At 34.5% G+C, this 72,089-nt stretch overlaps 1 protein-coding gene and 1 long non-coding RNA gene across 2 annotated transcripts; both read left to right on the top strand.

Moving 5' to 3' along the window:
• Positions 1-33,413: 33,413 nt before the first annotated feature.
• LOC129001970 (NFX1-type zinc finger-containing protein 1-like) lies at positions 33,414-42,370 on the top strand. Its single transcript, XM_054429431.1, has 5 exons — positions 33,414-35,490; positions 37,397-37,480; positions 38,015-38,286; positions 38,787-38,930; positions 42,080-42,370. Exons 1-5 carry the CDS (start codon positions 33,414-33,416, stop codon positions 42,368-42,370), a joined length of 2,868 nt encoding a protein of 955 aa, XP_054285406.1.
• A 13,267-nt stretch (positions 42,371-55,637) lies between these two features.
• LOC129004259 (uncharacterized) lies at positions 55,638-57,284 on the top strand. Its single transcript, XR_008491689.1, has 3 exons — positions 55,638-55,766; positions 56,428-56,539; positions 57,097-57,284. It is a non-coding gene; the product is annotated as an uncharacterized LOC129004259 (long non-coding RNA).
• Positions 57,285-72,089: the final 14,805 nt, after the last annotated feature.

The following is a 72,089-nucleotide window of genomic DNA, read 5'->3' on the forward strand; positions in this document are numbered from 1 at the left end:
AAACTCATATTTAGTTTTACCTTGTAAAAAGACATCACCTTTTCTAGTTAATGTCTGTCCTAAAGTTGATACATCATCTACAAACTCCCCATCTTTAACATTACCAATTTTACGGTTTAAACAATTCCAACTATCATCTTGTAAATTTAAAGTAGGTTCACTACTCATGGTTGCCGCCCTGGGTTCTGCAGGCTTATTATATGGATTATATAAACGATAAAATTTATCTATAAACATATTTTTATTTAATAAATAATTCCACTTTCTCTCAATTCCTCAATAATGGAATCTATTTCATTATCCACTCCTGAGTTACCGGCTTGGCGACTTAGCCAAAGAAGTCTTAACCTATCTACAAGCTCATTAGGATCATCCCAATAAATATAGTCTATTTTATTACCAGTCACTTGTCTCAAACCTTCACCAACAGATTTAAATAGAGGTTTAATTATATTAAGATATTTAGTATGTCTATTACTTGAAATTGGTGCACCATCTTTGTAACTCTTTAAATGTCCATTTGTAGCTTCCAAAATCTCTTTATAATTTTGCAAATCAGCCTGAGTATAGTTCTCAGGTTCTTTTAACGTTAACAATTCCCATAAACCTTTTGTCCCCTTGTAGGTTTTATTTGCAACTGTAACATCATCATTGCCAATATCAACTTCCTTATTTCCAATAAAAAATTTATTTGCTTCTCGTCTAATACCATATGTAGTGTCTGTCATACTACTTTTACTGAGGTAATTTCCTAAATAGTCTGATGCTAAAAGACCAAAATCTAATTTCTGTGGGGTGGATGGTTGTAATGGTTGTAATGGTTGTAATCTTGGTATCATTGATATTCTAGATGGAGTCATTGGGAGTATCTCCATTCGAGGCCTCTCTGATGTGATTTTCTTTAATTCTTGTAATGGCTCTATTAAAGGTTGGAATGTTTGGAACCTCTCTTCAGCCTCTAGAAACTTGCCACGTTTTAAAGCTCTATATTTCTCTCGTATTTGATTTGCAGAGTCAACCAATTCTTGTTGAATGTTTTTCATCTTTTATTTACATTTTATTTATCTCATTTGACAAAGGATTGTACTCAAACACTTTATCATGTATTATCAAACAATATGCAGATGTATTTGCTGGCACATTTTCTGCAGTTTCAATCTCTAATTTAATATCAACAATTCCTTCTTTCACTGTTTCGTTCTGTCTAGAACAGTCTATTACAATTAGTGGATATTTCTTAATAAACTCAGCCCTACTAATCATAGGATCTGGGATAGTATTATAGTAAGTCTCTCTAAACCTCATAAACATCTCATAAGCTTTAGAGACATCTCCATTTTCAAAGTCGAGATTTAAATCACTATAAGGATAATATTCAGAGTTTAGAAATACTTTGAGATTTTTTAATTTACAGTGATCAAATTCATCAGTTCTTTTTCGTGCACTATTGTCCCTAGCTGTTTGGAAACCAAATATAATATACCTAGGCTTCTCCAAACTTGAAGATGTCTTTACTGACCATGTATGTCTTGTGGTATTGGGATATGATGGAAGTTCATGCAGCTCTAAACTTCTAAATGCAATTTGCAAATTTTTATTTTGCAATAACATCTTTTGTAATTGTAACTTCTCTCCATCTGATGGTATCACATGTGGCATGACCCATTGAATAGAGTTAAGTGTAATTTTGGGAATCGTATCAGCAGTGCCACTGGCTGGAGCACTAGTGGTTGTTAATATACAATTCAAATCATTTTTGGATCTTTTCAACACCAATTCTTGTTTGACATTTACTAATACCTTATTAAAATCCTCAAATACACCCATTAACAGCTCTAATGGCAAACATGTACTAAACTTGCCACCTTTATGGAACTCTTTTAAATTTGTGTCAGAATCAAATGCTACATTTGACAATTTAGTAGTTTTATTGTAAGAGCTCAATATTTTCATAAGACTAGAAATTCCTGGGTTTCTTACAATGTCTATTTCTTTACCTGCAACTTCGTATCTAATTTCATCAAATAAGAACGCAAATGCATTATTTATAAAATGACCTTTTTCATGATTTTCAATTTCTCCCTTAATATACAGATAACTCCTACACGGGAGAGTTAGCAAATCTTGATTATTAATACATATTCGAATTTCATCAGAATTATTTATTGCTAAAGTGTTGTGGGGAACATAGGAGTGATTTGTAATTTTAACCACACTATCGTCGAATTGGGATTTTCCCTGTAACGTCTAGAAAATCTTCCATTTTTATTAATAGAAAATTTTAACTTTAGTCCTATTGACTTTAGGAACCTAGCATTTTGTACACTTATAGATAAATTCTTATAAATTCTCATATCTTTTTTATATGAGAAGTAATTGTAGTTTCTTCTCCGTTAAAGTCAATTGCCTTGTCATGTTGATCGGCAAATGTAATACTGACAACATCTAAACTTCTCTTATTTACAGGAAAATATATAATATTTCTTGGAACTTCAATAATTTTGTAGCCAGGAGGAGCTTCTGGATAAAAGCTATGTATGGTGTGTGATTTGTTGCCGTTTAAATAGGACCCATTTGCAATATTACATTTTACTCTAATCACATTTACATTATTAATGTTTATTTTATTTGTAGATTCAAACTGAACACCAGGAGTAGAAACACCTTTAAATCCTAATAAAATAGACCCTAAACATGGTTTTGTAAAATCAAACACGTGGCTAGAAAGTAGTGTCGCTTTCATAGTTTTATTATTAGCTGTAAGGAAAAAGTCTGGGACTTGCTTTTGAATTTCCTTTGCAAGCTCAACCACCTCATATGTTCCTTCAGAAATTTCTATTGTAACTGGAGCATTGTGGTCATAATAGAAAACATCATCACCTTCACTAATGGTTAACTTTTTTCCTTTAAGTTGATTTAATTTTGGAATAAGCCCTTTGAATAAAAGTTTGGATTTAGTATTAATTAATGCTTCTCCATTTTTACCTACTATAACTTTAAGTTTTCCATTTAATAACCGGTTTAAATCATCAACTGAGATATCTCCTTTTGATAATGTCATTTTCTCTACTTTGTAATATGTTAAAGTATTTAGTGGTTTTTTAACATTAAATATTGAATTATAACTTTGAAAATCTACCAATCCAATAACATAATCATCATTTAATTCTATGGGAGGAAAGAATACTGACTTTAGCTCTGGCTCTGTACCCGAAAATGTTATAGTAAATGAATCCATTTTTATAAAGAAATATTTTTTATGAATGATAAACATAAAATTCCACAAATAGAACTATTTAAATCTTGTATTTGATCGGTTGTATAGTAGATTTTATATCCCTCAAAATATTTAATTACTTCTTTTGGAGGTTGGATTCCAAATGGGTCAAAATAAATTACAATATCTTTATTTTTACGATATGCTGTCCAATGTGTGCCAGATGAGCTATCTAAATTAACTATTCCGCACTCTTTTACTCTTGGTGTTAGATTTTCTAGCTCGCTTTTTAGGTACACTCCCCTGAAGTGAGGCACGTCTTTTGCGGCCTCTAACAGCTGGTAGTTGTCCATCTTTTTTATTAAATTTTAATCCCATTCCCATCTTTGCTTTTGCCTTCATCAAATTTGTCACGGCATAAGCAGCTGCTCTTTCAGCAAGATTTGCATCCTTGGCCGTTACTCTAGTCCAAGCTAAGTCTGCTAATCTCATGTCTGCTTTGTTCCGAGCAGCAGTATCGGGATTATTCATGTAGAATATGTCATGCTCTTTACAATAAGAGTCTAGTTTATTTTTTGGAGGTACATTTTTAGCTAAATTCTCACGTACATTCGTCCCAGGTCCACAGTATTGATATGTTGGTATGTGAAGTGGAAATGGAAGGTTATTTATAAGAGTATTCAATAACCCTCGACCTCTGTAAGGCTTTAGGAATAAACCTTTGCCCTTTTTACATGTTTTCTTATTAACATTTTTTACCATTTTTATTATATAAAAAATGTCTTTTATTCAACAAAAACACAAATTTAAAATAGTACATACTAAAGAAAATATACCAAAGAAGTTGGGTCTATTTCCTACCAATATTCGATGTGTTATTTGCGGTCCAAGTGGAAGTGGGAAGACGGTTGTAATTTATAACTTAATTGTAAGAAAGGAAGGATTAAAATTTACAAACTTATATTTAATATCCAAATCGTTAGAACAAGAAAAATATAAAAAAATAATTGAAATATTTAGTTTGTGTGATGAAGTGAAATTACACACGTTTACTGACTGTGAAATCACACCAAATGATGTAAAATCACAGTCAGTTGTTGTATTTGATGACATAAATAGTCCAAATATTACACAATTTTTCTCAATGGGTCGACATAAAAATATTAACTGTTTTTACTTGTGTCAATCTTACAGCAAAGTACACAAACATTTACGTGATAATGCAAATTTCCTAATATTATTCAAACAAGATGATTTAAATTTAAAACATGTATATCACAATCATGTTGGTAATGACTTTTCATTTGACCAATTTAAAAATCTCTGTCATCAATGTTGGGATAAAACTAAATATGGCTTTTTTGTAATAGACAAAGAAAGGTCAAAGAATAATGGCAAATATAGATTTATGTTTGACCAATTCTTTCAAGAGGATGGTAAGGGTAAATAAATGAAAGATTTTTTTTTAACATTTGCATTTATTATACATCTACACATTTTGAACATCGATTTTATAATGACCGAACGCAAGAGTATTGATGCCATCTTCTAGAATAAACCTCTTGTCATCGTCAAAGGATAGTACTTTTTTATTCATGGTTAAGGTTTGAAGATGATGATTTATAGATTTAATTCTTGTCACATTCTCATAGTAATCTTGCCCAGTTGCAAGGCAGTTCAAATAATGTTGATGTCTGAGGAGATGTTTAACAGTGGCACCATCAGCTCCTTTAGCTTTCTTCACCTCTAAAGCTTGCTTGTCTTCTTCATATAACCATTTTAGAGGAATGTAAGAATATAACTTTGGTCTTAAACTACAATATTCATACATAATATGACCACCTAATTCATCTTTAAACTTTCCAGTGACTTTTTTATTTTTATCAGAGTATAAGAAATGGTCTTTACTATATCCAGAGGTATCAAAATAGTGTAAGTCACATTCTATTTCCTTGTAAAAGTCCTCTGTAACTATAGCATACATTAATGAATCTGTATCTGTCATTAGAAATCTTTTGTTCTTAAATTTTGACATATAATTATAGTGGAAATCATACATTATTACTTTACTGATATCTAAAATGGTCATTCCTAAATATGTTGGTTTATTAAACTTTACAACTAATTTATTTAAATGTATAGCATGTAAATTGTTATCAAACTTTTTGCTACAGTCAAACCTTGGATTAGTGACATATTTTGTTAATAGTGACTCATCCTTGAGATATATATCACGAAACTTGCGTTGATTCATGATTGTTCGACCAAAGAGACTATTATTTAACAATTTATAAAAGTCTTTTTCGAAATCAGTTTTAGCACATTTGCGTTTTTCAATATTAAAATTAATATAGGGCGCAAGCCATTTAGACTGTCTAAATTTTAAAATTCTATGGTATTTTGTTACAATCAAACCCAATTCCTCATATTTTTGTAATGCTTTATAATGTAAAATATATTTAGTTTTGTCATTTAAATTAGGTATTAATTTGCCATTCATTTTCTCTGGTGCTAATGGATAGTCATTATGTAAATCATGTAAGCTTTTATCATATTTTAAATCAACTTCTAAAATGTATCCAAACTCATCATTTTGATTATATTTGTAGTCTATCTCATTAGTCCAACTGAATCCATCCACAGGCAGTGGCTCGCACATTGCTGTAGAGTATAGTGAGTTACAATCTAAATATATTAAATAGACACTCTCTTGATTGGGATCATAGTGTTCACCCATATATCTATTATTTGCTTTAGCGTAACGTGTAGAAATCATACTGACTCCTCCTCTGATCGCACTTTCTATGAACAAATGCATGTCAACATCTTTGAATAATTGTAATTTTATTCCTGTCATTCTAAGACAGGCCTCCCATGTAAGTCCAGGAAGTGAATACATATGTACAGGGTCAAGTTTGTAATCTTTTAAACAGAGGTCTCTAAATGTCTCAAACACATCAGCCAGTAGCAATACATCTGTTTTAAGATATAAATCATGATATTCTTGTAAATTATGTATATTAAAATGGGTCCATACATTTTTAGCATGTTCATATTCATTGGGAGAGATATGTTCTTTAGTTATAGAACTGTAAAATGTTTCAATTGGGGGTAGAGACTCTGCGAACTTATCTGGTCCCGTCATATATTCATAGGGATATACACCTTTACGTTGTAGTAGTGGATTTTGTATGAATCTAAATGTGTTCAAATTGGAAGCCAATTTATATAATGGAAGGGACAGAAAGTTGTATGAATCTAAAAATACTAAATCATCAACAGAGAATGATATATATTTTTCCATATCTTTAGCTATACAATTTAATTTACATTTATTAAACTTTCCCAAATGTTGCATTATTATGTGACCATCATAATTTTTCAAGTTATGGAAGAATACTGGTATTTTCTTTGTTACTTTATAGTTTAAATTACAATCATTGTGGGCAGCTCCACGGTATTGTCCAGAGGAATGGCAATGATCTCTCACCCTATCAAAATATAGGGGCTTTTCACAAATGTGACAATGTGTTGAGTTTTGGAAAGATACCTCTTGCTCAGGGGTCATTTGAAGAGGAATATATATTGCCATTTGATTTTTAATATAATCGTAAGCCTGAAATAATCTTTCAAAAAACACATCCATAACATTTGTGCCACTGTACAACTCTTCAGAAATAATTTTTGAATCTTTTACTACGACAAATGCAAATCCCGATGGAATATGTATATTAGAGTTTATAAAGCATTCAAAATCTGCATAAATTACATATGGGGCTTTAAGTTGATATTTATAGTTTTTAAATTGTAATGTATCTTGTTTAGACATTTCCACTCGTTGAGCATCAAAGCTTTTACAATATGTTACATGACGTTCTAATATATCATTAGTGTAAAAATGTTGTAAACACAACTTGCAAAAATGCTGCTTATGGCCATGTTTTGTAGAGTGGAACATTAACCTATCAAAATCACGAATTAAACAATAATGTGATTTACGACCTTCTTGTAATAATAATAAATCTATGTGAGTATTACTATTTAGTTTAGTCGTTCTTAATGGATATATAAATTTATCATATTCAACCCCAAATACATTAATACTTATATCATTCTGTGTTTCAAATTTATCTATATCAGATATTTTCACAGGATACTTTATGTTTGTCATATTCAACTGACTTTCATAGGGTACATAATTAGAAACCCTTTCAGCATTGTTTGCATACCTTGGATGTAAAGCTGCTAAAATCGACCAAAGAAAGCATCTATTGTCAGAATTCTTTATATTTAAAACAGCATGTTTTGATTGAATACTTTTTGGTGTGGGGATATATGACTTTGGAGTTAGGGGTTTATACTTGTAAACATGCAACTGCCAATATTTAGTATGGTCATATATCCATCCACTGCCTTGGGCTTGATATTTGTGTATGGAAGCATCAATCTTTGAAAGTGCATTTTCAATTTGAGGCTTTAAATCTCTCTTCTCAATAGTTAAGGTAGTAAGACTTCGAAAATCTGCTATACATTCTTTTTCATTAACTAATTTACCATTTTGATCCATTGAATATTTTATAAATTTGATTCTCCTAACTAAAGTCCATTTTATCGGTAGAGGACAAGACTTGAGATTATTTTCAAGTTCAGCTCTAATCGATTCACCCACAAATTTAATCATTGTGTATGGACATTTCATGCAAGAATTAACATGTCTTTTAAAATGTCCAACAACATTTTTCTTACAAAAATTACAAGTCTTGTGACTTTGTAATATATGCGATTTTAGAGTCATGTTATTTTCACAGATTAAATCACAAACTTTGCACACATTCATTTGATGAATTGCCTTGTAGTGACGAATCATATTACTTTTGGTAGAGAGCGACACGGAGCAGTGTTGACAGGTGGGCCTCATTTTTATATATAACAAAAAAAAATTGTGCCACTTCTATTTATAGACTTTTTGAAAATTTCAAAATTTTGGAAATTTTAACAATTTTCAACTAGAAATTAAAAATTTGTAAAAATTACTTCAACAGATCCAAGACTAGCAAGGAGCAAGCCCAAGTGAGTGACATTTTCACCACGTCACCACTAGAGGCAAGAAACAACCATGAGTCAGGAGCGCGCCCACGCCATGAGCCGAGTTCGCGTGCAAACCACACACATACATGATTTTGAAATAGAAATATAATATATCAACTGGAAAGGGGAATGGTAGATGTACTAGCAATTGTGCATGGGGCAGAGGGGAGTGGTGAGGGGGTGAGGGGGGGGGGGAGTTGGCCCAAAAATGACGACGCACCTCAAAAAACGGCTGCGACAAACTATACTACTATACATATACACATACATGGGTCAATAAATGAAATAATTAGTTTATTTTTTATTTTTGCTTAATATCGAATATATTTATGGGGAATAACTAAGAAATAAGGTTTGACAATTTTATAGGGATTTACAGGCAAAGATCAGGATTTTAGATTTGGTGGCCAAAAATAATCCCCATAAGAATAACATGGGAAAAACGTGTCTAAAGTGAGGTAAAACCGGCAGTTCTCCACTACTTATAAAAATATTAAAATTAAAATGTATAAATTATGATATGTCCCGAATAAATGGCGTTATGAGTTTAAAATGTACTAATTTGTCTGTGTATTATGTATCGTACGTTAATCACCCGGTAAGCTTTACCGCACTCGCATGGTAAAACACCACTTACCGGGCTAGTAACGTAATATACTATTACATCATACTACACAGAAAAAAGTAGGTTAACCTACTTTCCCATCCGGATTGATAGGCTGGAAAGTTTCCTTTTACCGTGCCTAAACACAGAAAAGTAACGATATGTACTTTATACCGTGCACTTAGTCAGCTGATGAAGTAAACAGCTAACTGAAACGGCCTATATTTTATTTTTATAAATAACTTATTGATCAGCATTGTACGTGTTATTAAATTTACGGAAAGTAAATAAGAAAAACGTCTTATAACACTTAAAACACACGCTTATACTGTTACTCACAAAAGAAGGTATACAAAAAAGATGGTAATTAAATTAAATGTATTTATTTGCTTTTAACATGAAAATTATGTATTGCAATCGTCAATGTTACAGTCACTTATCATACAAAGCAAACCATGCAAAATACAGATTTGAGTACAAAACCATACGTTCTACTCTACAAAGTTCTACTCACACAAAATTTGGCTAATTAATATATTAGGCACATTTGCAAAATTTTCAAAAAACTTTTGAATTTTATACCTTTCAGTTTTTTTTATTGACTTTGGAAATGTATTAAAGAATATTAATCCCTTGACATAAGGGCTGTTTTCTGTTCTCTGGAAATTTCTCCTCGCACTCTGAAAAAATCATTACCCTGTCTAGTGTCATGGTCATGTATTTGTCCTACATTAAAAACTAAATTACCAGAACAACTGCTAAATTCAACCAAACATACAACCTGGTATACACACATAGCGTACAAAGTCATAATACTACGTGAAACAAAAATATCTTTACTTAGAGTCCTCGGGCTAGCTTTTGCAACTAAACGTAGAGCTCTCTTCTGCAACACAAAAATCCTTTTGGTATATGAATGGAAAGAACCTCCCTACAAGACAAGTCCATAAGCTAAATATGGATATACCACTCCAAAATAAACAGCCCTTAAAGTTTCACTGTCCAAGAAGTCTGACAACCTTCTTAACAGAGAAATTCCACTCAAAACCTTAGCAGCAACACGATCAATGTGTTTGTCCCATGTAAAATGCTTGTCAAAAAAATATACCAAGAAATTTACAAAAATCATTACCATCAGATATAAAACCATTTATCACTTTGGCTTCTGTATTATTAACATCTAGTGTGGGCTGGTGTGTATCATTCGCTAGCGAATCATAGTCATAGTCTAGCGAATGATCCACACCAGCCCACACTAGATGTTAATTTTACAGAAGCCAAAGTGATAAATGGTTTTATATCTGATCATTATGCACTATATGTGGATGTTAAAGCTGTTGTAGCTTACGTACTCATACTTTTTTGTACAAGTGCAAATTTAATTAAGTAAATGTAGCTAGTCTTAGACATAGTCTGTCCAAGGAGACTTGGGATTCAGTTTTTGTTCTTATGGATGTTAATGATTAATGGAAAGAGTTTTTTGATATCCTATTGTGGCATATAGATGTAAACTGTCCTGTTACTAAAATTAAAAAGAAAGGTAAGGTACACGATAAAGCTGTAAGTAAGGTGGTTCTAAGTGAACGTACATTAGCATTGCAGGCAAGTATGATAAATAATATGTACTGTTTTCAAACAAACTGGCAGTGAGATTTACAAGGACAGGTACACATACAACTTAAGTCTCTTTTTCGCAAAGAAGTAAAATTAGCAAAATCTGAACATATTAGATCCAACAGACAATGTTTCAAAGAGTGCATGTTCATTTGTAAATAGCATTAGAAGTAAGCCTGGATTGGAATCTGGTTCTAAGAGAAAAATTTCCCAAGTAAAAGGTAATGAGGTAATCTTGGATCCTGTTGTTGTAAGCCAACATTTCAATGATCATTTTGTAGATATTGTTAAGAAGGATGTAGTAGAAAATGAGCTTAACTTGTTTGAAAACCAGGGAACTGATTTTATGAAATACGTGGAGGGGTCTGCCTCTCACGTCCTATATGAAACCTATGTGAAACAAGTGTCACTTGAAGTCTTGAAGTCTCGTTCGAACGACTCGACAATGTGTCGTGATCGATCCCAAAGACCACCCTTGCCCACGGTCCTAGATAGCAATTATAGGGACAGATAGGAAGGGCTGGTTTATGACCGAAGAAGGACTGCTTTGTTAGACGCTGATTTACGACCCTAGCTGAACGAATGTGTGGTTGATGAGGTCGTAAACAACTCTATGTTTGACAATATTTGGAATGTGATAAACCGAAAAACGTAAATATATACAATACTCCCATCAACACTAACCAAACCCCAAATCTCTCTATTTCGATGGTAACAATCGATAGCAAGGTGGAGTCGAATATCAAAGTTGTGCCAAATAATTTACGTACGTACGTTTTAGCAGTATTCCCGTTTTCGAAATTGATGGCTCTATCTTCAGGGTTTAAAATTTTTAGAGCTTTGGGAAGTAATTTTTTTTCTTTTACATGAATGTATCAGTTCACTGTAACATTGACCACTTTCCTAGATGAAACAATTTCTCCTTCTTCACTTGATACTTGATGTCTTCATCTTTGACCGACATTATCGGATAGATTGCGTCAATTTATTTAATTACAATTTATACAAAACTAATATTTACAAACACTACAAAATTTGTGGCATGGCGGTTTGGACAGGTCTAGTTATATGTCAAAATCAGGATGGAAAGAGTGGCTCTTCAAGCTCGGCCAACGAGTACAACGGCCTGTTCACCAGTGCTTTGAGGAGGGTCTTTTTGAAAGGTTTAATCTTCAAGTCTCTAACAGTTTTGGGAAGCGTGTTAAAAATCCTGATAGCGTACCGTGGGTAGCATTTAAGAGATCTGCTTAGACGACATCGGGGCATACCAAGGTCCACTGCATTCCGTGTCCCATAAGTATGCTGGTCACTCCTTCTGTCAAAGTCAGTTTCCTTTTCCTTCAGGAGACCAAGGATGTTGTACACATACTGGCTGAACACAGTTAGTACCTGCCGTTCTTAAAAAATCGGGCGACAGTGGTCGTAATATCCCGCAAAAGTAATTTACGCTTGGAAGTGACAGTTTGTGGTTTCATGAGCATTGCTGTAACGACATAAGTACAGTAATGAATTACACAAACTGTATCAAGATTAGCAGTGTGGAGCTATGGATAATTATTGCAAAGAGGTTATAGTAGTATGAGGGAAAATTATAGTTCAGGGGGGTTAATTTGTCATTTTAGTGAATTTACTATAGGGACTAAGATAGTACCGTAGGTCTCATGTTAAGACGGGACCGATTTACGTTATCGTTTTGATGTCCCTACAGGCCAAAAGGCCTTCCGTTCAAATATATATATCGTATTGCCGTGTTGTAGGGATTAAACAATAATGTTGTAGATTCAAATGTCATCATGCGCTTAGTTAAGGAAAACATGTGTATTTTTAAATTACCAAAAGAATAATTAAAACGTCGTAGTTTTGCTTGATTATGGATAAACACCGTGACCCAAAAAGAATGGATCAAATCTAAAGCTTGATGCACGTGTTATCAAGGGTCGTAGAAATGACAGCTATGGCTAATTTTAAAGCTGGAATCTTTATGATTTTATACCCTTAAACAGTAATCAGCTATTCCATTGTTGTTAGCACGTTTGAATTTTCAGAATGTACAGCTGTAATATGCAGGTGCAGTTGAAAGCATAATGAAACCACAATGGTATTGAAAGGTTTATAGAGACACATTTTTTTTACTGGAGTCTTGTGAGTGATTAAGTGTATCGCTCGACAATATCAAAAATCGAGTTCAAAGCAAAGATAAGGGAAGCATCTGGAAAAATATTTAACGAAATTCACCACAATGTAACGTCAGAGCTGGAGCGCATTGACTTTACTTTTTCGAGCACATAACGTAAAGTCGAGTGTTATGTGCCTGACCGAGGTTTAATTTGGTTAAACGAGGTTTAAAATAACTGAACTAACAAATTGTAAACAAAATACGGCCTCTACAGTGCACCGGACATAACTAACAATAAAATTGTCTTCAGCTGTTCTAATGGATGAGTAATCTATTAGAAGGAGTATGTTTTATCCATGGTGGAACTTGGTGAAACCATGTGAATCAAAAGATAAACAAATTATTTGTTTTTGTTCCTGAAGAAGGCCTAAGCCGAATATAGAATTCATTATAAAACAAATAAGTGTGTTAATAGTTTATTTATTTATAGGTTTTTATCTGGTCATTTTTAATGGTAATTACGGTTTTGAGAAATACCGGTAGTCTAGAAGTTTGTTGACAATTCTAGATGGTTCTCTGATTTGGGCTCGACATGAATCCAAACTTTCTAACAAATTAACTCAATAACGGCTGAACATATTTTAGAAAAACTTTTGATATTGCCTGTATAGAATTTAAAAGTAGGTAACTCAAGGTTTTTAAATTTTAACATTGGCCTTATGGGTTTCCATGATGGTTACAAAATAACGACGTAAATGTTAACAAAACAAAGAATCATAGCATATGTTAAATAATAATATATTTGGTTCTTACCGTCAACGTAATCTCAGGGGCGATACTTCACTACGGCCGTTTCGGAGATAACTCCATCGACATGCGTAGTGGTACACTAAACTATAGTCTTGTTACACTTGATACGAAGAGTCTTCATTTGCAACTTATTATTATATTTTCACGCAATCTGCCACACTCAAGAATAGCATAATGTTAAAATCAAGCCACGACCTAAACACAGTACAAAGGAAAAAAATTCGGGTGATGACCACTGATCAAATAATACAGAAAGTTTACACAAGTCGCAATTTAGAAACGACCACTGATCGAATAGGTACAGTATTTTACAGATGTGATTTACGTAGATAAATAAGGTTTTAACAAATAACATTTATCTTATGTTATTGGAAATTAAAACAACTACATGGTTCTGCAGTTTTAAATATTGGGAATTAAAACAACGACATGATTTTAAATAACTAGGTATTCTAAAATCAATATTTTTAAACTAAGTAGGCTATTATGAACACGCTTTCTTATTTTTTTACTTTGAAATATTTTTGATGATAGCATCGTGTTGGCAACGACTTGGGGTTTATTATTGCCCAAGAAGGATGACGTATTTTTTGCGTTTTAATTTTACAAGAAAATACCTAATTCGCATATGAATTTCAGAATGCATTCTCAGAAGCTGCCTGATATTTGTAGAAAATGAAGACGAGCAATAAACGCCCGAAACGCACGAACAACAACTACTGGCAATGTTTTTAGATAGTTGAATGTGTTGAACTTGCTTGAAAACAATGGTTTTCATAAAGTTAAATGTAAAAAATTTTAGAAAACTAACCTCATAAGGTATGGTGACAACTATTAGTGCAATTATCTCAAAGCAGGCAAGTCAAATTGCATCTGCTGTTCTAAGGGGCCATGCAGGATTATTTTTGCCTGAATTGCAAAATCTGGCCAAGATTGAGAAAAAGTCGATTGGTTTAGGTTCAACCAGAACTGTGGGTTCATTGGTTCACCAGATGATATTAGCAAGCAAACATAGGAAAAGTAGGCTACCCATACAAAGGATATTATGTATGTAATGTCCACTATTATTATCGTTAGCACGCCTTGACGTCTCCAACAAATTCACGTAACTAGTACTAATACTAGTAAGAATACTTTAACATCAGGTAGGTAATTATTAACATCTTTTAACATTGAAAGAATACGTTTATCGTTGTATTCTAAAGCCCCGGTGTTAGTGTACACACTCTCAACGAGTAGTGCTCCGACAGCGCAAGGCATCAAAGGTACGAATTCACAGCCCAAACGTGTTAACATATCACATTTTTTTAAATTTCAAAATACAGATAAATTTTCCCCCAAAACAAACAGCTATTTAAAAAATTAAAAAAAAGATTTGAAATTAAAAAAAAATATAGGTAAAATATAAAATAAATCATAATTTTAAATAGTTGGTGATTATTATCTTATTTTTCCACACCTGAATGCCAATTTTGGTGAGAATGGCATTATCCATTCTCCCTGTAAATTGGTACCAAAGATGAAAAATTTACTACTTTCAAACTCCATATCTCGCTTAATATTCAAAATAAAAAAATTGTCTTATATATCTCTAATTTTAAGTACAACTGAACAATAAAAAAAATAAGACATCAAATTTTTGACCAAACACCCTTAAGCAAAACAATGCTGTTTAGTAAGTACACCACAGAGAATTATATTACTTCTCTGTGGGTACACAATGCTGTTCAGTGAATCTTTTCGATTCTAAGAACTGAACTGATACGGCTTGTTAAAAAACAGTCGTAGGTAAAAAAAATTAAAAAAATCGTCCATACCAATACTTAAATACGACTTCATTACACTTCATTTTGATGTGCCATATGCCTATATATTTTTATTTGTTTAATGGCCTTATCCGTTTACGTTAAATTCCATCGTATCACTTTAATGATACGAGAATTCATAATAGATGTCTATTGTGATGATATCATGTGAAAGTTGGACATTTAATTTCGAATTGAAGGCAAAATATTTTACTTTTTACCAATTGATAGTGGAATCACATAACCAAAAAGACGAGTGCACCTGTTGCTCGAATTCGAGCAATTGCAAAGTATTCCAGGCGTTATTTAAAAAAAAAATAACAGTCATAGTTTCAGATTATTTACAAGAGTCAACTCAAAAATAATGTGATCAATCACTTCTTTCCAGTTATTAAAACTGAAAAAAACTCACTCTGAAAACGAACACTCTTAATACAAATTATTCGTCTGTTAAATAGACAAAATGTTTTCTTCATAAGAAATACATTGGGATTTTGATGGCCTGTGGGGCAAAGCCCGAGAGCTTTCATTACAGGAATTGGTGAAAGGGGGCGTCTACACACAAAATACTTAATTTTGACACATGGTTTGTAAAAATCCGTCCATTATTAACGGAGGAGTAGTGTATCGTAGAAATCGCCTTCACGTATTATAAGGATAACATGAAGATTTATTTTGAAAAAAAATGTCTGACTACTAGTACAAAGTAAGCTTTCAAATAAATGCAACCTACTCCTAACTATCTGAAAATAATGTTCATAAAATACCTCTTTTTGCTTGTAAGTTATGTTTTGAATATCGAAATGGAATAATATCATAGGTCACTTAAAACATTTTGCCCATTGTAGAAAAAGAGCGGCTTATGGAATTATACAATTATTTATCTAGAATGGTAGAATGGTTGGTGAAACATTCACTACTACGACTACTATGTCTTTTCACTACTTGGAAACATAAAATGCTGCCTCATATGTTGCATTAATGTGCTGGGTTGCTGTGTAGGCGTGCTGTGTGGTGCTGTGTTGCTGTGTAGGTGTGCTGTGTGGTGCTGTGTTGCTGTGTAGGCGTGCTGTGTGGTGCTGTGTGGTGCTGTGTAGTGCTGTGTGGTGCTGGGCTGCTTTGTAGGCGTGCTGTGTGGTGCTGTTCACAGTTCACAGTTCAAAAATATTTATTTTCTGCATAAGATGTAGATACAAATACTCCCATGAACCACGCAGGGTTCGTGCGGGAAAAAATACGCTGTGTGACCGCGGGTCGTAGCTTATCACTCTTGGTGTTATAGTTTAGACTGTGACTAACACTTCTATCAACGTATACAAACTGACAAACACTCCACAAGGACCAAAGATCTCTCAGTGAGTCATTCCACCTCAGCGAGTGAATTGGACCTGAAGCTCCAGATTGGTAAGAAACGATATCACGATTTTAGTTAATTATGACAACTCTAACAACATTTTTGCGTTTTTATGAGTTTTGCTCCAAGTATCAAGACGATGTAACGTCCTTTTATTTAATTAGCCTACATCTTTTAATTTTTAGTCATAGAAAGTTTAGAATTTAGTTTTAGCAATTATATCCGGGTTCAGAATAAGTCACACACAGGACCAAACCATTGTCTTCAGATATTAAGGCGAGTACTTTAACCACACAGCTAACTAATTATATGATTTGTCACGTTTTTGACACGTTATAACCTTAACTTGATACGTTTAACTTGTTTAGGTTGTTTTCCCAATAGGACATAATTTATAAATATCTTCAGAATACTGTACTGTAGTTAATCATCCTACGAATCAAGATTTTTTAATAGAATTAGGCATTACCTATGACTTGGTTACTTGTTATTTTGATGTCCCTAACTAGCGGCTAAAAAACAATTCGTCCTAATTCAAATTACTCTTGTTTATATGTATGTCCCACGGACAATGTACGTGAACACAATAACAAGTAATTTTGGACAGATTTTGATGAGCTTGTAGGGCTGGATGCACTTGAATGCGTGCTATTAGGTTTTAAAATTGTTCAAAACCAATTATCATTAAAATCATCGAGTAAAGCTTAAAAAAAATTATTGTTGTGTATTGAAGCATTTTTGTGCAATTAAAGATGGAGGAAATTAACTTAATTTGACATGTTTAAGGAAATATTTTAGTGAACATCTAATCAGATAAATGAAAATTTGCGTAGTCTGCAGAATTGGTGTGGTAGAGTATTACTGTATTTTAATAGATGGAATGTTTTTGGTAATATTTTTATACAAAATCCAATTTTAAAATCCTAGAGTTTAAGGAAATATTTTAGTAAAAGTCTAATCAGACAAATAATGGAAATTTGCGTAGTCTGGAGGTTTGCTGTGGTGGAGTATTATATTATTTTGCCTAAATTTGATGCAATGTTTTTTGGCAATATTTGTTATACCAAATCAAGTTGTAAAATCCTGGAGTACTGTTCGTTGATCTAATTTCTGTTTGGATGACCAGTAGTTTTAAATGTAACATTTCAAATGGAATACGTACTATACTACTCTAGCCCCTGTATCCCAAAGGCTGTAACAAATCGCCATAAACAAATATTTGTCGGTGTTCATGACAGTTCTTCAGCACAGAATTTGTCTAGAAAATTAACCTTTCAGTTCGAGGGTATCGGGCGTCCAGCTATAATTTGAATTATATCTGATAGTTGGCTAGTTCACTATATATTTTAAGCAAACGATCCAAAGGCAAAAACATTCATATCTAATATTTATTTAATTACACTGTATTTTGATTCCAGGATAGTTTTCTTTGTCACATTTGCATACTAGGTTTTCCCCTTAAACTTGACAAATACCATGGTTGATTTACTAAATAATATTAAACTTGGAAATTATTTTATTTTTATAGTACCTAATCAACATGTAGGAAAAAGCAATTACTGTTTAACAGTGGAATAACAAACAAACGGTATCCAGCAATTTGACACATACCATCTCCCATACGCTTGTCAACCACTTTTATCATGGGTAATCGGTGGAAGTAACCATGATATTTTACAGGGAAATATCACGAAAGCTGCAAAATTACCTTAGAACCGTAATTGTTACAGAAAAGGGGGTTGCACTATTTTGTTTAGAATTATAAGGACTATAACACATTAATTTAATCAAAACATGCTTTTTTCCTTAAATCAGATTTGTTGTTATTTTATGGGGTTCCTTATGGTAACATAGAAATAACTTTGAAACCTTATATTTTACGGATATAGGGTTTGTACCAATTTGTTCAGGATTTAAAGGACTATAGTGTACAATTTTTTTAAAATTAAAATCGTTAGGGCCATTTTCGAGAACATCCGATTTCCCGTTATTTTATGTGTTTTATGGGAAATCACAATTAAAAATCAAAATTTCGAAAAAATGATATAAAACGCCTTGAGATACCATGGATTAGTACTTCCATACCAAATGTCATCAACATCGGACTACAGGTCTGGTCTGTAGCTCTGTACACATCCACACACACGGACACACGCAGACACCCCACAGACATCACTTCGAAAACCACTTTTTGGGCTCAGGGGGATCCAAAAAGGATATATCAAGACTCATAAATTTTCATATATCAACTCGTAAATTTTGACGAAAACAATACTTTCTCCATATACTATGTATAGGGGGAGAAAGTAAAAATATTGGCGTATCTTTGAGTTTACTGTCCTTAAACACTTGTTTATTACTGTATCAAATGTAAAATGTATACTACCCCCCCCCCCCACAGCAAACCTTCAGACTGAGCGAATTCAAATTTGTTTAATTCGATTAGACAAATACTAAAATATTTCCATTATCAATAATTATTTATTGTCCATACAAATAACATTAGATTTTGATTTAGCAAGTACTACGGTTTGCTGCACCGGGGAAGGATAAACGTGTTTTTGAGCAAACGTTAACAGTAGACTTAATAGGATAAAATGGAATAAATACATTTGCCGAATTTGATCAACATATATCCATAAACAAGCAAACTATCCTGGTCGGCCTGGTCTAGGCCTTACGCCACCCGGTAATAGCTACTTTCCTGAAGGAAAACTCGCCAAAAAGAAACCTTTGATTCAGTATCCAATTAATTATATCAGTGTTTTAAAATTTTGAAATTTAATTAACGAAGAGATACAGCAAAAAGAGATTCTTACAGCAAATTGCTTGTGAAGAAACTGCATCAACTTAGCAACTTTAGGGCTTGAATTTACAATTATAGGCCTAAGTGTCATAGGCTATTATTTAGCATTAAGATTTCAAATCACTGATAAGTAAATTACTGGGTAGTAGATAGTACAGTGGTTATAGTGCTTGCCATCCTCAACATAACCTCTCAAAACAACTCACTACTTGAGTGACGTGAAGCTGGCCCACCCATTCCAGCACACTTTTTTTAAATGTATACAAAAAAGTGTGCTCTTTATAACGGCTATTAAAAAAAAGTGTGCTCATATAATAATTATGATATAATAAATTGTATTTGGGCGGGCCAGAATCACGACTGGCCTGCAAATTTCAGCTACAGATCTATAAACCATACCAAAAAAGTGTGCTGTAAGTGTGCTCACAGGAATCATTAATAAAAAAAGTGTGCCACCCCCGTTACTAAACAAACAACCCCTAAATAATAAGGGTAATAAAATGACCCAGCCCACCCATTTCAGCTACAGATCTATAAACCATACCAAAAAACTGTGCTTAAAGTGTGCTCACAGGAATCATTAATAAAAAAAGTGTGCCACCCCCGTTACTAAACAAATAACCCCTAACTGGTAAGGGTAATAAAATGACCCAGCCCGCCCATTTCAGCTACAGATCTATAAACCATGCCAAAAAACTGTGCTGAAAGTGTGCTCACAGGAATTATTAATGTGTTTTGTTGGTCACACTGTCTTGGTTTGGTTGGACCGGTTGGACTGGTCAAATAACCCCATCTGATTGGATTGGATTTGACAGCTATCCAACCAACCAAATAAAATATCACCAACATAACAACACGAAAAACAGAAAAAAACAGCAAAAATAGTGGCACACTTTTGTCACACAGAGTGGTGACTCCAGTTATAATCTATTCATCTCTATGATGCAAACAAGAAAATTTTTAGTAAGTAATTCAACATTTCGTCCATTACGATTGTGTTAGTGTACATTATAGTATCGGTATTTTTAAGTATGACAAAGATTGTATTTGCAACAATGAAAGCTACAACCAATTAAAACAACCGATGTATACTTTCGATACATACGATTGCTTACAATCGAAGTTTACAATTGAGTTACAAGAGCTGATTTATTTTATTTTTTTATCCCCAAAAAAATTTAAGAGGGTTCCAATCGGTAGCCTAAATTTCAATTCAAGATGGCGGATTATACGAATTGAAATATAGTTCGGGATTGATCTCTGTCTCTATTGTATAAGCTCTCACCATTCTAAAACTAATTTGTTTCAATGGCTGTGTGCTTTTTGTACTCTTAACATATCCGAGCTTGCAATGAATGAGGAAAAAGTAATGTTTAACTATTATTTAGAAGTTAAAATGGTAACGCGGTTGCCAGCCGGCGCGGCGGATGGTATAGGCTCTTAATAGTAAAGGCCTACTGTCCGCGCGAATTATACTTCATTCACAATATTTAGGCAGTTTTAGGAGAAAAATCTATCCCCTTAAACCGCCTAAATATTGTGACCCAATTATATGAAGTCCCCTGGTCTCCAGCCTAATAATTATTACAGTAGATGGCGTTACACAATCATAGCTGAAGTTCACTTTGCTTTCCTAGTCACTACTTGATTTTTTATTTAATTTTTGTAGGTCATAAACATTTTTTTCACTAAGGCCTAAAGATAAATGGCCTATTGCTAACTTTTGGTGTCCATTTAATTTAAACGTGACAGTAATACTAATAAATAGTATTTATAAATGTTTTAAGATTTGAGACATAGTGGAATACTGTGCAAAAAATATATAATTAAAAAATAAAGACATGTTTCTGTTTTTAATGAAAACTGTGTGTTGACAAATTTTAAAAGTGCAACTATTTAATCTTTTTAACAAATTGTTCAATTATTTCTCCATTTTACAAAAGTATACTAAGAGTTTTAGACTATATTTAAATATAGTCCTTTACACAAATTATTTCGAGAAATTTCGAGTTTTATTCGTAATTTTTTCTTTTAAAAAGTGAAATATGTCGTTTGATCATGACAGTCTCTTTTACACTGTTTGCCTTATCAATAAGCCCTGTAAGACTCATTTGTTTTACCAAATATCCACAGCAACCACGTGGACATGTTCATAAAAGTTATACACAATTTACGTTCAAATATAAAGTATCTTCTTCGTTCAAATATAAAATATCGCTTATTTGCTCCCTTAGCTTACTTTACAGTATCTCGCAAATACTAGAACCTTAAACTGACAATGAAAGGTCCTTCAATTAACAATTTTATTTTAGAAACACATTTCCTCCGTGATATTTCAGGATACGACATAGTGCCCATTTGCTCCATTTAAAATTTATTTATTCCCTCAAAAGCGGTAACAGCTTTTATCTTTGTTAGTGTAAAAATTGCGTATTAAATCTACGATGAAATTAAACTAGTAGTACGCTTATTCTGCGCGTAACGGGATGAGTGAACATGAGCGCAGTAATGAAAGAGTCCACCCACACCTAGCCTACTTACCGGTGTCACTGGTGAACACAATGTTATTTGTATGGGCAAATCAACCAAATCTTAGTCAACAACAATCCTAACTTCTCATCCATTAATTAAGCAAAGTCATTGGTAATATACGTAATGGATTTCCAACAGTTATCGATAGGAGGTAAATCCATCGTTCCTGTACAACATGTTTTTTTTGATTAAATGAAGCCTATTTCCATATTTGTTATGAGGCCTATCATAAACAAAACTAAGCCAAACTGAACTATCTAACTTAACCTAATTGCCAAAGCACGATGTAAGGAATCTCCTAAAAAATATCTAATGGCTTACAATGATGATTTAAAACAACAATATCGTAATTATATAATCTAAAAATGATTAAAAATCCAATATATGTTTATCTAACTAATGAAGGGTTCCCACACTCCGGACTGCTCGCCTCAACTACTTCCATCACCACTACCTACGTCGTAAACATGTTTCCCTCCCTTCCTATGGCATTTTAGTATTGCAGGTGCATTAACCTAACTGTCACAAAGGGTCCCCACACTCCGGACTGCTCGCCTTGAGTACTTCCTTCACCACTTCCTACGTCGTAAACATGTTTCCCTCCCTTCCTAAAGTATTGCAGGTACATTAACCTAACTGTCACAAAGGGTCCCCACACTCCGGACTGCTCGCCTCAACTACTTCCATCACCACTTCCTACGTCGTAAACATGTTTCCCTCCCTTCCTAAAGTATTGCAGGTACATTAACCTAACTGTCACAAAGGGTCCCCACACTCCGGACTGCTCGCCTCAACTACTTCCGTCACCACTTCCTACGTCGTAAACATGTTTCCCTCCCTTCCTATGGAATTTTAGTATTGCAGGTACATTAACCTAACTGTCACAAAGGGTCCCCACACTCCGGACTGCTCGCCTTGACTACTTCCTTCACCACTTCCTACGTCGTGAACCTGTTTCCCTCCCTTCCTTTAGATTTTTTTTTATTGCAGATCCATTAATCTAACTGTCACAACGGGTTCCCACACTCCGGACTGCTCGCCTTGACTATTTCCTTCACCACTTCCTACGTCATGGACCTGTTTCCCTCCCTTCTTTCAGCATTTTTTTATTGCAGATCCATTAATCTAACTGTTACAACGGGTTCCCACACTCCGGACTGCTCGCCTTGACTACTTCCTTCACCACTTCCTACGTCGTAAACATGTTTCCCTCCCTTCCTATGGCATTTTAGTATTGCAGGTACATTAACCTAACCGTCACAAAGGGTCCCCACACTCCGGACTGCTCGCCTTGACTACTTCCTTCACTACTTCCTACGTCGTGGACCAGTTTCCCTCCCTTCCTTTAGAATTTTATTATTGCAGATACATTAATCTAACTGTCACAAAGGGTTCCCACACTCCGGACTGCTCGTCTTGACTACCTCCTTCACCACTTCTTACGTCGTGGACCTGTTTCCCTCCCTTCCTTTAGCATTTTATTATTGCAGATACATTAATCTAACTGTTACAAAGGGTTCCCACACTCCGGACTGCTCGCCTTGACTACTTCCTTCACCACTTCCTACGTCGTGGACCTGTTTCCCTCCCTTCCTTTAGCATTTTATTATTGCAGATACATTAATCTAACTGTCACAAAGGGTTCCCACACTCCGGACTGCTCGCCTTGACTACTTCCTTCACCACTTCCTACGTCGTGGACCTGTTTCTCTCCCTTACCATAGCATTTTTAGTACTGCAGATACATTATTCTAACCGTCACAAAGGGTTCCCACGCTCCGGAATGGTCACCTCGACTACTTCCTTCACCACTTCCTACGTCGTGGACCTGTTTTTCTCCCTTCCCAATGCGTTTTTAGAATTGTAGATACATTATTATAACTGTCACAAAGGCTTTCCACACTCCGGAGCGCTTGCCTTGACTACTTCCTTCACTACTACTTCCTACATCGTAGACCTGTTTCCCTCTCTTTCCATAGCATTTAAGTATTACAGATATATTAATTTAACAGTCACAAAGGATTTCCACACTCCGCACTGCTCACCTTTCCGCTTCCTTTACCACTCTCTACGTCGTGGACCTGTTTCCCCACCCCTTCGCATAGCATTTTAGTATTACTAACATCTTTGAATATTTAATATTCAATGCCAACATTAAATTGAATAATGTAAAAAGCCATGGTGGAAGGAATCCACCATGGTAAAAAGCTGCTTTGTTCTAAATATATACATATATATTTTTAGTTTAAAGGTGAATTTTAATACTGAACATAAACGGTATATAACTGACGATTAATATTGTAAAGTTCAATTTATTATTCAGAAAGTTGTGAAATTTAATTAACTTAAACAACATTATTCTGAAACCTGTGAAATTATAATGATATATATTCATAGACGCCAAACTGTTTACTCCATGAATGAAATAGCTTGGAGTAAAAGTCGTTTTCTCTGTCTTAAGTAGACAACAAAATTGTTAGTCGCAAAACGTAAACAAATAAAAAGAAGAAGAAGGTAGCTCCTAATGTTATTCTTATGGGACAAATTAAAAAATGTTTTTAAGGTTTTTATAATTACTACTGAACGGAATCGTCTAGAATTTTAATGAGGTCTTCCCAATGGTGTCATAATTATTTGTGCAAAATTTGAACGCTATAAGTGCAACGGTTCTTGAGTTTTTGGTGCGAACACACGGACTCACAGACAACTTTTCTCCGACTCCGCTATACACGATACATAGATTCGTTCACTTCGTTCACTCATCTATTAAATAATATTTTGTTTCCAATTAATTATATACATAAGTTAATTGTATATTTTACTCATAAATAAAACAGTAAAAAATACTATCTAGATAAAAAAAATATATGCTGTTGAAATAAAGTGGACAAAAGTTCATTTAAAAAACCTTCTATAACAAAGGAAAAAGTCTACAAGGCAGGTCCTGTGAGAAGACTCGAGTTGCAATAAAGTTAATTTCAGTTAATGTACTGTTTTTCATCAGGAGTATTTTTACCAGCTTTTCTAATTCTTTTAATTGTTATTCTGTAACATTGCAATAGTTTTCATTTCTGTTGGTTTTTTTTCTATCGGCACTAATAACTTCTTGTCTTTTACACTCATTGTCACAGCACTCAATCACCCGTCTAATTAAATCCCTCTCCCCACTATGTTTAGTCAAACAATGTTTTCTTAAAGGAAACTCAGCGTACCTTAAAGTTTTTTCAGTAGAGGTAAGGGACGTACAAATCAAAACAGAACCCACTGCATGAAGACACGAGATTGCACTGATAAAATGACGCGACCACCCACTCACCAAACAATGATATTAGTAATGAATAACGATGTTTACAACAGACGTTACTACCCTCATGCTTGAGGTTGCGATCTACCTCAGCTCGGGCTTCAGTAGCTATGTTGCGCCATTTAAGTACTCTCAAACTACTCAGTTAACTTGAAAAATGTTTTTCATCTGAAGAAGGCTAGTTTCTCCTTAGATTCAAATTTATGACTCTAACGTTTTAATTTTCTTCTACAAATATATTTGTATGGTTAAACTTCTTGAGAAAAAGATTATTTAGCAGACACTTTCCACTTAAAATTATATTATAACCAAAAAATTTAAACGGTACAAGCCTACAAACAGTGGCGTACTCCGTACTGTCATTGTTGGGGGCCCGGGGTGGCTTAGATGAGGGTCGCTGGGATATATTCTACATGCCAAAATCGTTAACATCTCCCGCAAACGCGGGGACAACACTTATCAACCCCGCGATCACGGCGAAGACGTGAACACGGAACTGAATAGAAAATTAACGAAATCAGCCTTGGTCATGACAAATTCGTAGTTGAATTCCCTGCAGTCGTGGTGAAGGTAAAATCGTAAAATCCACGGTAAAAGAACATCTTGCGCCATCGCGAGGACATTACCGTATACGATCGTGGCGAAATCCTGAACAACTTCCGTATTTGCGAGGACATCATCTTTGTCTCCCAATATCGCGGCAAAATCATGAACGTCTCTGGGGTCTCGGAGCAATCGTAAACATCTTTCGTGGTTGTGAGACCTGATTATTGTCACCCGCGATCGCTGGGAGTCATTTTCGATTGCGCAATCTTTGCAGACGATTCAGGTGATCGAGAGAATATAAGTTCGATTTTGAAAGTTGTAATTCAAACAGATTATCTATATTACTACCAGCAAAATTAATTATCCAAGAGTATTTTGAGATCCTAGTGAGGCCCCTTCCTAGGCCGAGGTACTCGGTAATCACCGTGTCCGCCGTTAGGATAATACGGCTCTGATTTGGGGGCCTATGTTGGTGTGGGGCCTGGGCAATGAATACACACTGGGGTATGCCGCCCCATCCGCGCCCCCCGTTGGTACGCCACTACCTACAAAAATAAGAAAGGAATAAATTAACATTAAATAATATTTTCACTTGGTTAAGAACTACTGACTAGCTAACAAACGAACTAATAAGTTAGTTTTATGCATCGATGGGTAGAGCGCACCCTTAACGCCTACAAATAGTGTGCGATAACCTCCAAACACTGCTGCATGCGGACAGTACTGTGCCACCAACAGTGTACTGTAGGATGCACCTGTATAGTTAGTTGGCCACCATTGCATCGATAATTAACATCACTAAAGTGACTCTTTTCAACCGGAGATCAATGTTAACGATCGAGGCAAACTATTTAACAAACTAAGTTCGAAAGCGGAAATGCTTTACAAATAAAGATAACTTTTCAAAGCGACATCCAGCTTGTTTTTATATTTGCTAATGCAAATGGGTCGCCGGAATTTAATCCCCCTGGACAAAGTTGACGTCATTATGACGTAGTAACCTGAGCGCTCTCAAGTGTGTTCACGGGTGAAATTTTACCCCTGCGGATTTGGGAGTCTAATTAAAATAGATAGTGCGTGATAAATTAGATTAACAATAAAAACCGGAATTTTACTTCCTTCCATATAAATAGCGTTTAAGCAACTGTATATGTAAGAACCGGATTTTTACCCCCAGAATTTTAATTCCAGAATTTTACCTCCTGTGGGCATAGAAATTAGTGAGAATAAATAAATTTTTTTTTTCAGTTTTGATTGAATAGTAAAATTGAATTTTAAGTAGCCTATATTAATTTATTTGTAACCTCAACGAAGTTAACATGTTTCACTTTTTAATTTTGAGTATAATAAATCGTTAAAGAAATATTTGAAACAGTTGTCATTCATACGGGCTTCTCAGTTTGTTTACATACATATTAACTAATAGTTGGCCCCAAAAATCAAATTCCAAAACTCGAATCTCAAAATTAAAATGCAAAACCTGTTTCATTAGTTGAGGTTGGCTACTGAATGATACAAAGTTTTAATAAAATTAAAACTGAAAGAAGAGCATTAATTATTCTCACTAATATGTACATCTTGCTAGGACGCAAAATTTCGGGGGTAAAAATCTGGGCCGTACATTTTTAGCTTACCTCATGAAGCGGGTAATTTATTGGATGTTGTGCAACTCAAACACACGGGCAGATCTCAAAGTTCACGGGTAGATTTTTACCCCCTAGGTTGTGATGTCAGTTTTGCACAGGGGGATAGAATTCCGCTACCCCATGCAAATAAGCAGCTGTTTACTGAGTGATTTGATCATTCCGTTTATTTACGACTAGCTGTGTGCCCGTTCTACGCACGGGGATCTTATAGTAGTCAGTTGAAACCTTCTTATATTAAGATTAAGAACAGCAATTAGTTTGCATATTTGCAGATATGCTGGCAAAACTATTATATATAAACCTTCGCAAATACAGTATCTGACAGTTCAAGCCAAAATAAATGCTTCGCAATTAAATGTCACCCGGATCGTGTTGGTCCATATGACCAATGATTAAACTAAAAAATGTTTTATAGATCCATGAAGCGTATCCCTAAAGTAGGCCTATAATTGAAAGTTACTTTCCACATCGGTTAACTTAAACGTATTTAAAGTACTACCTTAACCTCACCATTTAACACTTTATTCCGGTTGACATTTTCAGTATCAAAGGTGCTCTTGTCCATTCCGTGAAACACAGAGAAATAAGGACATTAATGCGTTACCAACATACAACAAAACAACACAATACAACAATCCAACAAAGGCCACGAACTATTGATACATAAACAATATAAAGGCGTAAACAATTCATGATGGTTTGCCCAACAAATGTTTTACTCAAATAGGTTATCATTTTCTTAGCATACCGGGTAAGCTAAGATTTGGAATTTCTCGTAAAAAGTTATAGCGTAAACTTATCGGTGTCAGTTTGAAAAAAAGCAACCTTACCCAAACAACTTTTTGTTATTTAATAGATTACGCATTCTCTAAACAATGATTAGTATATCTATTAACATTAGAAGGAAATTTGACGAAAATCACACAATGTGGGGTTTTGGTCATTTGTAATTTTATTTTTTAAGTAGGTAGGCCATGTATTCTATGGAAAAGTACCGGTATCAAGGATCGTCGTCAAAAAGGTTGTTATGAATAAATATGTAGGCTTACGTACCCAAGATATGAGCTATGGGCCTATTGGCTGTATGGTCCAGCGATTGCATCACACGGTGAGTAGAAACAGAAAGTGACACATTGGAAAAGCGAGTTTAGCACTTCCTCTGTTAAACCTCTGTTACAATCACCCACTGCAGTTGTGATTTTTTACTTTACACTTTACACAACCGCCATTGAAGCGCCGTCAATGAGTGGAAACCTTTTTTGTAAGCTATTGGCGACGACCATTTCAGTGTCACAGCCCTATACAACACTGATTCAAGGTCTTCTTCTTTCTGGTTGTCAAAACTCAAGAAACATTTTATACTCAAAGAATTTCTGGTTCCGATTTGGACGATGTCTAGTTATTCAATTTCATTTACGGTTACACTATTAGACTATATTATTGCACTTGCGATTAATTAAATCCGTTATGTAAGAAAAACGTTTTTAATCTCACTTGGTTGGGATTTGATTTCAAAACGTGATTCGAAATAGTTGCGGTATTTGTAAACAACATTTTTAAACATGTCATTGACAGCTAGAAAAAATAATCTTGATCCGAACAGCTGTTCGTTATTTCATAGACGATTATGTGATAAAAATTGGACGAAAATTTGACAAAAATCGCACAAAACTGCATTTTTGAACGTCCGTAATTTTATTTACAAAGTAGTGAGGCTATATTTAAATCACTAAAGTCACTCTCGCCAATCCAGTGAATACATTAAAATGACTTGGATCTTAATATGTACTCTGGTTTTCACGGAGAAGATTGCGTAAAATGCAATCTTGAGTGTTACAGACAAAGGGACAGACAGACAGACAGAAATTGAGATAAGACTCGTTTCTGCTTCTTTAATGTATAAAACGTAAAAATAACCTAAAAGTATATAATTCTGAGCAATGTACAGACAAAACTCTAATTTTATTTATATAGATTACAGTCTCATTACTTACTGTACATTTTACCATCAACTATCGATATGTTGCTTATTGACAATAATCCACCAATAAGCTTCAACCCATTAAATCAATCAATCGATAAAAATTCTCGATACATGTGATTGCTAACATTCGCAGTTTACAACAGCAGATTTTTACTCCCTACGAAGTATAAGAGCTAACTTATACTGACTTATACTTACTAACTTATACTTACTAACTTATACTTACTAACTTATACTTACTAACTTATAATTACTAACTTATACTTTAGACGGGGCCGCGTCTCGTTGTCCTGCCGTCTAGTTGTACCTACGTCTACTTGTACCTCGAGGCCTAGGGACAACTAGTCGTAGGTACAACTAGACGTAGGTACAAGTAGACGGTGGCACACCCGACTAGTTGTACCTGCAGATTTTTAGGAGGTACAACTAGACGTAGGTACAAGTAGACGTAGGTACAACTAGACGTGTATCCCACCGACAAATAGTATCACCTAGCTTATACGGATGCGACCAGTCGTCCCTACGACTAGTAGTCCCTACGACTAGTGGTCCCTCCGTCTAGTGGTCCCTACGTCTAGTTGTACCTACGACTAGTTGTACCTAAGCGTATTTTGCGTCCTTTTAGTCTAGTTGTATCTATACTTCAATTCGTTACCCTGTTTAATTGATTACTGCACGAGTACTTTTTAACAATACCCTTAATTAAATTAGGACTGCAGTGTTCCGAGTCAATTGAGTATGATTTGCAAATATTTTTCACCGCACTACGATGTTTTAGTAGTTTTACAGACGTTAATTGGAGGCTCAAAGCTACGCATTGCTGTCCAGGGTCGAAATGGCAGCTATAGTTGTAATTGAAATTTTCCAGCCCTAGTACCGAAAATCGCTTATTTAATTAAAACATTTATATATATAATTAAATATACAAGCAGTATATCCTTAATGAATTGCAATAGACCGCTGCCTAGCAATTATGTATTACTATTTTTGCTGATTCCTTTAAATATTTTTTCACATAACCTTAAAGTATTTGCATTGATTAGTGTGCATTTCTTATAGTTAACAATGGATTTCCCAGTGAACAATGAACAATGAAGTGTACAATGAAGTTGAGGTCGAGCGGTTGAAAACTCGACAAAAACTATGCAATGTACAGACTTCTCTATTTAACATAGACTGTAAATAATACATGTGATTGGAATATTTTCCATTTGTTTTGATTTTATTTTTATAATTAGTTGTTATTTTGTCACCAGCATAACCCGTTAAACCCATGTTAGTTTTTAAAAATTTGTAATTCTTTTTTTATGTCCTTTTAGCCTATTTTTATTTATAAAGGCATTCTGTAGATCGACAGGAAAATACATTTCCACCGATATGCGGATATTTTCTCTGTGATGTTCACGATCTGATAAAAAGGTTGTAAAGAAACATGCTTACTATATTATTGATTAGCTGTTGTACCCGTGCTTTGTAACGGGAAGAGAACACGAAATAGAAACATTTTGATGTTTACATCTGTTGATAAAATAGTTACACATAAGCCTTTTAAAAACAAAATTATGCCTTTATGGCCTTAATAGGATAGCTGTTGTCATAAATGTAAAAAAAATAATATTACTGCACCCTGTTGGTAAACCTTGTAACTTTTTAATGCTATTCAATATCATAGAACCAACTTGTGTAGTTGAAACAGCTGACGAAATTCTTTTATTCATTTTAAATACGATTACTCATAAGGTTAACATGGGAAACTCCAGAGCCACTGGGGCGGAGCCCGAAAGGACTTTTAAGATAAGAATGCGTCTATATGTTAATCGGGAATGTGAGCTATCATCATACCAAATTTCAGCCCAATCCGACCAGTATTTTTCGCGTTTACTTGTCACAAACATACATCAATCCATCCATACATCCAAACTTTCTCATTTATAATATTAGTAGGATATATTTTCTCAGTTTTGTATAGTTTGGTGAAAAATAGCAATCGTACCACGGGTCGATTTCATCTTCGTGACTAAATACCATACAAAAACACTTCATTATTCTCAATTACTTGTTTTTTTAAACTCTGAATTTATTTATTTAAGATAATTGTTTAAAGTTGTTGTTTAAGCTAGTTAATGTTAGTTTTCTATAGAAAGGTAGAGTTTAAGTAAAAAAAAAAAAACAATGATAGCAGATCTTGACAAGAAATGAGGAAAATCAAAGTGTAATATGGATAAGGACTGACCAAGGGACACAAGTACATTGTTATCAAGAACAGAGGTTCCTCAATGAGCTGCAGACAAGCCAAATTTTCCTGGCTTTTGTAGCAAATTGTTTATAAAAAAATGTTGTAAGATTGTATGATTTTGAAAGAAATAAAATAAATCCCTTAAACTGGTGACAGGTTGAAGGGGAGATACAACTAGCCGTAGGTACAACTAGACGTAGGTACAACTAGTCGTAGGTACAACTAGTCGTAGGTACAAGTAGTCGTAGGTACAAGTAGTCGTAGGTACAAGTAGTCGTAGGTACAAGTAGACGCAGACGTATGAGGTACAAGTAGACGGTGGCGTACCCGACTAGGTGTACCTGTAGATTTTTAAGAGGTACAACTAGACGTAGAGACAACTAGTCGTAGGTACAACTAGACGTCCGCACCATCGTCAAGTTGTACCTACAGCTTTGGACGAGGTACAACTAGACGCATGTCACCAAAATGCAGCAGGTACAACATATCGATGGGTACAACTAGACGCCGGGACAAGTAGACATCGCCCCCTTTAGACCCGCAGCGCATGTATTAAAACAGCTGTTTTTGGTGCAGTATGACGAAATAGTTATTTCTGTGGCTAGTGTGCGAAGTGGAACTTTTCACTTGTGTTATACATTATATTTTTCCTACAGTTACTACAAAGCATATATAAAAAATTAGTGTTTCAAACACTATACCACACTAGGTAACTACAAGCGTTGAACGAAATAATTGGAAGCGCTGGACCAGCTGATTGTAGTCGTAGTATCTTTAAGTGTTGCCAACCTATTTCCAAGCGTACATGGATTACGTGTCTAATAAAAGAATGCAGTTTTGTGTTGTGTGTTGGAATACTGGTGTGCGGCAAAAGTAAGTAAATGCAGCAATTAGCAACTTTCTGTACTATAAACAGTGCAAGTAAGCCCACTGTGTCAGGTGAATGTATGAAAAATACTTTAAAAAAGCTTGGCGTAATTTTTAACCAAAATGTTGTAGTAGTCTATGTACGGTTAAATAACATTGTAACAGTCATTCGATTTTATACATTTAGGACTTTGTTATGGAAGTCATAAAACAATTGTGTAGCACTCACTGTAGATAGTTTCATTTCTGAAATAGCATTGCTTTTAATTTGTAAATCAATGTTTCAGATTATGAATGGTGCTATATGAATAGCTAAAATGGCAGCTAATCAGTGGTCGAGAGCATTAGATGAAAATCCGAGAAATTATGCTAGAAAAGGAAAGCACAATCCTTTTACTCACAGAAGAAAGAATACTAAATTAAAAAAAATAAAAGGCAACAGAGAGCTTGTAAAAAGTGAACTAAAACAAGTTTTGGAAGATCAAGGTGCATGCGATTTTGAACAAGTGCATGATTTGCTTTTTAGTTCTAATAAAATTGATTACGAGGTGTTGATATCATTTATGGATTTATTAAGCCGGACATTCGTTGATGAGTCAACAAAGAAATTGAAAATCCTTCAATGGGTGTTTCAGAGGCACTTTTTAGATTCAGTTTTGAAACTGATACAAGAAAAAACTAAAGAGATGATAAAAACAGATGATGGAAGTGAAAAATTTGGACGATTCTTCAGAAACTTCTTTAGACTGTCTACATTAGCTATCGAACATTTACCTGCATCAAATCTGAATTTTTTACCCCCTTCACTGATTTATTTAAAAAACATTCTAATTAGATTAGAAGGTAAAATTAACATTACTTGCCAACATTTTGATTTTGATGAAATGGCAAATCTAATAAACGAAAAGGCTAAAATTGAGGAACTTAAAAAAGAGCAAGTATCATCAACAGATGTTGAAAACATGAGAAGCATGAGTGTTCTACCAACGGTGGAAGATTTATTTCACAAACCACCCGAGCTAAAAAAGAACATTGTTGAAGGAGCCTACACAAATGTTGACCATTATCTCACCGTTCAATTTGCTCTGCTTCGCGAGGACTTTGTGGCTCCTGTTCGAGAAGGAGTTTTAGAGCATTTATCTCATTCCAGCATTGATAAAAAAAGAAACACCCAAGTTTTAATGTACCACGGGATTAAGATAATGCATGCCACAATAGACAAAGGAAAGTTTGGCCATGTGGTTCAGTTGGTCGGTAACATAAAGTGGGAAATTGTTACTCGATTTTTCATCTTTGGGTCCCTTCTTTTGTTTACTACAGATTCCTTTAAATCGTTCTTTGTAGGAACTGTCATTGATGTCAACGGTAAAAATAAAACAGTCACAGTTAAACTTGATATAAATTACTTTAAAGTTTGTAACAATATCTATGCAAATGAATTCACCATGGCAGTTTCTAAAGTATTTTTTGACCCCTACTACCACGTGCTGAGTGCACTCCAAACAATGCCTACAGATAACTTTCCGATGGAGAAGTACATAGTTGAAGTAAACTCAGAACCTGGCCATCCTGCCTACATAAAAAAGTTGCAGGGTAGCAAGTACTTATTCTTTGGAAAAACACATGTTAATATCCTGGATCGATACTGGCCCGAGTTCACTGAGGTAAAGTTCAATCCATCCCAGAAAAAAGCATTAAAGGCAGCTCTGACCAATGAGTTTGTTGCGATCCAAGGTCCACCTGGCACAGGGAAGACTTTCCTCGGTCTACAGATAGTCAGAGCACTTTTAGACAATGTACGAAGTTCTTCTCCAATTTTGGTTGTGTGCTATAAAAATCACGCATTGGATCAGTTTCTAGAAGGGATACTGAATGCAACCAAAAAGATAGTCAGAATGGGTGGAAGGAGCCAAAATGAAAAACTAAAAAAGTATAATATAAAGGAACTTCGAGGCTCTTACGGATTTGCTTCTTTTCATGAGGTTTTAGAAGAACTGACAAAGAGTTACTTCAGGAAACAGTATCAGTTGGATGGTCTAAGTAAACATGGTATCCTCTCAGTGGACAACGTGCTTCCTTATGTACCTCATGAGTTGAGGGAAGAACTGCTCAGAATAAGCCTGGATGATTGGTTGATGGAGGGAGTTTTTATGAGTGAAGAAACTGAAGCCATCCAAAATGAGGATTTATTGGACACAGCTAACAAGATGAGCAACCACAACGATGATTTTGTACAGAAGGAAGTGTTTTCAGAACAAGATTATAGTAACCGTCCTGCAAGTGACAGCAAAGATATTATTCAACAAGACAGTGTGTATTTCTCTGAAGAAAGCAAGCAACGTTATGTTGAGACGTACATTGATGATTACTCTGAAGTCTATGATGATATTGCTTGGGTGGCCCAACAAGAACCGATAGAAAACATGAATGAGCGGGAAGATGGAACAAAAACTACATCACTCAAACCTTGTTTTACTCTTACAATTCGTTCTTTAAGAGAAATTCGAGAAGGATTGGAATTCCAAGCATCGGAACTGCAAAAAGTTGATGAAAAATGTATGGACGTGAACAGAAAGAATTACATACTATGTATATGGCAATCCCATATAGATGACCTAACAAGAAGAGTTTGTTTCTTGAAACGAATGCTTAACATGAAGAAATCTAACAAGCCAAGAGAGCTTTGGGAAATATGCTCAATAGCAAAACAAATGGGAATGTGGGCTTTATCCAACCGTCAAAGATGGTTGTTGTACCATTCGTGGTTACATAGGTTAGCAGAAGACATGAGGGGGCAATTGATGAGATTAGAAAGATCCATTCGTTCTGCAGAAGAGATGATTGATGAGGCAAGAAGTGGAGCGGATTTGGACATTTTGAAAAAGGCAAAAGTAGTCGGAGTTACTACGTCTGGAGCCGCCTCAAATCGTGCAACACTGAATAAGCTGGGAGCAGAAATTGGTAAGACTTAATTTACTTCCCAAACAATATAACAGTGTTTAAAGTTGTTTTTTTAGAAAGTAAATTTTCTGTCAGCATGTTCAAAGTCTCTGTCGCTTTTTGTTTCACAGATTCAAAAGTCTTAAAATCTGGTCCTCTTCGACGCTTCCTTCAATTTTGGGAACATACAGAAATCACACGGAGCTAGGTCTAGTGAGTAGGGTGGATGTTGCAACACAGGGATCTCACGCTTGGCCAAAGTGCAGTGTGGGCTGGGGTGTTGTCCCAATGAAGATCCACGACTTGTTCTTCCACAAATCTCATCGCTTTCTTCACACTCGCTAATGGATGGTGGCCAAACAAAACCTCAAGATAGTATTCTTTGTTTACGGTTTGACCTTCAGGGACCCAATTTAAATTCAGATGTCTATTGATGTAAAAAAAAACAAAAAAAAATCATCATGGCCTTGAATTTTGATTTTGACATTCGCGCTTTCTTCATTCGTGGTGAATTTGGACTCTTCTAATGCACTAATTGTCGTTTAGTTTCTTGGTCATCCGTAAAAACCCGCGATTCTTCATAATTAAAATATCTTTCCAACAGTTCAGGATATTCCCTAATATTTTTTAAGATGTCAGAACAATTTTCTATCTGTGACTCCTTTTGTTCTGGCGTGAGGATTTTTGGCACCATTTTGTAACACACTTTTCTCATACTAAAACTTTCATGTAATATTTGCCGAACTGATTCTTTGTCAGTTCCCAAAGTCTTTGCAGCTGCACGGATACTTAATTGACGATCTTGGCGGATTACTTTTTCTATTTTCTCTATGTTTTCATCCATCTTTAAGGTTGAAGGACGTCCTGGGAGCTGATCATCTTCGACATCTTCTTTCTCTTCTTTGAAACGCTTATACCATCCAAAACGCGTGTATTTGACATACATCCTTTCCTAAACACTCATTGTAAGAGAGGATAAAGTTTACATAAATAAGGTTACTTACCTGTCGTCAATCAATAATATTGATTCTAGTTGATTACTAGTTTCGGGGTTTTAACCCCATTTTAAAATCCTTTGAATTTTTTTCGTTAAACATGAATTACTCGCACTTGCCATTGTCAAATTTAAAACATATAACGAAGAAACACACACAAGGAGACATTTACTTTTACAATATGTACAATACGCAAGGCGGGCCAAGGATAAAACCAGATTTTGGGTTAAATTAATTAATTAAAAGTTAAATTAAAGTTTAAGTTAAGTTAAACTAACTTATGTAGTTTAGTTTAAGTTAAGTTAAAGTTTATACTTAAAAAGAGCTTAATTCGTTCAACACTTAAACTTCTTTGATTTTCGCCTTGAAATAAGCACCCTGGTGTGTTGAATTAATCCAATCTATATTTGATATATTTTTGGATTATTGAAATCCTTGTATTTTGTATTTATTTTTTTTTCAGTTTATGTATCAGTAAAATAACAGAACATTTAGTTTATTATATTTATTAATTTTTGTCCAGTTAGTTCTATTAACAAGTTGGTATATGAGAAGGAAACAGTGTCAACAGACCCATTGGCCTTGATCAACAATTGACAAATATATAAATAGTCAATGATTCAAATATATATTATTGTCATTAATTTAGAACTCAAATATTACTAAAAAGGGGATGTAAAAGTTTGAATATTGGATCCAAAGTCTGATAGTAGTGTAATATAAATCCTTTAGATTGTGTTTGAATTTGAATGAACCAGATGGGAGTAACTAAGCATGCTTATAAGCACCATCTTTGACTACTGAAATAACTTCAGTATCCAATAGTCAATGGCACCAAACTAACTGCTTGATCACCAAAGTTTACGGTTATGCATCCTAAAATCAATTACGTAACATAGATAGCGTTCAATGTATGATTTTATATTTTATAGTAATAATAGAAGAGGCAGCTGAAGTGTTAGAGTCACATATAGTAACGTCTCTCAGTAGCAGTTGCCAGCATCTCATACTGATTGGTGAGTGGAGTGATTCATTTATGAAATGAAATTTATCTATAGTCTACAGTTAAATATATTTACTTAACATACTACCGGTTACTCGTATATTCGTTCAAAATACGAGAGTCACAGACAAATTACAGTAGTTAATTATTCGACGTAATAGTTGTCTTTTACCTTATCCGATTTGCTGTAGGCTGCTTGTTGTTTGTATAGATTTCTTCATATAATATTTGAATTTTTATTAAAATTCAAATCAAAAAATATTTTGAAACTATAGAAGCAGAAAATATAAATACTCTTTGAGCCATTTTTATTTATTTACCTCGATTTACTTGGAAAGAATCTAGGCAACCGAGGAATTCCCCTAGTCTCCAGGTTTTCCGCAACTGGTTTACTTCTATACATAAAAATTACTTCAGAAAGTACAACTTTAGTAAGCTGGATGATACTTGATTAATCTCATTAGCTGTTGTAGTATTTTTGAATTTACTAAGCTTCGCTAAACATTAGAACTCAACTATAAATGAACAATTTACATGTTTTGTGCAGGAGATCACAAACAACTGAAACCAAACCCAGCTGTCTACCAGCTATGCAAGAAATATAACTTTGACATCTCACTTTTTGAGCGTATGATAAGGAACGGAATGAATTGCTACACGCTGGACGTTCAACACCGAATGAGACCAGAATTTGCATCTTTGATTGTACCATCAATTTATCCTGAACTCATGAGTCATTCAAGTACCAAAAACCGTCCGGATATTAAAGGTGTACACTGCAACCTCTACTTTATCAACCACAAAAATCCTGAAGAGCACGTAAGTGATTAGTTACTAAATAACTGTATACTGCTGTTCGTGGGGAATATATACTGCGACCTAAAAGATCTATTGTGCCATCAAACTTGCACCCAGTCCTGCCTCGAGTACCCCCTCCAACACCAATTTCCTTGAAAAAATCTGAGGAGGTTTTAACATGGGAAGATCACTAATCACTGCGGTACCGTCCCAGACTCTCGGATTTCTTTTAACTGACTGCCTTACATATGCCTTGAGGTTTATGCTTGATATTGGTAGAATTGATATTCGTCTTCTTGTACAAAAACAGAGTATATTCACCATTACTCAATATCCTTATGGGGTTTTTTTGTGAGCATGGCAAGTTCTTTTTTGCCATCTCCCCTGTCTAAGACGGGGTCTCTTCTTTTTCTCTTTTGCCTTTGCTGGAAGATATACATTATTTTCTACTTTTTAGTGCGTTTGAAAAATTTTGTTTTAAAAAAGTATTTTATTTATAAATTATTATTATTTTCTTTCAGTTGTTGGATACTCAGAGTCATCTGAACAAGTATGAAGCCAAGTTTGTGTTGGAACTCGCTCACTATTTAGTTCTGCAAGGCTATTCAGCAGAGGAAGTTACCATCTTGGCTACTTACAGCGGACAAATGAAAAAAATCAAGAAGGTTTGTACATCAACTTAAACGTTAAAAACCTACATACATTATTGCATTGAAACTGTGTTGTAGGAAGGCAGGAACTCTCAAGAACAGCGTGACACTCTGATTTTTCTAAGAATCCCATATATTACTCCTATGCTAGTAAGCAGGGCCGGATTTACCAATAGGCCAACTAGGCTGCGCCTTAGGGAAGTATTATAATAAGATTTTTAGAAATAAAAAATTAAAATTTTAATTTTCGAAATTAATAATTTGTTGCGATGACAGGAGTAATTGATGATCTCCTTTGATCGGGAGAAATGATCACGATCTTGGGTGACGATGATGATGCAAGCATCATCAATGAGAGCACATTTCATCATGTAATGATGAAGCAATAACAAATAACAAATAAATAAAATAAAAATTAAGTAATGAAATAATCATGATCTCTTTGCTCTCCCAAGTGACGATGATTAAGTTTATATTGTAAGCAAAAGTGTTATATGACAGTTTGTTGTTTGTTTTATATGAATACTATTAATATTAAGGATATACTAGCGAACCTGGCATACATAATCGTGCGCAATCTAGACGTAGGAGAAGGATTTGTATTGATCTTTTTATATTTGATGGTTTTCTGGTTTCTTGGTATTGTTGGGTGGAAATGGTAAAAACCTAATTGAGTTCGCAGTTTGAGCACTGCAGTCGTTTTGTGATAGTTAGTAAAAGATTCTCTTTAGATTAGTCGATGATAAGCTAATGATAAACCAAAGCCCCTCGTTCCCACCACCACCTCTGGCTTAAGTCTGGGACTTATTTGCCAGGCCAATTCGCCTTGAAGAATCTTCTTTCTTTTTAGGCTTCAGCCACTTTCAATCCTATTCCAGACTTACTATGTGTCCAAAGCCCTAACAGCATGGCACCCTTCCCCCTACTGACTTGAGCGATAGGGATCATTGTTATTTGCTCTAAACCTTACCTCTCCCCTTGATGGGGAAGTTTTCATTCCTTTTGTTTTTTCATTGTTTATTTTTCAAAGCATTTCCTTGGTTCTTCCTATTTCCCTAGCTATTTTACTATACGTCTCAATTGTTTCCTTGTCTCTCATCATGTTTTATTTTCTCATTCATCTTTATATTTATTTTCTAATTGATCCTATTTTAGACCTTTCCTATCAAAGAGTTTTACCTGTTCTCTCTATTTGTCTCCTGAAGTGGACGATTCATCAATACATGACTCGTGGTCTATATCTTTTTTGCGCAGCTGCATACCTCATCTTCCACCAAGTTAAATCCCCACAAATTGGCCTTGAAATTCTCCATGTCCTGTGACAAACTGGGTTCAATATTGGCCCATCTCCTAATCTTGTTCCAGTCTCCTTATGATGTTTGGCATATATCCGAACATTTTCCTCTCTTTCTCATCCGCTCCCAGTGCATTTGCTACTCTTCTAATGTCTCATCTCTTCTACTCTCTCCACTCTTGCTTTCCGCTGTAGTCCTACCCGCGGCCTTGTCCTTCAAAATCAAAATCCTTTCTTCAATGAGCAGGTTGAGTGGTGGTCTCTGGTCAAACCCGTAATCGTATCATGCGATACTGTGTTGTGTGGTTTCCTTACTTTCCACAAAACTCTTCTTTGCATACTCCTTTCAATCTTTCCTTTTCAATCTTATCTCCCTTGCATCCTTACCCCAGAACTCGCATCCGTAAAGCATTGCTGGCTCAACGCCCTTTGTACAGCGTCATAAAATGCTTTCCAGTTATGACTCTATTGGCTCTGGCCTGCTAATTTCACGAAGGCTCCTTTCATTTTTTGCACATTTCCTCCACATGTTTTTCAAAACTCATTCCTTTACCTGCAGTCACTCCTTAATCAAGCCTGATGTACCCAGGAATGAAACCATAGAACCATAACTAAATTGTACAGTTTTTGTACAATGACGTTTTCCAAAACTTTTGGGACCCGCCCACACTACCTTCCGATATAATCAAATATTCTTTTCGGAGATGGAACACTTGTTTAGAACTAATATCAATACATTCCTATCATTATTCTTGTCTTTTTATTCTTATCATAAATAATCATACAGATGAATGCAGGTGCCATCCCTTACAATAGATAAAATTGGATTAAAAAGTATTGTTCCTTCGATATGGATATTGACCATTCATAGATAAAACACGGGCTTTAATTGAACTTTTATAAACGTGTTTTGCAGTGAAACAGCAATTTTTAAACCACTAAAATAGAGTGCATTATTATCATTTTAATAAATCAAATAAATCCTTATATAGCTCATGTTTCCATTAATTTTAATTTTAGTTTAATTTTAGTATAGCTGTTTCAAATATTAATCTAAATTTCAAAGTATTTATCTGTTCAAATCTAAACAAACATTTTCTCCCTAAGAAAAACATAGGAACTTTGAAGGACACTGGGCCAGAGCCCTGACGGAATTTCAAACAGTTTTTGTTTGGTGGCAACTCTACAGGTTGACCCAGTACGACCCATCCAATGACACCTTAAACATGGTCATCGGATGCATGGCAGCTTCAAAACAATTATCACAAAATTCATGTTGGTCTATTTAATATAGAGATGGACGGGCAAGCAATGTAATTTGTTATAATAATTGATAACGAGGATATTGCATTTTTATGCTAATTAATTAGAACTCTGCTTTGTTGACAAACGAAGAATACCACCATTGTTTGGGAGTTGCATGAAAAAAGTGTGTAAAATTAAAAATATTCTTAACTGTTGGCATTATTAATCCTTCCTGATGGTTATTGAATGAATTTAGAAATATTTGATATCTTATTGATGTTTTTAGTACAATACCGATACTTTGCAGATTGTGTGTTTGAGTTCAATACGAGGTATCGTTAGCGTATTTACTGACGCTTAGGCCCCTCATGGATTCGCTATCGTTCTTATGTTTTCAATGATATTTCTGATCTAAGTTATTCTACGTCTACAACAGGGTCATTTATTTCAATAAAAGGACGCTCGCCAAACTGCTTTCACCTCATCCTAAATAGTGCTAAATTCCTAAACAATCAACAATGTCTTTGGACACTTAAACGATTCCCACATAGTGATCTTATATGAATTAGAATTACATTTCAAATATAATATGTTGATGATGCTCTCACGAGGAAACCATTTCCAGATGAGAGACCAAGTTTCATCAGAGATGAGAGACTTACGGATAACAACAGTAGATGACTTTCAAGGCGAAGAAAACAAAATTGTAATATTATCACTTGTGCGCAGTAATGAAGAAGGGAACATCGGTTTCCTAAAAACTGAAAACCGAGTGTGTGTCGCCCTTTCTCGAGCCAGAGATGGCCTCTACATCATCGGCAATATGGACTGTCTGGCAGAAAACAGCCAGATTTGGCCTCAAGTTAGGGAAAGGTTGATGGAGCATAATGCCATAGGCAAGTATGAGGATATGTAATGAAGTAATGAGTTTGCAAGATTTTTTATTTAATTTAAACTTGTGGACTAATATATAATTTATAATAAACAAGAAAAGTAGATAAACTAAAGTATTTGAAGGCCATGATAGTCAATAGGCTAAATTTACCTAATTGAATCACCACAGCCCGTAAATACCTTTGTTTCAGTCAATTTTTTCACTATTGACTGTTTCCTTTTGATCAATGTATACATTTGATTGTCATTTTATAGCAATTAGGCTTAGCATTGAAACTGGACATTTCGGTCATTGATGTGGCCATGGATAAAGAATTAGCTGATCAGTCAGTAACAAAGCTTAACAAGGCATCTTACTCTATTCTACAATCATCCTTTCTTTATTGATATTTGTGTAAAATATTCTAAGCTGCGTACCTATCATAATTGGTGATAATAATAATCATGGATGTCCAAAAGGAAGAGTAAGGGAAAGTATTAATTTAAGTAAGCCCTGACATGTTTCAGACATATTTGAGGGACGAAAAACTATGATGAATCTGTTACGAAGAAAGAAAATATGTTTTAAAGCATGTACATTGAACTTTTTTGGAGGTCTTTCCTCAAATTCCTGAAACCAGATACTATTTCGCCCACCTGGAAAAAATGCCTTCGGTCGTCCATAACAGTAATAATTATCTCTTGAAGCAGTTCCCCTATTGTCAAGATGATTTGCAATAAGTACCGTATCCGTAAGGGCTTTATCTGGTACTGAACTAGAACTAGTGTACTTTGCCCAGGTGAGAGTTTGAGAGTGTTCTGTGAGAACCACCCAGACACCGAGGCTCTGATCAAGGACGGAGACATGTTCCAGCAGATGCCAGAGGGAGGCTGCAGTCGCAAGTGTGAGAAGATCCTCGGTTGTGGACACGAGTGCAAGTACCACTGTCATCCTAGAGATCAGGAACATAAGGGTCGCTACATGTGCTCTGCTCCCTGTGAAAGGTATTTGCTCGCAATATGTCTTCCATATTTGTATCAACCCTGTTTATGTTTTGTTGGTTTTATGTACTTGTCTTGTCGTTTGTATGATGGGTTTCACAATGGTTCTGATGGATCTACCCAACTTTGTTGGATGACCGACCTACATGGATTCCCTAAGTTTTTCTCTTCCCCTTAGTTTTTCCTAAAGTCACTTTTAGGAAAAACTATACAAAAATGTTGTCAAGAATGTAAAGAATTGTGGGAACTAAGTAGTTATTAAATAACAGTAAATATATTTGAGTAAAAATCCCAAAGAAAATTTAAAACTAACCTCGACTCAAAGATCCAACTTTTTTCAACTTTGGGTTCCAAATCCCGCAATGGGACCTGTCTCCAAATACTTCCTCTCCCTTGCATCTCAAAACTGACCCCTAGATCAATTCCGGCAAAGGTCAAGCCTTCTTAAAGCAAGAGCCAACAACATAACAAATTGTTTTTCAACTCTCCAAGCCTCCTCGTACAACATATCAAAACACAATATAAACCACGTCCTGTAACTTAGTTCTGGTTGTCAACAGGACATGCAAATTTCAACATCCATGTGACAAACCCTGTGGCGAAGATTGCGGCCCTTGTAAGTTCCCAGTGAAGTTTCTTCTGGCTTGCAATCACACGCAGACAGCAGCTTGCAGTAGTAATCCGGCTGAGATACTATGTCTTGAGGTCGTACCTTGCATACTGCCTTGCAACCACACATCGACCAAACTTTGTTACCAGACTGATGAAGAAGTAAGAGAACTGAAGTGCAAGAGTGTTTGTGGCCAAACTAACCTTTGTGGTCACCAGTGCCAGCAACCCTGCCACTACAATGTGTGGACATGTAGTTTTTATGTAAGTCATTTATATAGGCTAGGTTGAAATAGTTTTCTCAATGGATTTTGTAAGTGTCAAACCATTGACTATTGGATACTGAAGAAGACTCATCTATATGTACCAGCTGTTGCAGATTATCTTCTTAAAAAAAACGTATTTGTATGAGCCAGTTACAGAATGCGCTAGTGTCTAAAATTATATTTTACAGCTTATTTTTGTTTGCTGACCAAGATGATGGGTCATAGTGGTTGCTATAGCTTACCATAAGTCATTTCCTAAGATTGACTTGGTAAAATAGAGTTTGTATTTGGCAGAATTTAGTGATTTAATTCAGCGCAATCTGTCTGTGGCTCACATCAACTACAACGATTTTGAAAAAATAAATCTGGCTAAAAACTTAACATGGGGATGGGATGTCTAGTTAAACCATATGTTGAAATATTTGAAATCCGTTTTTACTACACTAGGCTAGGCATATTAGGGATATAAGTGGCAGTTAGCGGAAAGTTTAGGTACAGTCCTAATCACCACTTTTCTTTATGTTTTTTTGGGTCGCTGAACACGAATATGAGGTTTGCTGACAGATATTTTGCCCGGAACATTGGTTATTTTGTGAAAAACCTTAAAATTTGGGCACTTTTATTGGTTTTTCGGACAAATCTTGGTAAGTATGGGTTTTTGAGAAAATCCTACTTTGTAAAATTAAAGATGACACAATTTACTACAAGTTTCCTATATAATGTTTGTTTCTACGACGAACCGTTTCACCACTAGAGCACACTAAAAAAGGCAAGAAGTACAAAAAATTAAAAACATTGCTAAATGCTGCGTTTTACATTAGGTTTCCATGGAAACAACCCATGTTACGATAATGTTAACTATTTATTCATGATAACAAACTGAAACACACTTAAAAATACCCCCGCCACAGCAAACCTGCAGACTAAGCGAATTTCCATTTCCCTGATTGGATTTACACTAAAATGTCTCCTTAGAAATATCACATTTATTCCCTATTTAAATAAAAGTTTAACGAGTACCTAGGTTTGCTGCAACAGGGAGGGTAAAAAGGTGTTTTTTGTAAAATGTAATAATTTGGTACATGAAAATTGATCAAAATATGTTCATAAACAAGCAAACTACAACAGTTTACTTAGTCGCAATAAGAATAACATGAGCTTTTTAAATTTACAGATTTTTTGAATTTTCTCCGTAACCATTTGGCGCATAACAACGCTTTAATATACTAAATTATTTGTTTTTTTAAGCTCTACAAAATGATATTAAAAGAAATCGCTAAATTTTAAGTTTATAGGGTCAAAAATAGGAAAAACTAATTTTTACCCCATAAAACCCCCCATAAATTCCTGTTCCCATAGTCCGATCATGCTGGGCAAAACAAAAAACGAAAATAAACCCTAACCATTTTACAAAGGTTTTACATTTGGTTTCCATGGAAACAACCCATGTTACGATAATTAGAACTATTTATTCATGATAATGAACTGAAACACACTTGATAAATCTATGCCAAGATGTATGACTGACTGCTTACAAAACCCCCATTTATTTTCTCAGCACAGGGATGTTGCTGGCCACAGGGTTGACTGCTGTAGTGATTAAGAAAAAAGGATGAAATACATTAAAAGAGTTGTAGATAACTTTTAACTTTGGTAACGTCAAATTCAGACGAGTAGACCGTGTCTACGTCTATTCGAACGAGTTCGCGAACCAGCATGATCGGACTATGTGAACAGAGATTTATGTGGGGTTTTATGGGGTAAAAATTGGTTTTTCCTATTTTTGACCCTATAGACTTAAAATTTAGCGATTTATTTCCTTACCGTTTTGTGGAGCTTAAAAAAACAAATAATTTAGTATATTAAAGCGTTGTTATGCGCCTAATGGTTACTGAGAAAATTCCAAAAATCTGTAAATTTACAATGCCCATGTTATTCTTATCAAATTTGGACAATGCATTCATTTCATACCAAATTTTTACATTTTACAAAAAACACCTTTTACCCTCCCTGTTGCAGCAAACCTAAGTACTGGTTAAACTTTTATTTAAATAGGGTATAAATCTGATATTTCTAAGGAGACATTTTAGTGTAAATCCAATCAGGGAAATGGAAATTCGCTTAGTCTGCAGGTTTGCTGTAGCGGGGGTATTTTTAAGTGTGTTTCAGTTTGTTAGCATGAATAAATAGTTAAAATTATCGTAACATGGGTTGTTTCCATGGAAACCTAATGTAAAACGGCAGCATTTAGCAATGTTTTTAATAGTTTGTACTTCTAGCCTTTTTTAGCGTGCTCTAGTGGCAAAACGGTTCGTCGTAGAAACAAACATTATATAGGAAACTTGTAGTAAACTTTGTCATCTTTAATTTTACAAAGCAGGATTTTCTCAAAAACCCATACTTACCGAGATTTGCCCGAAAAACCAAAAAAAGTGCCCAAATTTTAAGGTTTTTCACAAAATAACCAATGTTCCGGGCAAAATATCTGTCAGCAAACCTCATATTCGTGTTCAGCGACCCAAAAAACATAAAGAAAAGTGATGATTAGGACTGTACCTAAACTTTCTGCTAACTTTCCTAATATGCCTAGACTACACAGTTTTCTACAAATTTCAATGATGAACTATTGATTTTCCATGGCGGAACTTCTAAACCGTACACATCAATCCCAGCATAATAATTTATTAGGATTAGGTAATATTTATGAAGAATGATGATTTGTTATTAGTTGTACTTCTTTAGACGATCATAAGTTTTTCTGATTAAAGATGAAATCGGTGTAAAAATAGTATATTTCCCTTCTAGTCACGAAAGTGTCCGATTTCAGGGCGAGAGAGTGTTTTCCGTGTGAGTCGAAGACGAACATAGGAAACACTATTGAGACCCGAAATCGGACTTTCGTGACGAGTATTGAACAATACTTTTTATCACAAAAATATACTTCATCAAACTTAAAATACCCCCGCCGCAGAAAACCTGCAGACTAAGCGAATTTCCATTTACCGGGCTTGATTTCTACTAAAATACGAGTATTCCCTTATAGATTTATTTCCTATTTAAATAACATTAATTTTTAGGAGTACTTAGGTTTGTTGCTACAGGGAAGGTATTGAGGTGTTTTTTATTGAAATGTTGATAGGTTAGAATTAAATAAACAAAATTGCCAAATTTGATTAAAGTATATCCATAAACAAGCTAACTACAACAGTTTATTTATTCTCCATAAGAACAACATGGGAATTTTTAATTACTTATACTATCTCAGTAACAGTTAGGCATACAACAAAGCTTCGAAGTACAAAATTATTTATTTTTTATACTCAACAAAATGGTTTGGAAAGAAATTGTGAAATTTTGTGTTTTCAGTGTCAAAAATGGGAAATACCAACCTTTACCCCATAAAACAATATGGGGGGCCATAAACAACTGCGACACGATATTCTCTGCACTGGAAAAAATATTAAAAGTGCAGTCGCAACCGTTTGCCGGGGATAGCTCAGCCTACGATGGCTGGGTAAAGTTCCAGGGTCTGCGATAAGGTCAGGGAAACCACTAGGCCAATAGCCGGGTCTAACCGGTATAGGACTGGCTCATACACGGGCACTGTGAACAAGTCAAAAACAAGTCACCAAAACAAACGTGCAATAATCACTACCAGGCCTACGCCGATTCTCCACTCTCCTAGGGGGTCGTTGCTGACTACGCAACTCGGGCTTCGTCCTAACTATCCAATAGTTAAGCCCAGAGTGCCTAAAACACGGTGAGTTACACGACGACTTGCCAATAAAAACCACAACGCGTGTTATCACCAGGCGGGGTCTACTAGGCCACTATAATCCAATACACAACTCTAATGCCCAAGCTAAGAATCAAACAGTTCACTCAATAATCGTACTACATAATAATATACAAGTACACTATAGGTAGAGTGACTACACCACTAGTAGCTGGTCTCAATAAATACCAAGCCAAACAAGCAAAACTAAATGGCAATTGCACTATTAAAATATTGAGCTACTTAGTAGCAGATAAATAAATATTAAATACGTTCCAAACACTAGATAAATATATTATCTGATAGCCGGTACTCCGCTATCCAAGCTACCAAGATAACGTGTTGGACTACCAAACACAAACAAGCTGTTCAGGTTAAATTAAAATAATCAAATGAATAAACAATAACAACCCTACTACTGCTACTGCTACTACCAACTTTATGTTACTTAGCTGGGCTTCTGTTAATCGGCTAATAATATTAGCTACTAGCCTACTGGCCACGTGTTTCCAACTACGCACGCTAAATCGTGCAGCCTAGGTTTGTCGGGCCTCAGAGTTATTAGTAATATAACTAACTCTTGGTACAACACAAAATAATATCTACTACAGTCAATTAAATTATATTATTTGCGCTCTAGCACCTGCCCAGAACCGTCAGGAATACACTTTAATATTATTCCTGACTAATATAAATCCTAACTACCGTCAGGCTTTGACCAGCACGGTTACAACTCTAACTCTCGCAATAACTTCAGATAATAATATTATCAAACTAATAATATCGGCTCCTTAACCAAAATCAAAGAACGTCGTCCACTCACCAGCAGTGGGTCTTAGCACCCAACTTTACACCGACACTCACTGTCACTCGTACCGTACACTCCTCTCTGTACCACCAACGTACGCCAGCCGTCTCCACAGGCACAGGACACCAACACTCACTTCTTGACTGTCCGAGATCCACCACTAGAATGTCCTTCTCGGCTATCCAGTAGTCCCCGGATACCCAAGCTTATCCGAACTGATAAGCCGGGTCAAAGGGCGCTAGCCAGGTTCGCCGCCGCCGCTTGCTTATGCCAGCAATAGGTGCGCGGCCAAATAGCAAATAATTAACCCCCTAGGAAAAATAACTCGTTACACAACCGTTTCCATAGTCAAATCATGCTGTTTCGGCAACTCGTTTGAATAAACGCAAGTTTTCATGTTTGTACCGAATAAATTTCGAATAAAACAGCTGGCACATTTATATCAATCTCCCTGTATATACTGTATATATATATATATTATAAATACATAAAATCTGTATATATATATATATATATAGTTGACAAAAAAATAACAAATCTTTGTATGTTAACGACGGAAAAAAAGACTGTAAACATTACTTTCGCATAGTAAACATTCTTTTGCCGTAGTAAACAATGTAATAATATATTTAATATATATGTAATAATATATGTTGTGATATATTTGCGGTATTTTCGCAAATGATATAAATTTTACGAAAACAGGTCATTTCACATTAGTGTAGCGAAAAAAAATACATCTTCTGACATTCCTTGTAGCAGTTAACCTATCTAGGCCTTCACTAAACATTGGGTTATTTAAACCTTTTGTTATTTAAATAGGGTATAAATCAAACATCTTTAAGGGAATACCAGTGGCTTAGGGACATAAGTCCCTAAAAAGCATTCGCTTAGTCAGCAGGTTTGCTATGGTGGGGGTATTTTGTTTATGTTTAAGTTAAGGATTTTCAAAATGAGCATTATATGAGTGTAAAGTATGTTTGTGTTTGTTTGACAATACTCAACTAACACATTAAATATAGTGTGCATTGACAGACAACCAAATTAGCCATTACTTTTGTATGAAAATGAGTTATTTATATTGTTTTCCTTAGTTTCAGAAATGTCAAGTTATTGTTGAAATAACACTGGACTGTAAACACACGGTTGAGTTGAAATGTGGTGAGAAATGTGGCACAGTAGGCCCAATAGTGGAATGTCAACAAATAATTGAAAAACAATTAAGCTGTGGCCATCTTCACACAGCTCCGTGTTCCAGTTTCAATGAAAATACAACAGAATGTCTTGTGTTGGTTGAGAAGAAACTTAAGTGCAAACACACGGAAACACTTCCTTGTGGACAACCGATTGATAAAACAATTTGCACTAAAGAAACTTCAAAAGAACTTCTCTGCGGTCATAATATCATGGCGGCATGCGGCGTACCTTTAGATAAACTTCAGTGTCAAATGCCTTGTACAAAAGTTCTAAAGTGTGGACATCGTTGCAAGGAAACGTGCTCCAAACCATGTCTTTGTGGAACTATTGTAAGTATTTAATTATCATAAGAGCCAAATAATGAGCTGTTTTAGACATAGGCAATCCAATTATGGATAAAAATTATTTATTGGTCCAAATATTTAGATGGAATCAAAGAAAGTTTAGTTAACTTTTTATATTTAGAAGTTGCCTTATTATTATTGATGTTCAGTAGTTACTATGCGTGTTTTTCAATATTAAAACTGAATGTCACAATGTGCAATTATTGGGAAGCACTATTGTGACATTTAAGTTTATTATTGTAGCCTAATTACTCTGAATGAGGCTAAACGTGCATCAGTAACTACCTACTGAACAACATCAAGAACAACTTTGGCAACTACCAAAACTATAAAAAGGTGACTTCATGATAATGAGTTCTTGAAGCTGGGTTGTCCCAGCTGTGACATGCTGTGTGTGTGTTGTGTTGTGTGTGACATGTTTTTTATGTCTCATTATACATAAAAAAACAAAGATCTTTTGCAACAGTTACCTGACAAAGTGGGCATCCTTGAACTGATTATAGTACGCCAAGTAGCTAATTTATGTATTTACTTACTTTTGCTGCACTCATTTTTTTGCCACACTCCAGTAAATATTCCAAGCAAACAACACAAAACAGTATGCTTTTATTAGGCACGTAATACATGGACGCTTGATGATAAGTTGGCAAAACTTAAAGCGACTACGATCACCAAGCTGGTGTAGCGTTTTCAATTTCGCTCAACGCTTGGATTTGGATCTAACCTAACATTAAAAAGTCTTGTATAGAGTTTGAAAGACTAATTATTTATATGCCTTATTGTTACTGTAGGAAAAATTTAATGTGTAACGCGAGTGCAAAGTACCACTTCGCCTACCAGTTACACAAATAACGATTGTCTCATAAGATCTTCTGAGATTGATTTTGATTTTCTGTAAGCAGTTTTTGAAGTTATTTTCATATCAAACCGCCCAAACTACGTATTGCCGATATGCTAAAATGTGCTTTATTTACACTGACCTTTTGTAATAATTCTAAAAGAAAAGCCTAATAATCAGGAAGAAAGTGTCAAAAGTTTTCAAAGAGTTGTTTAGCCTCCGGATTACTACATTATACAGTACTTATAATGGTTTACAATACCTGCACTTGCAGTAGGCTAATCCATTGTTACTATTATGGCAACTAATTCCGGTTCTTCTGAACCATCATCAGTCCTCAAAGTTTCAGGCAATCACTTCATTCGAAGGTTGTTAACAGAGTTCAATAAATAAAAAATATACGACACACGATAACATAGAACAGACATACTTTTACAAAAAACCACACGCAGGGACATTGTCAAAAAATGAACATGACCAGGCTGAAGTAAAGTCTACAGACCTTTCTTTAGACGACTCTACCAAGTTTGTACGCCCAACCGTAATTTACTTAAAATTTTTATTTTGTCAATTCCTTCCGTGTGTTTCACGTTTCTTCAAAGTGTGTGTCCATTCTATATTATCGTGTGTCGTATATGTTTTATTTTTTGAACTCTGTTCATTAAGACCTTTGAATGAAGTGATTACCTGACACCTCGAGGCCTAATGATGGTTAAGAAGAAGCAAAACTAGTTGACAAAACAGCAGCAAAGGATTACTATATGCAGGTATTGAAAGAGTCAGTTCAAACTAATATATGTTGCATTTAGCAAATGTTTTATTAAATTATTCAAGCTTTAAAGATTATTAATAATTTTCAATAAATGTGAATGTTTAGTGATAATAATATTCTATTCTACTGAATAATCTTTATCCAAACTGCCAGGCAATCAAAACAAGATTTTGAAATATTTGCTTTAATAACCATTTATTTATTTCTTTAAGTGTTTTGGCTTCAGAAAACCGATAGTGTTACAAAATCACATTTTATAATGCATCTATCTTGCCTCTCTCACAATACAGTAGAACTGCAACTATCCGAACTCCAACTATCCAAATCGCTGACTATCTGAATCACTTACAGATAATATTAAAAACTAAAAACTACAGAAATTGTTACCTAACAAGAATTGTTATTAATGAAGGCAGAAGCCATGATCGCTCAAAATCCAAAACCTCTCTTGCAAACGAGCAGACGCATTCTTCTTTATCTCCTGCGGTCATGGATATGTCGTTACAGTTTTTTGCGATAGCAGTAAAATATTGTACATCTTATTCTTCCACGATCTTAAAGACACCATCATTGTTTCCCACGTTCACGGAAACATCATAACCGTCTTCTGTGATCGCGGCCAAATCTTGATCATCATCCATGTAGATATGATCATCTGCCGTGGTGACGGAACACCGTGATCTTTTCCCAAGATTGCAGAAAATTCCTAAGTATCCTCCTAAGTCTTGAAGGCATATCTTTGTCTCCCACGTTTACGTAAAAGCATAATAACCCTCCCCAAACGCGGCAACAGCAAGAATTTTTCAATTGCTAAATCTTTGCAGATGCACTCTGCGATCACAATAGTAAAAGCTCGGCTAAACTGTCTTTTTTCTCTAAAATACTCCCAATTTTTTGTAAAATAAAACGGACCAAATTTTTGATTATCTAAAGGTATTACATATTTCTGGTGTGATTCGGATAATTGGAGTTCTATTGTACTCAGTTATCATATTACAAGTGTTGTCACTTTTTTTGTAGGTGGAAAAAGAGTTGGAATGTGGTCACAAAGTAAAGACCACGTGTTCTACCGTCACTCCTGTATGCGACCTACCTTGTGAACTTGACTTGTCCTGTGGTCACAAGTGTGAAGACATGTGTGGTGCTAAGTGTGATTTCAAGAAATGTAAAAAACTGGTTGTCTCCAAAACTAAACCAGGCTGTGGTCATGATCCAGTGATGGCACCTTGTTCCTTCATCCTTACAGGTTTGTATTAATTTAGTACTGAGTTGTGCAAAAAAACTGGAGGAACTACAAGGTCTTCCTCATTCTGAGAAGGTTCTTTTCTCAGGGCCGCTTTGAAAATTGGGCCTGGTGGTCCCTAGCCCAGGGGCGCAGGTTTATGTTTATGAGGGGTGCAAGGTAAATATAAATTCCCCCACAAGGTAGGTAAAGAGGGAGCGGGAGCAATCATATCTCACACCCATTGCGCATCACATGCAAACTACATGCCTGCTTGTTCTAAGGTTGGTATGTATTGTTTAAAGACTACAGGTCTCTTGTCAAAACTCTTCAATCTGCACCAAACACTTCAATATGCATCTTGTCCAAGTTGATCATCGACACTGTACACTTGGTAGAGTTGAGCTGACTATGAAAGCGGAGTGACAGTAGAATTGAGTAAGATCAGTGAAGGTTTGTTGCTGACTGACATAAACTATTTCATTAGTCAGGATTTATTAAAACCCAATGGTCAATGGCAGCAACTGATATTCAGCTGTCACGGACGTTATCCCGTTAACACAATTAAAATCAAGACATACGGTATTAAAATTTGTTTTACTAGCACTAATGTTTCTAAACAAACTCAATACAATTACCCCATTCTCATGCTAACCTTTCTTCTAAAAAGGAAAAAGAGTTGTAAATAACCTTAAACACTCAAAACGACAAGTCTCACGCCTACCCCTGGTTCTGTCGGGGGTTCGAGTAGCACAGGGCAGTCGGGCAACTACATTCGTTCGTCACGGGTGTTTTCACTTGAGATTTCTTACATTTACACCAGTTTCGTCGCCTTTATAGTCTCCCATTTTATTTGAACTTCTACATTACCGTATATATTATTTTCATTAATTCATTTTCATTCATGCAGTTGTCTCAAGTTATAGCGAATATACAGGGTGTCTGGTAATCAGTGTTACACATCTTTTTGGTGTAAGTACAAAGTAAATAAAGTGTGATGATGCTTATAAGAGGTCCCAAGTCTAAAAATTAGCTTCCCAAAGAGTTATTTTAAGTCTTATTAAAATATTAACAATTTTTTTAACACAATACAGCAGTTTTTTTAATTACCTGTAAATGGATTTGAGTAGATGATGTCATTTTCGTGGTCTACATTAAATTTTGAATAAGAATAATGGAAATTGACGGATGATCAATAGAAAAAACTACATTTTAAAACATAAAAATTAACGTCTACGATAAAAAAACATTAGTCTAACAGAACTAATGTTTGAAGAGTTTTTCCTTTTTACTATGTTTAGGTCGTGGCTTGATTTTAACATATGCTATGATTCTTTGTTTTGTTTACATTTAAGTTGTTATTTTGTAATCATCATGGGAACCCATAAGGCCAATGTTAAAATGTAAAATATAAAAAATTGAAATTTGTTTTGCCCAAGCCTTCCAAACATTTTGTCAAAACAACCTTGGTAAGTTTGGCTAAAATATGTTCAGCCGTTATTGAGTTAATGTGTTAGAAAGTTCGCATTGAATTCGATCCCAAAGAGCTTTGCTTCGCTCAATAAAGGGCAACTGGGTGTATTTCTTCAATAGTGAAGAAATTTTTGAAGTCGGATTTGGTTTTGAATTATAACCAGTATATCTATTACGTTTTCTTTTGTAACTTAAGGGATATCACCGCCCAAGACGGCGTGATAAATGCAAAAGGAATTAAAAAAACACATTTATCCTAAACAAAATTCGTATAGAATATAGTGTATTGATTACTGGTGTATTGATTCATTTAATAGTGACGACTGCTGTCATCAATTGCAGGGAGGTGGTCTCCTACGATACCTAATAGCTCTAACCTTGAAAACGCTAACGCAAGACAGGCTAAGACAATAAAAGGCATAACCAATGAAAATTGAATAAAAGTTTAAAGACAGTATAAAATGTTAAGGTCAGCCAATTTTGGTTCTTAATCTTATACTTTTCACCGTCTTTACCCTTGGGTTACTTCTAACACCTTCTAAGATACCCGTGACGTACATTTGTGCCATAGGCAATATACAAGACATACTCAGAAAAAACATTTACAACTGTAACACTAAAACATCCAAAGCCTGCGTCCGCCATGCCATGGACAAACTTTCTAAAGATGCAACAAAAATTGTTATAAAAGATAACGACATACAGATTAAATTCTAACCAATTTTCAAAGAGGAATCGTAAGCATTGTATTTTACCTTGATTAACTAAATTTATTTTTATATAGGCCTACATAATACATTATCATGATTATTTTACTAACTGAATGAATACATTCATACAAGAAGACTTATTTAAATATTTTTTCGTGTGAAATCGCACAGGTCCGCCTAGTTTAAATTTATTAAGGTACAATTCTTATTCTTTTATTCATCTTATTCTCTGAGTTTTTTTACTTTAACTATGTTATTCACAGAGGATGTGTCAACAAACCTAATACAGTTCTGTAAGGTGAAGTGTGGCGCTTTATTGCAATGTGGACACCACTGTAGCGGAGAATGCGGGAATTGTAAAACCAAAAAAGCTCATCAGTTATGTCAACAACCTTGCAAAGTGGCCAGGCCTTGTGGACATCAGTGAGTTTTACATTTACTAATAATTTATGAAGTAATAACCTTATTTATACCATCTTACGCAGTAAGACTACAAACTTGGTGTTCATGGTTCAACCGTGTCAGAGACATAAGCTTTTGCTGAAGTTTCGACCTTGTTACAGACAGCCACCATCGGAGCAAATAACCGGTAAGTATCTGGTGCTACTACTAGCACAAAACTTGTTTGGTTTATCTGTAACAAGGCCAATCAATCATCAGCTTAGTTAGCTTATAAGTTTATGTATATGACACTCCTGAAGACCAAGTTTGTAGTGGTTTTGTTAGTAACCATGTAAGCCTACGTTTATACTCAGTAGGCCTACTATGAATTAGTAGGGGAGTGAGCTGGTCTAGTTGGTTAGAGCGCGGTACATCAGTCCCTGAGGTCCCGGGTTCCAATTACGCCAAGTCACCAATGGATTTTATCTAAGTGATATTGTCAAAACCCCCATGCCTGAAGTAATGGGAAAACTATCCAGGGCTCGTGCCTATAGTGTGCTAGGAAAAAGTACTAGAGACTCGCTTGAACAAATCATCCAAAAAGAGCCCTTACAATTCCCCTGTCTGTAGTAAAAAAATTAAAAACTCATCTCAACCCTGTAGATTTTAAAACATTTCATCAATTTGTTTGTTAATTTAACAGGTGTACAAAAAAATGTCACGAGGAATGTGGATTGTGCAATCAGAAATGCTTGAAGAGGTGTTCACACAAGAAATGTGATCAAGTTTGTGGAGAACCATGCAATATTTGTCAGGTAATAATTTGTTATATTTGAGCTAATATAACTGCAGGAAATCTTACCAACCATATGATTGAGTAGCAAAGCACCTATCAGTTAAAGACAGAATCAGTGGAATCAACCACAAATGTTGTACGATTCAACAAAATAACGCAAAAAAAGGTTCAACCTAAAGTCTAGATTTAAACATATGAAGTAGGATAAAATACAATATAAACTTGTAATCTGGTAATACCTGTCCGTTGGGAACATCATTTAATTTTTGGATAAAATTTGGCAATTTTTATTAACCATAATCCCATTTTTAAGCCTACATGTTGGTTTTGTCGTTTTGTACAGATTGATCGAAAGCTTTAAAATTGATATGAGTTCTGTTCAACTTATTCTCTCTGAGTACAAGGAGCATTATATTATTTATTGCCTGTGCCAGCCCAACTGACGATTTTTCATGCCTGTGAAAGATAATTTCTGTTGCCTCTGTGAGTCCAATAGAGGCCAATAGTTGATTTTGATGGCTCTATGAAGATTGCACACCTATAAGAGTGTTTCAAGTGAGTCACTTCTGGTTACAGGAACTATGTGACCGCGGCTGCATACATCAAAAGTGCAGCCGTCCGTGTTTTGCTGTGTGTGAACGCAAGCCTTGCTCCCAGCCCTGCCCCTCGCCCCTGGCCTGTGGACATCCGTGTCAAGGGTTTTGTGGAGATCCGTGTCCGGAAATATGCCTGCAATGTGAACCTCAGCTTGCTTCCATCATGAAACCCAATCAAAGGTACTTTTATTCATATTGTACTTCTGAAATAGTATTTGATGTCAAGCACGAGTGAGTACTACGACTATCCGCAGTACCATCCTGATAACTAGACCAATTCGTATGTACCAAGGCGAAAATGTGGTTCGAATTCCACTGTAAACTATGGTCCCTCAGTTGCCATATTAGCTGTATGGGCTATTAATTAACAGCTGTGTCTAAGGAATATGTCGGCCTTAGTCACTAACAAGACTACAAGATCGCGCCACTTATCTACACTAAACACTACACTTATCTACATTCATACTTGACTTGAAATACCCACTTTGTATGGTCACAATTTAATTAAAAAGTATACAAGTATAAAAAAGTATAAAGTATGATGATTTAATTTTGTCAATTTGATGTGTTTAGTGTATTTTAATGTCTAAGGCTGAATTAATTTTATGCTACATACTTGAAAATCTTCATACCGTAGAACTTTTTTTGTACACATTATGCAGCCTCAAATTTCTAGTCCACACTTGATCTGTTTGATTCTTGAGATTACAAAATCTGCAAATATAAGATTTATTTTATGTAAAATGAAGTCAGTATATGCTTTGTAGTTGCAGTAGCTAGAGCTTTCTATTCAGAGTAACTTCTCAGGTCTAAGGAATTCCAAGGCGTGTTCTTCGAAGTTGAGGTCTTTACATATGAGTTAAAAGGACTAAAAAATTAAAAACAAGCAACAAAAAACACAAGGAGACAATAAAAAAATAATAACCAGCTAAGTACAAATTGTGGGTGATAGTGAGTCGAGAACACCTACCAGACTAGCCGGGTATCAATACTTTTACACTAGAATCTAAATTATTTAATTTTATGGACAAAACATTGTTTAATGCCTTGCTAGAAATCTTTTGAATCTTGGAGGCAATAAGTTAAAGTGCACAATTTACTTAGAGATAATGATTTTTTTGGGGGGTTGCTAAAGATTATGAGCTTCAAACTTGGTTTCAATAAATTGTTTTCTCAATTTCAGGATTATAGTTTTGGAAGATTGTGGTCACAGTAGTGATGCTGCAATGATGAATACCTTCATCCATAGGAATAAGGGTCGAATCACAAGATGTCCAATACCTTCTTGCAAAACACCAATAATAACTACAAAACGCTTCCACAAAGAAGTGACCGAAGCATTCTCTAACATTATGAAACTTAAAAGGGAAACAATCTTGAAAACTATTCTTCAACCATCTACAAAAATGTGTGAAGAAACAAGACAAGAAAATTTTCATCGCCACACAACAAGTCCAAGAGGAAGGCCATATCAAAATGAATCAACTTCAAGAAATGCATACAATAATCCAGCATGTTCAAGGGAAAGGCAATATCAGCAAATTCAAAATGGAGCCACTTCAAGAAATCCATTTAATTCTTCCACGAATCCGAGGGGAAGGCCTCGTCAGCCTGGACAACATAGTGATCCTCGAAGCAATTCAAATAATAATCCCAGACCGTTACAAGTTAGGCCCTTTGATGAAGGTCAAAGTGAAGCTCCTGCAAGAAATTCAAACACTGCAACTCGAAAACCACATACGTCGAAGAAGAAGAACTATAATACACATAAGGGAACTTTGTTGACTGAAACTGAGCCTAAAACCAGGTTTCGAACAAACGCCGACCGCAATGCGGAGGAGTAAGCTCATTTAGAGCAACTAAATCAATGCTAAACAAATGGATCTAGGAGATTTGTTTTGAAAGTTGTGTTCTAAGATTTGTTTCAATTAATTGCTGTAAGTAACTCATTTTTTGGATACAATATAAAGTTGCCTTGATCAATTTAGATGCTCATATAAGCAAAGAAAACTAACGATAAACCATTAATCTTAGTTTTATTCGACATTCCTTATTTTTAGTCAACTTTATCCATTATATTTCCTGTAAACTGAAAGACAATTCATTATTTGGGTGACTAAGGTGGAAGTAATTTAAAATTATTACCTGTTTGTGAGCAAAGGTAGAATGTAGTTCTTTCCAATAAACAACATAAACACACAAAAGCCTTTTTGATTCATTCTTTTTACTAAAAAACCCTTTTTTGTGCAGAACTTTATGACTAATTTTAGGGGAAATTATCAACAAGGCTTAAATGATTAATAGTTATGAGGTTGAAGGGTATCCAAACGATATTGGGATGCATGAAAGCAACAATCATGGTAGAAGTTAAAAACACTTTCGTCTTACTGAAGCAAAAACACCAGTTTTTTTTAATGCATTGCGAGTCTAAAGTGGCATCAAAGAAGGTAGTTTCCCAAGCTCTTATTTACAGCTTGGCCAAAGCAGTCTTCCTTGCAGTGGTTATAGCACGCAAATTAATTAATAGCTGCACTTAACTTATTTTTGCCTCACTCATTTTATTTTGCCCCACTTCAGCCAACCAAGAACGAAACAAAACAAAACAGTGTGCTTTTATAATGCACGTAATACGTGTACACTTGAAATTAGTTGGCAACACTTAAAGATACTATACGACTAAGATCAGCTGGTGCAGTGTTTCACAGCCTTTTTAGTATTGATACTATGACTTAACCTGTTTGTTTCGTGTTAAAATTCAGCTTTTCCTTCAACGGTTGGATTTAGCCTAATCTAAAATTTAAACAGTTGTTTAGTGTTTGAAAGACTAATTATTATGCTTTACAGCAACTGTAGGAAATATTAATGTGTAACGCGAGCATAAAGTACCACCTCGCATACTTGTTACACAAATAATTATTCCAGCTAATCAAATATAAATACTTACAACCTGGTGATATTTTCTATGTTATGACGACATATATGGCGTTCATAATCAGTCATCGCACCACTCATCCTACACTTATCTCCATTCATACTTGGCTTAAAATACCTACTTTGTATGGTCGCCATTTCATTGAAAATTAAGTATAAAGTCAACAAAATCACCATAACATAATTATTTATTACTTATAATACAATTATAGTTGGCAAATTGAACAATTGAATGACCCTTGTGAGAACTGCTAGTTGGGATAGCCGATAGCTCAACTTCACGCCCTGAAAGAGCGAGCACAGGGAACTGGTGCTCATAGATAATTTGAATATGTCTAGTAACTAAGTTGTACATAAAAAAATAAAAGTAGTTAAATAGTTTTAGCATCCTCATCCTCAGATCCGGATCCCGGCAGTCCACAAATTTCCTCGAAAACATATTTAAATTTCCATTTCTTTTATAGATTATTTAAATATAGTTTTAAACTTTCGAGGAATACATCATCTGAAGTTGTTTTATTTGTCGACGGACTAGTTTGGGATTTTATCCATAAGCCAGTCGGCGAATAACAATGTTAATCATTGTAATTTATCTGCACCAGATCTGACAATCTGTCACAGCAGTTACAAACGACAGTGACATATGTGGCAAATAAACATCTGCGTCACCACAAACAGATGACTGATAATGGCTGTCGATTAGTGGTGAATATTGTACACTCAATAAATGGAGATTATGGTTTGGGGTAACACATGTGTTCTTACTTAAGTTTAAGACAATTCTGTTCCTAATATCAGGACATTAATCCCCGCACGACATCATTTGATACAAATTTAATATTTTTTCCTATTCAACTCTGAAACTTTTACAATGCATATAATAAATGATTAGGTGCAAAAATATGTTAATTTTGCTTAATTGTTAATTGGTGCCACTATTTACGAGTAGTTTAATAGTGTGATGGACAGAATACATTATAATTATTGATAATAAGTTAAAAAATGTATCGTACTCTATGAGAGTACGACTCTCTATATCATTACCTACATTATCTACATCATCACTCATACTCTATTATAGTATGAGAGTATAATATATATTATGAGAATTTAAGACGTGCGGAAATATCATAGCAAATATGTTAAATATTTTATATCATAATTTCATTTGTAAGGAAAAATGTGGATTACTAAACATGTCACATAATATAAGTTATATCAAATACTTTACTTGTCGAACGTTTACTATTTTAAAACATTAATAAATACTACAGTTTTCCAAAAGCTCCACTATGAAGTGTTTAAATAAACACCGATGTCCAAGTTTGTCTATTAATCTAGTTACTGACTCAAGATAGAAAATGTCACCTTTCTAGATTTCAAATGTAGTATTCCACAATGTATTGAACAATATATTATGTTAACTATAACGTTCTTAATTGATCGTAGTTTGAACTAAAATAATCATTTTAACTTATAAGATATGCATAGTTCTATGATAAATCTACAACTACCATAACTATTTCATTAACATGAATTTTTTTTGTCATCAAACAATTATTAATAAACTCAAGGAAAATTTCACAATCGGGTTTAAGGTTTAAAAGGAAAACAAATAGTCAATTATGTGTATATGTTGTTTACTTTTCTGTGATGAGATTAAATGCGATTAAAATATTCAGGTATTTTTCGTAGGGTATTTGGATATTGATATTTAAAGTTTCCACACAAACAAAGTATTTCAAAAATGGAAATGCCAGGAAACAACCATCTAGATGTGGATTTAATAATTTAATTTTAACTAAATACTCGTTATGCCTAAGTACTTTGATACTTAAGCCCCTTAAATTTATATAGAGAAATAAAGAAATAAGAGTATGGAAATATCAAAAATAAATCTTGAAAATGTCAGAAACATAAAATACAATCTACAGACATGGCAAAGACAAGTCAGTGCAAGGAGGGCGTCTTTACAGTTGTCTTTGTGTCTTGTGTACCGCTGTCTTAAGCACTTACAAGATATCTGCAAATTATATATAGAAGAGACAGAGGTCCTAGAACAGCTTCAGTCCAGTGGGGTTTCGGCTCCCTGGACTGAAACATCATAAAACTAACAATACTAGGTTTTTGTCTATGCGTATAGTAAAAAACATTTGTATAATCAATGGAGCGACGTAACCTATACACGCGAATAAAATGTTATAATGTATATATTTATAATGTATGCACTTCATTACGTTTGATTGGTAAGTTTTACACTCTTTAAACCCCAGATGCAATATATACATTGTGTTCAAAAAAGGTGGGGACATAATTTATGTAGTGATTACTTGCGCCAAAATAAAGAGAAAATCAAGAATTAAATTTTTTTTCCAAAATGCCTCGTTACCCGGAATTTTGTATTTTTACTTAAACATTTTAATCTTGGAATATATTCTATCGATCTTTATGAAACTTTGTATGTATGTTGAGGTAGAAGAGACCTATGTTAGAAAAAAAAATATTTGGATACAACTTAAAATTACAAAATGGCGGGCATTTTATTTTTTTTAAATTACTAAAACATGGCTGATAAAAAAAAAATGTCAAGAATATTTGAATTTAGAGTTTTTTAATTTCTGCCTTATTCAACCGCATTTTATTAATACGTGAATTTCTATTAAGAATGACCGAGGCCTACATCATACACTTTTCCATTTTATTCACGTGGATATGTCTCGATCTTATACTGTCTTCCCTTAACAAGCTGTAAAAGTCTCTTTTCCTTTTCGGACCCAAAACGAAAGACAAAATACTACGCAACCAACCCACAGACTACAAGCGAATTTCCACCTTTGTTAATTGAATTCAAGCAGGTTCATAGTAAAATAAATAATAAAAAAATATTTTCCTACCACTGCATGGAAATGATGACATAGCCACATACGCAAAATAGCCCATTTCTGAAATGGAGTGGGAATGGTCCCACTCACAAAATCAAATTATTTCAAATAAATTGTCTTTTCTACACCTAGAGTGATTTATATTATCTGTGCGGTATGACAAGATAACTATGGTGATAGGAAAAATCTTATGTATATTTCTAGTCCCACTTAGCTAAAGCTTTGTGCGGCCATACAGTATAACAGTTCTCAAGCGTCAATGGCGTACTTTGCACCAGAGGTATAGTACCATTATTATAGGCGTACTTTGCGCTCTTAATACACAAAAAGCTATTAATCCTCTGTGTCCGATATAAATTATATTGGTTAAACAGTTATACGGTTTGCTGCTACGATGAATAAAACTTAGTTTTGACATAATCATAAATTTAACTCACAGATAGGTTATATTACATGGCCAAGTAGGAAGATCCTCCTTTATTCGGTATTAAATATGGTATTTTATTTTAGCTTTGCTGACTCATTTAATCTGGTTCAATCAAAACGCACATTGATGTCACATAAAAAAATAGTAGCGAAATTTATTAATAAACAAATTGTAAAGGCAAAAAAGGACACATAATTAAATTAACCAATGTTATTGATTTGTTATAATACTTGACTTTGATGCGTGCGATAAAATGAATGAGTTTGCCTTGGTAAATTAGGTCTACTAAAGATTTAAATCTGATTTCCGACTGTCATTTTAAGCTCTTTCCGTTTGATATCTTATTCCACGCCTCATTGGTTATAACGTCAATATCTGGAAGTGCCAATTTAATAACCTGTCATTTGGTTTATAAAGAGGCAGTTGTAGAAGAATTTCCTGACTTTTTTACAAAATCCATTCTTAACCAATAAATCTTTATGGATCTTGATGAATGTTAATGATGAAGAAGATACAGACAGACACAGTACTTTGGTCTTGGGTATATTTTATGGCATTTGAAATTAGCCGCTGATATTATACAGGCTGAAATAATATGAAATATTTAAATGTTAAAAAGTTTTTTTGCCACACTAAACTGTTTTAATGGACTTTCCACGCAAACATTTGGGTCGGATACAGCTGTTTGCCACCTGCTTAATGGGATTTTATTACGGACTACTGAGTACTGTAATGCATTTTTACCGGACACCAGCTGATTGTACAATGAGTGGTTGGTACTGTGAGTCGTTGCATCACAATAAGTGGCCATGAGAATGAGAAGTTATAAAAAAACATAACTTCTCTTAGAAGTTATGAGTAGTGGTTGTTAAGTCAATTAGTCGTTGGGATAATATGACCCATTTGCACATTTGTTTTATTGTTAGGTAAGACAAAAAATATCGTACGTCACTCGTGTAAAATGTGTTTACCGTACTCGTATGTTAATCCCACAGTCAACTTTGTTTCGCGCGGGATCAACTATACTCGTCCAGTAAACACCTATTTTCCGGACTAGTAACGTAATATAAAACAGTTAGTGTGCTGCCTATAGGAATAACAAACAGGATAGTTTATATTAAAACATATTATTATACTAGAGTTACAAAAAACAACAAATCATCTTCTCAAAAAGTTGATATAGTTTCTCATTGGAACTTTTAACTAAGAAGTTAAAACCTTCCCGCGAAGATATAAGCAGTTGACTGGTACTTATGTAAGCATCATTCTTTTGATGACATAGTAATGTGTACTGTACTTCAAAAGATCGGCAGTATTCACCTTAATGATTTTTCTATTCATTAACAAATAGATTCTCGTCAATGAAAGAAAAACTTTCATAACATAAAAAACTAAAAGGTTCATGTAGGTGTCAAGAATTTCTTCTAATAGATAAGGAGAAAAGGGACTTTGACCCCGAGTACATTAATAAAAAATTCAGTATTATTTCAAACAATCCTTTTGAATAATACGCAGAACAAGTTTACATCTTCTCCCAGCACCATCCGTGAAATTGAATGTTAAGTCGGATTTGTCCAAAATTTACATAAGCTTCTCGGATGGTAAATTCACACGACGTGTTTCCTTTGTTATGAAAAATGCTGTTGTCCAACAAATGCACAGAATAGCACCACGATAGATACATTTGTTTCCTTCTCTCAGAATGCGTAGTATCATAGAAAATGGATAGCAAGGCGATTTCTAGTGTCTGTGATAATATACGGAGAAAGTGTTTTCGAAGTGATGTATGTTTTTCTGTGTGTCGGTGTGTGAGTGCGTGTGCGTGTGTGGGTGTATAAGGACTTTTACAGAGTTACCAGGCCTGTGGTCCGGTTTTGATGAAATTTAGTTTGTTTTTGAGCCCCATATAGGCCCTAGGCCTACCAAAAGAAAAATGAATGTTCACAAAAACTACTTAAGTGATTTTGATTATAATTTGGTATACATATTACGATCCAAGTAGTTACTTACTATGCGGTATAATCTAAAATGCTATACAAAATACTGTTAAAAATTATTTAAATTGTTATTGTTTTACCCATAAAATATCATTGTAACTCCCATCGCTTGCTCATTAGGGCTTGAAATAGGAAAAGGTCTGACAAGTTAAAGTAATACAATATAGAGCAGTTTTCTATAGAAGCGATTTATAGACAGTTAAGAGCTACTCTCCATTAAAATGTGATTGCGATGGCAATACATGTTTCTCTTAATAATAATCAAAGTTATCAGGTATACACAACAATCTAATTATATTACCCCTTCGACCAGTCCGTGTCAGCATGTTTAAACAGTTTAAAAATATAGTCTTATGACAAAAACTGTACAGGTTTGTACAGTACTTACATGTGCAAGGGGTACACTAAAAAAAAACAACAACCTGACCAAATTGTGCGTATTGATTTATCTGAGCCTTAGGAGTAAGTAATTTACGCCTTTATTTGTACAGTGATAAAGTAGTTTGGTTTAAAAGGCTCTATTCGCATACATAAACAAAATAAAAATGAAGCTTCATTTGCAGGCGTAGCTAATACAATTAAAGGTGGTGTTTTTGTAGGCTGCTCACTATACTTAACATTATAAACCTTTTGATTATCATTGTACACAGCAATGTGTACAATGGCTTTTTCCAGATATAAAACAGTAAACATACTTTAGTAGTATCTTGTGTGGAAGTATGTTTTTCAGAAGTAAAACACAATGAGAAAAATATAGAAACGATAAAAAGTATTTTAAACATAGATTATAACTAACATAAACCTTTTTATAGCTATGCTAACATCTCTAATTTAAGATAAGTAGGTAAAAACAGAAATGTTTTATCCTAACGATATCTGTTTACCTAATAATAACGTTGAAGAGAATTTTAAATGTGACTGGATTTGTATGATAACTAAACTCAATAAAGGATCTCGTTTGGCGTCTTTTCATGTCACACGAACAGAAACGTCAAGTGAGGAAATTCAATATAACTGATCCATGACCTTTTAGAATGTAATTCTCATGAGATCAGATTGATATGAAGGTGAAGGCTGTATAAGCCTGTCAACATGTTAACTGGAAGATTTCCAAAAAAAGGAATATTCATCTAGCAAAAAACACCGATAGGCGTCTTTACATATTTATGTTTTTTTATGCTCAGTGATTTTTTTCTAAATGTCTATCAATATAATACAAAAGTACCATATTATTAACACTTTTTAACATTAATAACGTAAGTTTCTGTCTATGTACATCTCAATTGTAATGCACTTAAATACCCCCACCGAAGCAAAACTGCAGAACAAGCGAATTTCCATCTACCTGGCTGGAATTCCACTAAATTCCCTTAATATTGTAAGATGTTTTTCTTATTTAAATATCATTAATTTTAATGAGTACTTAGGTTTGCTGCTACAGGGAATAGAAAAGGGTTTTCTTATTGTAATATTGATAGCTTAGTATGAAGTAAACAACATGGTATGTCCATAGACATGCAAGCTACAACAGTCTATTTATTCTCCATAAGAATAACACAGTAATTAAAAATTTACAGTTTTGGAATTTTTTTGTAACCATTAGGTAACAATGCTTCAATATACAAAATTATTTGATTTTTTGATCCCTAAAAAATGGTTTGGAAAGAAATTTCAAAATTTTATGTTTTCAGGGTGAAAAATTGGAATACCCCGTTTTTACCCCATAAAACCCCTGTTCCCATAATCCCATAGTCCAGATCATGCTGGTTCGCGAAGTGGTTCGAATAGATATAGGTTTACAAGTTTGTACTAAATTTAATCAAAATCGAATCATTTTTGCTCGAGTTATCGTGCTAACGGACACATTTATAAATATGGTAATAGCTTATTAACTATATGGAAAATTCTATAAAAACACAAAAAATAAAAAAGGGTTTTAAAAGAAGGAAAGAAATATAATCTCTAATTATGTGCGTTTACAATGATTTCATATATTGTTCCTAAAAAATTACATACGGTATGAGAAATTAAATTAAAGAGGTTATCTAGTGATTCCATCTAGAGCTATAATTTACTTATCCTGCTATTTTCTGACTTTCGTATGAGAATACTATGCAAACTTTAATACAGTTGTAAGATGTTTCATGAATGGTTTATTATAAAGGGTAATAATTTTATTCACAGTTTAGAGTTATACCTTTGACTATTAGTCAATGGTTATACACTAGCTGAATAGAAAGTGTTTTCTATCTGCGTCCACTAATCATCCTAAACTATATAATTCAGTACAATTAATTTATATCTTCAACATAAATTAGTTTGCTCCATCATGCGTTAAATTGAGAATGTATCTCTAATTATATTTTTATTGAACTACGCTACTAAATAGAACATAGTATAATCCTTATTCACATATAACTAATTCCCATAAAATATATTTTTCTGGATTGAGCTTTCCCTACAAAACATATCGGTATTGACACACGGCACTCCCTAGTAAAACGTTTTTGATTTTTTAAATTTAGTTTTTTAGTTAAAACTTATTTAGCTCAAATTAAATTGAATGAAAAGTACCCTAACATTGTAATAAAATTAAAGAAATCTGACGAAAAGCGATTTGCAGTCTGTAATTTATAATGTGATAATAAAGTGAGAGTTGTCAGATATTGAGTATATTGAACTAACATACAGGGTGAGTTTTAATTGTCCCCCCCCCCAACTTTTTTCTACATTTTTTCAAATATCAATCCCAGACCACTTCCAAACATTGTTGGGTAGTAAGTACTTCATTTTGACAAGGTGGTCATTTCCGGCCGCCATCTTGGATCCGCCATATTGGATGCAAAATTTTTTATTCAAATGTAAAGGTGGGGTTGTGACCCATCATTTCGAACTACGTTTTTACCCTGATTACAATGCCGCAAACCGTTTTTAAAAATCTTGATTCATTCTAAAGTTATGAGGGCTTTTTAAAACTTTATTTTTAGCCCATTTTAACATTATGCATTTACAAACTAAGACCATAATCTCAAAATAGTGCTAGATAAAGATAAGTATACACTACCAGTAATTGTCGACCTATTTTCACTTGGTTATGACTGATGTATTTTTTCGGCCGCCATCTTGGATCCGCCATTTTGAAATGTGATAAATTATTTTAAATATGAAGGGGGTGTTGTGACCCATCATTTTGAACTACTTTTTTAAGCTAAACTCAATGCCGCAATCCATTTTTTGTTATCAAGTTTTATTTATGAAATATTGCAATTTTTTTGTTAAAAATGTCAATATTTCAAAATCAAAAAATGAAAATGAAAAACGGATCACGGTATTAAGTTCAGATTAAAAAAGTAGTTCGAAATAATGGGTCACAATACCCCCTTCATATTTAAAATAATTTATCACATTTCAAAATGGCGGATCCAAGATGGCGGCCGAAAAAAATACATCAGTCATAACCAAGTGAAAATAGGTCGAAATTACTGGTAGTGTATACTTATCTTTATCTAGCACTATTTTGAGATTATGGTCTTAGTTTGTAAATGCATAATGTTAAAATGGGCTAAAAATAAAGTTTTAAAAAGCCCTCATAACTTTAGAATGAATCAAGATTTTTAAAAACGGTTTGCGGCATTGTAATTAGGGTAAAAATTTAGTTCGAAATAATGGGTCACAACCCCACCTTTACTTTTGAAAAAAATTTTTGCATCCAATATGGCGGATCCAAGATGGCGGCCGGAAATGACTACCTTGTCAAAATGAAGTACTTACTACCCAAAATTGTTTGGAAGTGGTCTGGGATTGATATTTGAAAAAATGTAGAAAAAAGTTGGGGGGGGGGACAATTAAAACTCACCCTGTATGTGGGCAGTTAATATGCCACCATCCTATATACTGTACACCATTAATTTTTTAAGACCGTAGTTTTGTTAAATAAAAAGACATTTATAATTTTGTAACACAGTATACAATGATATTATGCCAATTAATCAATAGTATTTCCCTACAGTCACCTGGCAAAGTGGTCTTCCTTGCACTGATTATAGCACAGCAAGTTGCTAATATCTGCATCTACTTACTTTTGCCGCACACCTTTTTTGCGCACACCAGTATTCCAACCAAACAGCACAAAATATCATGCTTTTATTAGACACGTAATACGTGTATGCTTGAAAATAAGTTAGCAACACGATCAGTTGGTGCAGCGTTTCCCATTTCGTTCAATGTTTGGATTTAACCTAACCTAAAAAGGTGTTGTACAGTGTTTGCAAGACTAATTATTTATATACTTTATAGTAACTGTAGGTGCACTAGAAGAAGACCAATCGGCAGGCCGAGACTGCGATGGAGGAGTCAGGTGCTGAAGGATGTGGCTGTGTTGGGCACTACTCCTGAGGCAGCGGAGAATAGAGAAGAGTGGAGAAGCATCGTTGGTGAGGCCAATAACCTTCTGAGGTTTCAATGGCCAAGGAGGTAAGGTAAGTAATAGTAACTGTAGGAAAAATATAGCCTAACGTGTAACGCGAGTGCAAACTATCTTTGCTGCACTCGAGAAACTTTCCACACTCGCTTACTTGTGCAGTAAAGTGCCACTTCGCCCACTAGTTACACAAATAATAACTACAGTATTTCATTTTACTTGCCAACATTTGTAACATTACAACCAACTAACAGTCAGTTGCGGCTATTGCTGACGGTAAAATATCTCATGTTTACAACAATGATATGCTACCCCACTCTACAAAATTGAATCGGACCACTCAGAGAATATAGGCTACGCGAAAATTGTTTCAATTGTAAAAAGTAATTTAATATTTTTTTATTTTAAACCCGATCATGAAACAGTTTGAATTACATTGTTTGCTAAAGAATTTAAGTTGTAACGGAATGTACGAACTCGTTGTAATCGATCTGGTCTTTATTTCAATTACCCATCAAATCTGCAATTGTCGTAAAATGTCGTGTTTTAAGTTATTCAAGTATATTGTATCAACAATTAATCAGAACTTAGATTACATTAGTGCTCACAACTCACCTGTCATATGTGATGGGTAATAGTTAGTAAAATGTTCATAAACAAAAATTACATTTACCAAAACAACAATTTTTGTCAACGCCAGAGAAATAAAATAAGGTGTAAAAAAATCCCTAAATCGTTTTTTTTATTGTCCTAAAATATTCTCCATTTAATTCTGTTTAAAATAATATATTAAGACTTAACCTTTTTGAATGAATAATATTTATTAAAAATATTTATTATAAGTATCTGGACCCTAAGATTGAGCAGGGCGTTTGGTATCGATCAGACTGTGCATAGCGTGAGATGACTATAGGCATTTGTTATAGTAATGCTCTATTACCAAAGATGATCATTGATTTACTAACAGAGATTGTTATAATTTCTTAGGTTTGTAGTACTGTTGGCACAACAACTATAGTTCGGCCGCTTAGAAAACGACCTGCGCGCTAATGCTAAACCAATGCTGGAGGAGGTCGCTTTCTACGCGGCCGAACTATAACAACAATTCCATTATTTTTCTCATATGGTTTAAATAGTAAGAACACTTTATAGGGCACATTTCCATCTGTTGGGACAAACAACCAAATAAAAATATCGAAAGATTTATTAATTATTCGATATAACGTTTGGTTAGTTAAGTAAGGTTAACCTAACCTAAAAACCAAACGATATATCGAATTAAACAATCGAATAATCAATATTACTCAATCGATTGTTTGTGCCAACCGATATGGAAGTGTACCCCACCTAATAACCTAGCTTTCTGCTGTGTTTTTATAGTGTTTTAAAGTGGAACTTTTAATAACTAGTGTTATTTCTATTTTATTACAGTAGTAGTAAATAATGTAAAAATGCCAAGGATCAACAAGTTTAACAAAAAACTCAAGTATAGAGGTAACCAGTTTACTCCTAAGAGACAAATTGATTCTCCAATTCCAACTTAGACTAGGCCTACTTTACCAAGTCCAAAGAAGTCTTCTAGCCACAAGAAAATAAGCAATTCTTAGTTACCGGAAAGCAGAGAATACATAAAAGACAATGTTAACTTTATTGTGGACCTACAACAAATTTCTGATTTAATAAGCTCATTTACAAAGTGTAAGTTTTGTGATGAAAACGGTTGTGTCAAGCTATGCTTAGATGAAGACTTCAAAGCAGGTATCGTTTATCGGATGGTTCTAAGATGTGATAATTGCCAAAACTCTGAACAAAAAGTTCAAAATGTGTGAAAAGAGCCTACAATCTAAACCTAAGGCATGCTTATGTGTTAAGATCGATAGAGAGAGGTATGCAAGCAGGAAAAACATTTTCTGCTGCCATGAACATTGCTGCTAGGCCGCTTAGAAAACGACCTGCGCGCTAATGCTAAACCAATGCTGGAGGAGGTCGCTTTCTAAGCGGCCGAACTATACAATCTTTGATTGGTACAAAAATAAAAAAAAACATCAACCCTTGTGTGTTATGCCTCTCTGAGAAATGCTGCATCAGAAGCAAAGGGAGAAAATTATGGAAATTTTGCTGTGGTCACCGCTTTTGATGGTACTTGGAAAAAGCGCGATCACATGTCAATGAATGTCATAATTACAGTTATCTCTTTCGACACAGGGAAGGACTTTGAGTGTCTAAGTAAATATTGCAGTGTTTGCATGAAATCAAGTTTCAGTTCAAACGCTAACGAAATGGCAGAACACAAACGTTCTGGTCAGTGCAAGTCTA

This window comes from Macrosteles quadrilineatus, unplaced genomic scaffold (genome assembly GCF_028750875.1).
Source record: "Macrosteles quadrilineatus isolate MER2022 unplaced genomic scaffold, UCM_ALF_1.0 Scaffold_1__1_contigs__length_201487025, whole genome shotgun sequence".
NCBI classification, from domain to species: Eukaryota; Metazoa; Arthropoda; class Insecta; order Hemiptera; family Cicadellidae; genus Macrosteles; species Macrosteles quadrilineatus.

Coding starts and splice junctions, on each gene's coding strand:
- LOC129001970 (XM_054429431.1), top strand. CDS start 33,414: ATGGCAAATCTAATAAACGAAAAGGCTAAAATTGAGGAACTTAAAAAA. Junction 37,481..38,014: donor CCAGCATCTCATACTGATTG/GTGAGTGGAGTG, acceptor TGTTTTGTGCAG/GAGATCACAAACAACTGAAA. Junction 38,287..38,786: donor ACAAAAATCCTGAAGAGCAC/GTAAGTGATTAG, acceptor ATTTTCTTTCAG/TTGTTGGATACTCAGAGTCA.